Here is a 72,089-nt window from a genome sequence, read left to right as displayed (position 1 = left end):
CCAGTAATTTATTTTATATACTTGCTTCTTGTATTCTATGTCATCTGTATTTAATATTTCACTGTTGAAAAACGCTTTTGGCAAACTGTGCATGCCAACTTTCAACCAATGCATTTCAGGAGAATGCCCTTTTCCCAATGGAAAAGAAAGATAGTGTTCAAGTGATTGGTCAAGATCACACGCATAAAAACTACAGAAAAGCCTTGAACGGCGTCGCTAGAATAAGGCAAAAGACTTTCAAGCTTGATTAAATCCAAGTCTTCCTGCTCTTGAATAGAAACTTTAGCTTTAATTACATCGATAGTACTTTCAAGAAAATTTTCCACCGTGAACCGACTCCAAATTTTAATCCAACGATCCCAAGCATTAACTTGATCATCTACACTATTTGCTTTTGATAACCAAGTGTAAAGCTGGTCACTGACTACACTTGTTGTTTCGTCGTAGTATTTTCCTGATTAAAAAGGTAAATTATTGTCACTAACAGTTTATAATGTTGATTTTATTCTCAAGACATAGATTCTCACCAATGAAATATGGTTGTTTTCCCTTGCATGCCTCGTCAATAGTTTTTACATATCTGAATCATAAAATAGACAAAAACATTTCATTGTATAATTACCAATATTCAAAATGTCTTTTCGTAATGATTCATTTATTCCATCCATCCAGTTTGGCCAAAATTTGTCAAAATGTTTCTCAGCCCAAACTGAAAACATGAGACAGAAAGCAGCATAAACAGTTACTCTAGCAAATTAATCATTACATATGAAAGAGTAGTACTAACAATATCCAGGTGCAAATAGCGTCATCATGAACTGTAGTCGCATGCATTTTAAGTGTAAACCAGTATTAGCTATAATGCAGGCCAAAGCTCGTTGTTGAGAAAATAAATGTTGTAAATTTATAGAAATGAAAATCGCTTGAGTTTTCTTTCTATCGATGTTTGCCTTTCATCTTACAAACTTTCTATTTGTGTAAAAGAACAACACTTGAATATGTTATACAGAGGCGTAACTAGAACGTTAACTGGGTGTGTATATTCATATATTTCGTTGTGCCCTGCCGATTTCTTTGAAATTCAAATCACTTTCATGAGAAACCAGTTGGGCAAATCGGAATATATGAATATGCCCCCCTCTCCAATTAACGTTCTAGTTAAGCCTCTGATGTTATATGTTGAGCAAGCATCGTTTTGACTAGCTAGCGGAAATAGAAAAACATTTCTCATGACATGCAATTGCATCCTCGCAATACATGCATTTAAAGTCATCTTGTTAAATTTACATTACACGATCTCTGCTTTTACACTATTTTTGTTCACTATTTTTATGCACTTCACCTTCAGATTTTTCGCGAAAACCATAAATGCTAGTAATGACATTTTCATCGTAGTTTGGAAAACATTTGATAGGTAGATTAAAGTTCTTGATGTAACCGTCCGTCAAATAATGTTGTTTTTCATATTGATCGTCCACACCTCCAGGCAATCGCATTGCTCCAGCTTGAAAAATAATAAATATTTTTTTAGTTGAAAATTGTAAGATTCTCTTTCATTTCTGCATGTACATGATTAAAGAATTATATATATAGATGGTCGCCAATATCATATAATACCAAAAATTCATGTATTCTAGTGATTTTCATAAAATTTTGCATTTTCTAGAAGAAAGAGTGTAATCTCTCAATCTTTAATCAATGCTTCTCTTTAAAAATGACTTTTCTAGATTACTTGATTATAAAAAACTGTTTCATTAAAGTGTATAACCTGTAGATTTAAAAATTCGTAGAATATATATTTAGTTCTGTGTCTTCCAACACGACAATGACGTCAAACACACACATAAGTAGAGTTTTTTGAAAAGACCCCACAGATAAAAAGGTTTGTGTGATTCAATGGCCAACACAATCATCAGATTTGGCACTAACGTATATAGGCACAACTCAGGGGAGTTGGAAGCGGAGAAGCAATGAAGGCTATAAGACCCTCCTAACTTTTCTTGAAAGGACAGCACCCCTTACTCATAACATTAAAACAGTAAAATTTTATGAAAGATACAGGTCTCTTTTGAATATAAAACATACGTATGTTTATTACGGCCTGGTAGGCTTCAAAAATCTCGCAGAAAGTTTTGTAATTTCCTTTAATAGCATATTTTGTTGTTAACATCACCTGCTGAGACAGAAAATGATGATAAAACAGCTATTTTCATTTTCCTGTATGACACTGATGGCATATCATTTACTTTATTATATTATGTTTTACATTTGCATGCATGTCTAAAACTTTCTAAAATAGAAACACCTTGTAGGGTGCTTAACAATGTTAAATTTTTGATTTTTAATTGATCTAGCGAACATGCAAAAATGCTGCATATAATTTTTAGGAGGCCTCCTCCTATTTTCATTTAACTAAAGAGTTTGACAAGCAACTGAAAACTATCAAATGATAATGAAATTTTTCGAATGCTTGGAAACAAATGGAATGAATAACAAAAAAGACAGTTGAAAAGATACCTAGTTGTCGAATCTTTCACAGAAGCAAAAGCTCACCACATCGTTATTCAGCTAATCGTTGAAATTGTTTGCTGTTTTAATTGCTTGATTCAATTTATAGTTGACAAACGATTTTTGTATCATTTATTCTTCAAAGTAAACTTTTTTTATTACTATAGAAGAGTTCTCGATGGGGGCTTTCATTTGTTATCCAATTTTGCATGTTAAAGCTAGAACGATTCAACGATTCGAAGCATTGTTAAGAAAGCATTCGCTGTATTGGAATTTTTACCGTCGAAAGCAAGAAGTTAATCAGTTCATATCGTTGTAATGATTATCATGTTTATACAAAATAAGTTGCTGTTTTTCGTCATATTTGGACTAAGCTTGTCAGCCAGTAACAGTCGTCGTTTATTCAATGTGGTTTCTGGTTGACACACGAGTGGCGGGTATATTTCCTAGTTCTGCCCACTAACTTACTGCAGCAATGCTGATGTCTGCTGTTCTAGCTATACCTATGTGAGGGGGCAGCAATTTTACTGTTCTGTGAAAAAACTGTGGCAAAGCTTTTGAATTTATGATTTATTAATGAAATAGCTTCAATTTTAGCAGACAACTTTACTGAGCGAGTTTATCCATACCTTCTGCATACAAACCAGACGCAAGACCACTTTCTTTACCATACGTAAAGATTCTTCCTCCATAACAGTCTGTTTGCTCTAGAATTTTCACAGAAAGACCAGCTTTTCTTAATTCATACGCTGCACTTAGACCTGCCATTCCTGCACCAACTATAATGACGTCACTGATCTTTTCATCTTCAATACCATTGATTATCGATCTTGGATGTTTTGATTCCACCGGTTTGTATCGGTAACGATGGTAAGCTTTTCGCAAACCTTCATCTTGGATACATTTCAGAAACGTTTTGATGCAAGCACTGTGCTGAATTGGAATTTGTTTATTTTTCGGAATTTTCGTAGGTTCATCATTTTTCCAAAATCTTTTGTGGTTTTTAAGATAATCTGACGCCATTGTAGAACATGAAAACTTAAACAACTACAATGTACATTGAGTTGAATAAATTAGATGTGTAATAAATGTAGCATTGTATGACTGATCTTAAGAATTTACTTTCTTTACTTGATTTTACTTGTAGATTGAAGATTTTTGGCCGAAAAACAACGGAAACAAGAAAAAGACCACATGCCCTAATATCTGTGTTATAAAAACATGTTGATCAAAAGGCGAATGCAATTTTGATTTGTTGAGATATGAACATCAAACGAAAATATATAAACAATACAGTATTTTGCATAATTAATTAAGTAGATATGACATATGCCATATCACATGAAGATCGTCATTATAATATCGTTTCTCGTTACACTTGTTTTGTTCCTCTATAAAATCTATATTATACTTTACATAATCCGAATGTTATTACCGACTTACGAATAATTTAACATGATTAACAATAGAATTTTATCCTAAATACGTTAAAAAAAGCCGTGCATGTTTTTCTGTTAAGCTTCAGATTTGTAAAGCCTTTCACGATCGAAGCATGATGGAGATATGCTGCACTTAATTTGCCCTTGACAAACATACTGTATTCCCTAAGCATGCATTTATTAGATTTAAGTTCACTCGTGATAAATCTAGTAATTTTTACTGTCGGACCATGATTATTGTTATCCGTTTCACAAACCTTTAAATGTTGAAAATAGTGCCAACGATGTAACCAAAATTCAATATCTACTTCTAATGACAAAAACATAGACAAGTAAATAAGATGGGATATGCATGGTTGGTCAAAAGTTAAACTTTCAAGGGATGCGGTTGTTACATTCCGGCGAACTATTTTAACGATGCTTGCGCCGAAGTCCATCTGCGGCATATGAGAACAACTTTGAACTTTTTGAACGGTATGTATTCCTGACTTGCAATTCAGCCATATATGTTGGTGGTCTGATACAAAAGAGTATTTCATCAGAGTTATTGTTGGCACCAGCCTTGGACGAGACACATTGTTTTTGGAAAATCTCAAGAGAATGTTGCAAGTCAAGAATATGTCAAAGCCGCCGACAATCGCGAAAGTTGAATGAGTCAGGATAAAGTGCGGATACGGATTGCGGATGAACCTGCGTATAAGGATGGCGGATATGGGGATATAACGTGGAAGAGAGGATAAAACGCGGATGAGAGAATAAAATGTGGATGAGGAGATAAAATCCGAATGAGGGGATAAAATGCGGAAGAGGGGACAAAACGCGGATAAGGGTATAAAACGCGGAATAGGGGGCAAAACGTGGATGAGGGGAGAAAATGCGGATAAAATTTGAAATGCTTACTTTTCGGCATTTATTCTACAACATCACTGAGACATTAGCCACTGCTGCTAAAGTCTATATAAGAATTTCTTTTAGAAATTCTTCTCATATTTATCCTTATGATGAAAACAAAAATGAATTGATTGATCACAACCAACGATAATGTTCTACTAATTGATATTTAGGAATGTCTGGAAATGTATTAAATCATAATTACATTGATACGCTAGAGGAAATAGTAGCTACATCAAAAATATTTAGAGCAACAATCATTAAGTATTTTTAGTCTAAATACAGATAACAAAAAATGTTGTTTAAACTATGATAGTTATTTAAGAATTATGAAATTTTTGCAAAGTGTTTTACGTTTTTACATGATAATGAAGGTAAACTAAAACTTGAATGCTTGTATGATTAAGAATATTTGATTAGACATTGAAACTAAGATTTAGGATTGAGAGAAATAATCAAGAGAAAGAAGTACATAATTCAACAAATCGAAACAGGGGAAATCATCATCAAACATAAATACAGAAGTCATTTTAAAGAGCATAAATTATATGCAGAACAACGATACATTTCTTGGCTCTTGTTTGTTCTGCTACAATTATTCCATATTACAAGACCATTTTTGACGATGGAAAACGCCTTTTAGTTGTCTGAAACAAAATATTTGAAGATGTAAGAATTTTTCAATACTGCAAAGTTGCATTCTTATATTTAGTTCTTTAGACTTTTTTTACTTTGACAGTTCTGTCAAAATGCTCAGAAATTTCATTCAATTCAGAACTTATATAATTATAGAGTCGAGCTTCTCTCTACGACAGACAGATGTTGTAAACAGAATATCATGTATATCATGAATAATGTAATTTGTAAATTTTGCTCTGAAAATGTTTAAGGGGGGAGGGTTTACAACATTAATGGGTCTTTTTTGTCTTTATTATATGTATTTTTGAGAGAGGAAAGGGAATGAATACGTTGAAATGAATTAAATATAATAAAAACATGAGAAATTAAAATCATGCCAAATGGGATGTATAAAGATAATTACCTAAGAAACCAGCCTTGTTTGAATTTGATGTACTTTAGAAAGTTTCATGTTGGGTTAAGTAGAAAATGGGTAAAACATAATATAATGAACTCTAAAAATTGAACAAAAGTTGTTTATAGACAATACTTTTTTTGGCTTATAGTATCTTATCTATGAACAGAAACTAACATCTGCAGTGCACATTTTTCTTTTAGATTGCAGAGAAACTTGAAATAGTTGACCAATTCGACAAACGTCAAAATAAACATTTTTTTCCCGGGGTATTGTTATAAGGAATTAAAATAATTTGGTCTGTTATTTTCAATGTAAATAGTATTTCTTGGAATTGCTTAAACAATATTTTTGTTGCATTTTTTTCTGACACAAAATTTCAGCAATTATGGCTCTTCATCCTAAAATATAAAGAAAAATCATGAAAATTTGTGTCCCCGTCCACAGAAAAGTACTCGTCTTGTGTTGATGTCAAAATTCAAAAAGCCAATAATACTAGCACTTTAAGACACGACAAGTTGTGTTTCAGTTACATTTTTTCTAAGCTGCTGTTTGAGAAGGATAGAAAATAACTTATCAGAATTCAAAGGAGAAATTTCATTGATAGCCAAATTCCTCTTCAATGGTAAGCAAAGAAAACATAAAGAAAACTTTAAATTCAGAGTTTATAACATAATGCAAGAACAATACCTCTTATGGATTTCACTTCCTTATTAAGAACATACATTTTATTTATCATAGTCATGCTTATTCGTAATCCAACAGATAATCTAACACATTCTTTACCTTATAAAATACTTAAAGCTTTATGAAACGTTTTTGTATGTTTTTTTAAGCATTTTCTGTAATTTAGGGTAGCGCAGCATGCATCACATATACATAGCTGCCATCTGGTAATTTGACTAGTCTAAAATTCTTTAAAAAATTTTACTGTTTCGCAAATCTCTTTATCATTTCATATTTATCCTTATGATGAAAACAAAAACGAATTGATTGATCACAACGAACGATAAAGTTCTACTAATTGATATTTAGGAATGTCTGGAAATGTATTAAATCATAATTACATTGATACGCTAGTGGAAATAGTAGCTACATCAAAAATATTTAGAGCAACAATTATTAAGTATTTTTAGTCTAAATACAGATAACAAAAAATGTTTTTTAAACTATCATAGACATTTAAGAATTATGAAATTTTTGCAAAGTGTTTTACGTTTTTACATGAGAAAGATAGTAAAGTAATACTTGAATTCATGTATGATAAAGAATATTTGATTAGACATTGAAACTAAGATTTAGGATTGAGAGAAATAATCAGGAGAAAGAGGTACATAATTCAACAAATTGAAATAGGGCAAATCATTATCAAACATAAATACAGAAGTCATTTTAAAGAGCAAGAAATATATGCAGAACAAACGATACATTTCTTGGCTCTTGTTTGTTCTGCTACAATTATTCCATATTACAAGACCATTTTTGACGATGGAAAATGTCTTTTAATTGTCTGAAACAAAATATTTGAAGATGTAAGAATTTTTCAATACTGCAAAGTTGCATTCTTATATTTAGTTCTTTAGACTTTTTTTACTTTGACAGTTCTGTCAAAATGCTCAGAAATTTCATTCAATTCAGAACTTATATAATTATAGAGTCGAGCTTCTCTCTACGACAGACAGATGTTGTAAACAGAATATCATGTATATCATGAATAATGTAATTTGTAAATTTTGCTCTGAAAATGTTTAAGGGGGGAGGGTTTACAACATTAATGGGTCTTTTTTGTCTTTATTATATGTATTTTTGAGAGAGGAAAGGGAATGAATACGTTGAAATGAATTAAATATAATAAAAACATGAGAAATTAAAATCATGCCAAATGGGATGTTTAAAGATAATTACCTAAGAAACCAGCCTTGTTTCAATTTGATGTACTTTAGAAAGTTTCTTGTTAGGTTAAGTAAAAAGGGGGTAGCCATATTATAATTAACTGTAAAAATTGAACAAAAATTGCTTATAGACAATACTCCTTATTTGGCTTTGTAGTATTTTATCTATGAATGGAAACTAACAACTGCAGTGCACATTTTTCTTTTGTTTATAGAGACACTTGAAATAGTTGACCAATTTGAATAACGTCAACATAAACATATTTTTCTCAGGGTACTGTTATTTGAAATTAAAGTAATTCGGTCTGTTATTTTCAATGTAAATGATATTTGGAATTGTTGAAACAATATTTTTGTTGCATATTTTTCTGACACTAAATTTCTGCAATTATTGTTCTTTATCCCAAATATATATAAAAATCATGAAAAGTTGTGTCACCGTCACGTATATTGTTCATCTATAAAGATAATCACCTAAGAAACTAGCCTTGTTTAAAATGATGTACTTTAGAAAGTTTCATGTTGGGGTAAGTAGAAATTGGGTAAAACATAGTATAATGAACTCTAAAATCTGACCAAAAGTTGTTTATAGACAATACTTTTTTTGGCTTATAGTATCTTATCTATGAACAGAAACTAACATCTGCAGTGCACATTTTTTAGTTTATAGACACTTGAATAGTTGACCAATTGAATAACGTCAACATAATATTTTTTTTCTTGGGTTGTTATAAGCAATTAAAATAATTTGGTCTGTTATTTTCAATGTAAATATTATTCTTGGAATTGCTGAAACAATCTTTTGTTGCATATTTTTCTGACACTAAATTTCTGCGATTATGGCTCCTCATCCCAAATATAATGAAAAATCATGAAAATTTGTGTCCCCGTCCACAGAAAAGTACTCGTCTTGTGTTGATGTCAAAATTCAAAAAGCCAATATTACTAGCACTTTAAGACACGACAAGTTGTGTTTCAGTTACATTTTTTCTAAGCTGCTGTTTGAGAAGGATAGAAAATAACTTCTCAGAATTCAAAGGAGAAATTTCATTGATAGCCAAATTTCCTCTTCAATGGTAAGCAAAGAAAACATAAAGAAAACTTTAAATTCAGAGTTTATAACATAATGCAAGAACAATACCTCTTATGGATTTCACTTCCTTATTAAGAACATACATTTCATTTATCATAGTCATGCTTATACGTAATCCAACAGATAATCTAACACAATCTTTACCTTATAAAATACTTAAAGCTTTATGAAACGTTTTTGTATGTTTTTTTAAGCATTTTCCGTAATTTAGGGTAGCGCAGCATGCATCATATATACATAGCTGCCATATAGCAATGTGAATAGTCTAAAATTCTTTAAAAAATTTTACTGTTTCGCAAATCTCTTTATCATTTCATATTTATCCTTATGATGAAAACAAAAACGAATTGATTGATCACAACCAACGATAAAGTTCTACTAATTGATATTTAGGAATGTCTGGAAATGTATTAAATCATAATTACATTGATACGCTAGTGGAAATAGTAGCTACATCAAAAATATTTAGAGCAACAATTATTAAGTATTTTTAGTCTAAATACAGATAAGAAAAAATGTTTTTTAAACTATCATAGACATTTAACAATTATGAAATTTTTGCAAAGTGTTTTACGTTTTTGCATGAGAAAGATAGTAAACTAATACTTGAATTCATGTATGATAAAGAATATTTGATTAGACATTAAAACTAAGATTTAGGATTGAGAGAAAAAATCAGGAGAAAGAGGTACATAATTCAACAAATTGAAATAGGGCAAATCATTATCAAACATAAATACAGAAGTCATTTTAAAGAGCAAGAAATATATGCAGAACAAACGATACATTTCTTGGCTTTTGTTTGTTCTGCTACAATTATTCCATATTACAAGACCATTTTTGACGATGGAAAACGCCTTTTAATTGTCTGAAACAAAATATTTGAAGATGTAAGAATTTTTCAATACTGCAAAGTTGCATTCTTATATTTAGTTCTTTAGACTTTTTTACTTTGACAGTTCTGTCAAAATGCTCAGAAATTTCATTCAATTCAGAACTTATATAATTATAGAGTCGAGCTTCTCTCTACGACAGACAGATGTTGTAAACAGAATATCATGTATATCATGAATAATGTAATTTGTAAATTTTGCTCTGAAAATGTTAAAGGGGGGAGGGTTTACAACATTAAAGGGTCTTTTTTGTCTTTATTATATGTATTTTTGAGAGAGGAAAGGGAATGAATACGTTGAAATGAATTAAATATAATAAAAACATGAGAAATTAAAATCATGCCAAATGGGATGTATAAAGATAATTACCTAAGAAACCAGCCTTGTTTGAATTTGATGTACTTTAGAAAGTTTCATGTTGGGTTAAGTAGAAAATGGGTAAAACATAATATAATGAACTCTAAAAATTGAACAAAAGTTGTTTATAGACAATACTTTTTTTGGCTTATAGTATCTTATCTATGAACAGAAACTAACATCTGCAGTGCACATTTTTCTTTTAGATTGAGAAACTTGAAATAGTTGACCAATTTGAATAACGTCAAAATAAACATTTTTTCCCGGGGTATTGTTATAAGGAATTAAAATAATTTGGTCTGTTATTTTCAATGTAAATAGTATTTCTTGGAATTGTTAAACAATATTTTTGTTGCATTTTTTCTGACACTAAATTTCAGCAATTATGGCTCTTCATCCCAAAATATAATGAAAAATCATGAAAATTTGTGTCCCCGTCCACAGAAAAGTACTCGTCTTGTGTTGATGTCAAAATTCAAAAGCCAATATTACTAGCACTTTAAGACACGACAAGTTGTGTTTCAGTTACATTTTCTAAGCTGCTGTTTGAGAAGGATAGAAAATAACTTATCAGAATTCAAAGGAGAAATTTCATTGATAGCCAAATTCCTCTTCAATGGTAAGCAAAGAAAACATAAAGAAAACTTTAAATTCAGAGTTTATAACATAATGCAAGAACAATACCTCTTATGGATTTCACTTCCTTATTAAGAACATACATTTCATTTATCATAGTCATGCTTATACGTAATCCAACAGATAATCTAACACAATCTTTACCTTATAAAATACTTAAAGCTTTATGAAACGTTTTTGTATGTTTTTTTAAGCATTTTCCGTAATTTAGGGTAGCGCAGCATGCATCATATATACATAGCTGCCATATAGCAATGTGAATAGTCTAAAATTCTTTAAAAAATTTTACTGTTTCGCAAATCTCTTTATCATTTCATATTTATCCTTATGATGAAAACAAAAACGAATTGATTGATCACAACCAACGATAAAGTTCTACTAATTGATATTTAGGAATGTCTGGAAATGTATTAAATCATAATTACATTGATACGCTAGTGGAAATAGTAGCTACATCAAAAATATTTAGAGCAACAATTATTAAGTATTTTTAGTCTAAATACAGATAAGAAAAAATGTTTTTTAAACTATCATAGACATTTAACAATTATGAAATTTTTGCAAAGTGTTTTACGTTTTTGCATGAGAAAGATAGTAAACTAATACTTGAATTCATGTATGATAAAGAATATTTGATTAGACATTAAAACTAAGATTTAGGATTGAGAGAAAAAATCAGGAGAAAGAGGTACATAATTCAACAAATTGAAATAGGGCAAATCATTATCAAACATAAATACAGAAGTCATTTTAAAGAGCAAGAAATATATGCAGAACAAACGATACATTTCTTGGCTTTTGTTTGTTCTGCTACAATTATTCCATATTACAAGACCATTTTTGACGATGGAAAACGCCTTTTAATTGTCTGAAACAAAATATTTGAAGATGTAAGAATTTTTCAATACTGCAAAGTTGCATTCTTATATTTAGTTCTTTAGACTTTTTACTTTGACAGTTCTGTCAAAATGCTCAGAAATTTCATTCAATTCAGAACTTATATAATTATAGAGTCGAGCTTCTCTCTACGACAGACAGATGTTGTAAACAGAATATCATGTATATCATGAATAATGTAATTTGTAAATTTTGCTCTGAAAATGTTTAAGGGGGGAGGGTTTACAACATTAATGGGTCTTTTTTGTCTTTATTATATGTATTTTTGAGAGAGGAAAGGGAATGAATACGTTGAAATGAATTAAATATAATAAAAACATGAGAAATTAAAATCATGCCAAATGGGATGTTTAAAGATAATTACCTAAGAAACCAGCCTTGTTTCAATTTGATGTACTTTAGAAAGTTTCTTGTTAGGTTAAGTAAAAAGGGGGTAGCCATATTATAATTAACTGTAAAAATTGAACAAAAATTGCTTATAGACAATACTCCTTAATTGGCTTTGTAGTATTTTATCTATGAATGGAAACTAACAACTGCAGTGCACATTTTTCTTTTTGTTTATAGAGACACTTGAAATAGTTGACCAATTTGAATAACGTCAACATAAACATATTTTTCTCGGGGTACTGTTATTTGAAATTAAAGTAATTCGGTCTGTTATTTTCAATGTAAATGATATTTGTCGGAATTGTTGAAACAATATTTTTGTTGCATATTTTTTCTGACACTAAGTTTCTGCAATTATTGTTCTTTATCCCAAATATATATAAAAATCATGAAAAGTTGTGTCACCGTCACGTATATTGTTCATCTATAAAGATAATCACCTAATAAACTAGCCTTGTTTAAAAATGATGTACTTTAGAAAGTTCCATGTTGGGGTAAGTAGAAATTGGGTAAAACATAGTATAATGAACTCTAAAATCTGACCAAAAGTTGTTTATAGACAATACTTTTTTTGGCTTATAGTATCTTATCTATGAACAGAAACTAACATCTGCAGTGCACATTTTTTTTAGTTTATATAGACACTTGTATAGTTGACCAAGTGAATAACGTCAACATACGCATATTTTTTTCTTGGGTGTTGTTATAAGCAATTAAAATAATTTGGTCTGTTATTTTCAATGTAAATATTATTTCTTGGAATTGCTGAAACAATCTTTTTGTTGCATATTTTTTCTGACACTAAATTTCTGCGATTATGGCTCCTCATCCCAAATATAATGAAAAATCATGAAAATTTGTGTCCCCGTCCACAGAAAAGTACTCGTCTTGTGTTGATGTCAAAATTCAAAAAGCCAATATTACTAGCACTTTAAGACACGACAAGTTGTGTTTCAGTTACATTTTTTCTAAGCTGCTGTTTGAGAAGGATAGAAAATAACTTCTCAGAATTCAAAGGAGAAATTTCATTGATAGCCAAATTTCCTCTTCAATGGTAAGCAAAGAAAACATAAAGAAAACTTTAAATTCAGAGTTTATAACATAATGCAAGAACAATACCTCTTATGGATTTCACTTCCTTATTAAGAACATACATTTCATTTATCATAGTCATGCTTATACGTAATCCAACAGATAATCTAACACAATCTTTATCTTATAAAATACTTAAAGCTTTATGAAACATTTTTGTATGTTTTTTTAAGCATTTTCTGTAATTTAGGGTAGCGCAGCATGCATCATATATACATAGCTGCCATATAGCAATGTGAATAGTCTAAAATTCTTTAAAAAATTTTACTGTTTCGCAAATCTCTTTATCATTTCATATTTATCCTTATGATGAAAACAAAAACGAATTGATTGATCACAACCAACGATAAAGTTCTACTAATTGATATTTAGGAATGTCTGGAAATGTATTAAATCATAATTACATTGATACGCTAGAGGAAATAGTAGCTACATCAAAAATATTTAGAGCAACAATCATTAAGTATTTTTAGTCTAAATACAGATAACAAAAAATGTTTTTTAAACTATCATAGACATTTAAGAATTATGAAATTTTTGCAAAGTGTTTTACGTTTTTACATGAGAAAGATAGTAAACTAATACTTGAATTCATGTATGATAAAGAATATTTGATTAGACATTGAAACTAAGATTTAGGATTGAGAGAAAATAATCAGGAGAAAGAGGTACATAATTCAACAAATTGAAATAGGGCAAATCATTATCAAACATAAATACAGAAGTCATTTTAAAGAGCAAGAAATATATGCAGAACAAACGATACATTTCTTGGCTTTGTTTGTTCTGCTACAATTATTCAATATTACAAGACCATTTTGACGATGGAAAACGCCTTTTAATTGTCTGAAACAAAATATTTGAAGATGTAAGAATTTTCAATACTGCAAAGTTGCATTCTTATATTTAGTTCTTTAGACTTTTTACTTTGACAGTTCTGTCAAAATGCTCAGAAATTTCATTCAATTCAGAACTTATATAATTATAGAGTCGAGCTTCTCTCTACGACAGACAGATGTTGTAAACAGAATATCATGTATATCATGAATAATGTAATTTGTAAATTTTGCTCTGAAAATGTTTAAGGGGGGAGGGTTTACAACATTAATGTGTCTTTTTGTCTTTATTATATGTATTTTTGAGAGAGGAAAGGGAATGAATACGTTGAAATGAATTAAATATAATAAAAACATGAGAAATTAAAATCATGCCAAATGGGATGTTTAAAGATAATTACCTAAGAAACCAGCCTTGTTTCAATTTGATGTACTTTAGAAAGTTTCTTGTTAGGTTAAGTAAAAAGGGGGTAGCCATATTATAATTAACTGTAAAATTGAACAAAATTGCTTATAGACAATACTCCTTAATTGGCTTTGTAGTATTTTATCTATGAACGGAAACTAACATCTGCAGTGCACATTTTTCTTTTGTTTATAGAGACACTTGAAATAGTTGACCAATTTGAATAACGTCAACATAAACATATTTTTCTCGGGGTACTGTTATTTGAAATTAAAGTAATTCGGTCTGTTATTTTCAATGTAAATGATATTTCTCGGAATTGTTGAAACAATATTTTTGTTGCATATTTTTTCTGACACTAAGTTTCTGCAATTATTGTTCTTTATCCCAAATATATATAAAAATCATGAAAAGTTGTGTCACCGTCACGTATATAGTTCATCTATAAAGATAATCACCTAAGAAACTAGCCTTGTTTGAAAATGATGTACTTTAGAAAGTTTCATGTTGGGTTAAATAAAAAATGGGTAAAACATAATATAATGAACTCTAAAAATTGAACAAAAGTTGTTTATAGACAATACTTTTTTTGGCTTATAGTATCTTATCTATGAACAGAAACTAACATCTGCAGTGCACATTTTTTTTAGTTTATATAGACACTTGTATAGTTGACCAAGTGAATAACGTCAACATACGCATATTTTTTTCTTGGGTGTTGTTATAAGCAATTAAAATAATTTGGTCTGTTATTTTCAATGTAAATATTATTTCTTGGAATTGCTGAAACAATCTTTTTGTTGCATATTTTTTCTGACACTAAATTTCTGCGATTATGGCTCCTCATCCCAAATATAATGAAAAATCATGAAAATTTGTGTCCCCGTCCACAGAAAAGTACTCGTCTTGTGTTGATGTCAAAATTCAAAAAGCCAATATTACTAGCACTTTAAGACACGACAAGTTGTGTTTCAGTTACATTTTTTTAAGCTGCTGTTTGAGAAAGGATAGAAAATAACTTCTCAGAATTCAAAGGAGAAATTTCATTGATAGCCAAATTTCCTCTTCAATGGTAAGCAAAGCAAACATAAATAACACCTAAAATTTAGAGTTTATCACATAATGTAAGAACAATAGCTCTTATGGATTTCACTTCCTTATTAAGAACATATATTTCATTAATCATAATCATGCTTATACGTAATGCAACAGATAATCTAACACAATCTCTATCTTATAAAATACTTAAAGCTTTATGAAACATTTTCGTATGTTTTTTTAAGCATTTTATGTAATTTAGGTTAGCGCAGCCATGCAACATATATACATAGCTGCCATATAGCAATGTGAATAGTCTAAAATTCTTTAAAAAAATTTTACCGTTTCGCAAATCTTTTCATCATTTCATATTTATCCTTATGATGAAAACAAAAACGAATTGATTCATCTCAACCAACGATAAAATTTTACTAATTGATATTGATGAATGTCTGGAAATGTATTATAAATTTGTATTGATACGCCAGAGAAAATAGTAAGCTAAACTTGAATGCATGTGTGATAAAGAATAGTTGATTGGACATTAAAACTAAAATTTATGATTGAAAGAAATGATAAAGAAAGAGAGGTACATAAATCAACAAATTAAAATGGAACAAATCATCATCAAACATCAATAAAGAAGTCATTATAAAGAGCAAGAAGTACATGCAGAACAAATGATACATTTCTCGGCTCTTGCTTCTTCTGCAACAATTATTCCATATTGGAAGAATATTTTTGACAGATGGCAAATGCCTTTTCATTGTCTGAAACAAAATATTTGAAGAAGTAGGAATTTTTCAATACTGCAAAGTTGCATTCCTCTATTCAGCTTTTTAGACTTTCTATACTTTAGCAGCTCTGTCAAAATGCTTATAAATTTCATTTAATTCAGAACTTATATAATTAGGAGAGTCGAACTTCTTTATACGACTAACAGATGTTTTAAATCAGAATATCATGTATTGCTTAAAGGGCCTCTCTTTCTGTAACTAGACGGCATGTAGTTACAGAGAGGCAAGCTAGTGTATTAAACACTAAGCAACAGACTATTTTGCATTTAATTTTGCTGGCTTAGTTAAGCAATACGCTTTTCCCATTCATCTGGTAAACTGAGTTAACAAAAGCAAATTTGAAATCAACCCATTTTAAATTTTTTGTAAACTGCTCTTGGTGATTTTCATAATTTGTGTCATTTCCTTATAGTGGAAATTGAAATGTATTATTTCTTTGTATGCTTTCGTTTCCTAGAAAGCTTATATGTTTTTATTCAAAAAACTTTCTACGCTGGTAAAACATACTTATATGAATTGTTGTAAGCATGATTCATTATAATGAACAATTTGCCTAATCCATTGCAACAATATTCAATCATCATCAATTTTCCGAAAGCAAACGTGGAAATACTTTTTGGAGAAGGAAGTTAAATTGTTATATAATTATAGAAATCAATACTTGATTTATACATCCCAAAAAAGTTAAAAACAAACTGATTATATGATTATATTGATGATAAGCCTTTCATAAAAAAAGTAAATGTTTTACTACGAAAGCTTTAAAGAAATTAATAATCATCCATCTTCTAACAAATAGGAAATAAAGATGATATCAAACTCAACAAAAGCGTTTCTTGGGACTCTTATAATCCTGTCTATTAGTGTACAAATAGTAAATGGTAATGACGACATATCAATCTGCAAGAAAAGCTTAGAGACACTAAAAGACAACGTGAAAGTGTGGAGGGAAACTTGCGTTGATAAAAATGGCAATGACGACAACACAACTGCATGCAAGGAAATAAAACAATATAACAAGGAAATGATGCAAATGCAAACAGAAATGTGTTTTTACACAGGTATAATCTTTAGATTTGACAAATTTTCATGGTTTCTTGTTCATAGCACTAAAAATAATATGCAACAATAATAGGTAGAAGTTATGCAGCCAATCTAATTTCAGTTATTAGTAATTGTTCTACAGTGAAAAACTCTTTCCAAAAAACACTTATTCTGGTCTTTCACCAAATATTATGATTCTAAAGTCTATAAAAATTTGCATTTTTTTAATCCCCTCGCATCGTTGTTATTTATAGTTTTTATTATTTATTTAGATGTTTATCCAAAGCCATATTTGATTATTAAGGGCTTTGATAAAGTATACTCTGTTGATTCTATTACTGGAGATATTCATGTCAGCACTATTAATGGAACCAGTAAGAATAAACTTGACCATGCATCAAGATATAATGACATGGAAATTGATGTAGTTGCGAATGTACTTTACTACATTGATGACAAAAACATCAAACGGGGAAATTTTGACTTAACTAGAAACGAAATTTTTGCGAAAAATGTTATTGTTCATGATATTACAGTTGACTGGATTGGTCGTCGTATCTTTTACATTGACTCCACGAACATTATCTACCAAACTCATTTGAAAAAGAAAATTACAAGTGTTATAAGGCTTCAACCAGGCTTACAATTTTCCAGCATTGCATTTGACTCAAAACATGGGTAAGGCGATAGTGAAATTTTTTTATTTACTTGTAAGCGTAATCAATGTCAATCTATTGGAGGGTTTTCTTAAGTAAGGTAAGAGTTTTTATTATTAGAGGCGGCATTTTAAATTAATAGAAAAGTTGAATTTTTTAAGTCCGTATTATGGTCTGTTATTTAGAGGTACAAGAATAAAAAAAATATTTATTTTCGAGGGAAAAAGAAACTCGCTTTTACCCAAGGGAGCGAATATTAAGTATTTTTTGTGTATAAAGAAACAAACGTCATATATTTAGACAGCTTTTCAATAAAATCAACGAGATTTTGCCAGCAATATTTTATTGCGTGACTATGAAGCATTTAAAACCAACTGCAAGGATGAGCTCAGTTCGTGTGATTATTCAGCACACACGCAGCAGAAAATAACATGCAGATCCTGAAATTGCAAAAATCGACAGCGATACTTATGTTAAGCCACCAAAGAGCTTTGACAAAAATGTAACAACGGAGAAAACAATGTTTATAATTGATGAAGTCTTTAAATGAAATAAAAGAGAGAGATAGAAACTACAAGAAAGTATTAAATAAATACTTTACCGATGAAACTTTAGTCAAATACTCACACAACATTGGTTTGCCACAACCTACAAACAAAAAGTATTCCAATTTCACTGTGCAACTTGGTGTTCTACATTTATTAAGATTACTGGCTTCGGATGGCCACCTAAGAGCACTTTCTTTGTCAGAAAATGCAATTTGCTTGACGCCTCCATGGTAATCATATGGTTTAATAAGATATAACCTACACAAAGAGATTTGACTCGTCTCCAATCCCTGTGGGCTTGGTAGCTCAACAGGTAGAGCGACGGACTAGTATCCTAAAGGTGCGAGTTCAAATCTCGTCCAAGTCACATGTTTATCATGTGTATATTAAAAACGTGTTAGGATTAATATATTATAATGTTACAGTTTAAAAGCAAAAAGCTGTAGAAGAAAAAACTAGAGATCAAGCAAATTCTCGTCTTTAGTTTCGACTTCATGCTAGAAGAGTGACTGCTTCAAGGTTCAAAGCAGCTTGTCGCACCAACAGAGATTCACCTTCCAAGAGTTTGGTCACAAGCATTTCCTATCCAGAGCTGAAGAAATTTTCAGCTGCAGCAACAAGATGGGGTTGCCAGCGCGAAGAGGTGGCAAGAGACGAATATCGAAAATGGCTAAAACAAACCATGAAAATGTTTCAGTGACAAACAGTGGATTCTGGATTCATTTGACTCATGGATCTCTTGGTGCTTCTCAAGATGGACTTGTCTCTTGCCAATGTTGTGGCACTGGGATTTGTGAAATAAAGGTTTGTTATTCATTGCGTCTATGTTTTATGCGGAAAAGGTCAACATAATAATTACATCACCTGTTGATTTTGTTATGATAGTGTCCATTTTGCCATAAAGATGAGACAATTGAAACTTCAACAGATGAAAGGTTGTTTTGCATTGAAGTAAAAAGTGATGGCACAAAACAACTTAAAAGAACTCATGCATATTACTATCAAATACATTTGTAAATTATTCTAATTTCGTTTAACAAGCTTAATGTATAGCAATTCACTTTCTTAAGTTATTGCTCAGTTGTCATGCACTGGTTTCAGCTAATGTGTTTTTGTAGCGTGAACAGAAAAAGACTTGTTTGTTGAACGAATCTTGCAAAATAACGAATTTCTAGAAAGTAACAGAGAGGCAGCAAAGAAATTTGTGTTTAGGGAACTCCTTCCAGAGTTAACAGGAAAATGAAACTCAAGACCCCAAAAAAATTGAATAAATGAAATATAATAAAATCAAATGTCTTATAAATATTATTAGTACAATTTTAAGTGTATGCATGCAAAATGTTTCAAAAAATAATATTTAGTCATAAGGTAAGACAGAATCACAAATGTTAATTAGTGCACAGCTAACAGTAACTATTTTGTCAATCGTAGTGGGCTCATTTTCTTTAGAATTGACAAAATCAATTGGCTGAGTTGAACTCAGATGTGCATATTTCTTTCTAATGTTTGCAATCACTCTTTCCACATGAATCCTCGCATTAGCAATTTGTCTGGTTTGTTCGACTTCAATGCCACTGAGCTGTTTTTTACCCTTAGTAAAAGCTGGCATCTTGATAGTTGCAGAGTACAAACCAACTGACTCCTGGATATCAAAGCCTTTATCAGCTAAGATTACATCTCCAGGTAAGAGTTTATCAAGGAGACCACTGTTCTCAGTCAAATGTTTGTCACTGACTCTTCTTCCCTAGCCACTGGAAATAAAGCTTATTGTACCCTGGGGACTGATGGCAATTAAGTACTTAATCATGTTGTGGTGCTTGTAGGATGAGTAAGTTTGTGCCCTTGCAAGAAGATTTAATGCACGATCCAAAAAAATCTCAAAGAAGTCAATGATGGCAACACATTTAGGGCAGTGTTTTCTAAAATCCACGGGCAAGGTCTTTCTTAAAGCTTCCCTATCAGGCCATAAAATAAGAGGGCTTAAATGATTATAAAGAACATCAATTACTTGTAAGAAAATTCTTAATACAGTTCCCTTGTTGATGTTTCCAAATCGATAAGCTAAATCTTCACCAGTTAAATTAAGTCGCAGTTTCATAACTGTTAAAAGCAACTGCCTAAATGGTGATAAAGAGCATTTGGGAGAATGCATAAGGTAGGGCGTACCAGTTCCAGTGTTGCTGACAAGATCTTCCAACTTGGCAGACCAGTGTAAAAGAGGACTTTTTCGTCATCATTTAAGAAGGATTTCTCATCAATCGTCATGTCACTTATCTTGTTTTTTAACTCAAGATTTTCTTGGGTCAAGCGATTGATCTCGATCTTCATTGCAGTTATTTTATCCAAACTCAGTTCCGTTTGTGAATATTTGTTGTTTGATTCTGATTCTGACAATGAAGCAGATGTGGCTCCGTGTTCTTCGTCTACAAGATGGGTTGTCAAGGTCGATTGAGTCACTGCTGACAGTACTGTTTCAATGGATTCACTTCTTTTTCGTTTTTCATTTCTTTCCGAAATACGAGCATAGCGATCGACATCAACTTTTTCGACATATGTATGTCCAAGGTTTTGAGATGGAGCCCAGTCTGGATTAGTTTGGTCCGTTAAAGCTGATGGTTTTCCTGTTATTGTAAACAAAACAACAAATGGTATAAAATGACACAAACGAACACAACAAAGCTTTTTTTTAACTCAATGGCTTACCAGTAACAAAATGAAGGCTACACACTCGTAAATACGTGCATTTAGAATCATCAATGTCTGCCCGACGAATTCTTCGAAGCCACATAGAACGACGTTCCTTTTGTAAATCTTGCAATATTTTGCTCGCATTGGTTTTCACAGCTGGTATGCGATAAAAACTTAATTCTTTATCCCTATCAGCACGCTTCAAACAGCCATAAATTGCGCTAAAGTTAACCATCCTTAACAATAATATTGCTTTGTTATTTACATGTGGCGTTTGCTTGTCCTCCAGATGTAACGTCACCAGGATTGTGACGTCACATGCAATAGGTCTATTTTGCATTTAATTTTGCTGGCTTAGTTAAGCAATACGTTTTTCCCATTCATCTGGTAAACTGAGTTAACAAAAGCATATTTGAAATCAACCCATTTTAAATTTTTTGAAAAGTGCTCTTGGTGAATTTCATATATTTTGTCATTTCCTTATAGTGGTCATTGAAATGTATTATTTCTTTCTATGATTTCGTTTTCTTGAAACCTTATATCTATTTATTCAAAAAACTTTCTATGGTGGTAAAACCTACTTATATAAATTGTTGTAAGCATGAGTCGTTATAATGAAAAATTTGCCTAATCTATTGCAACAATATTCAATCATCATCAATTTTCTGAAGGCAAACGTGGAAATACTTTTTGGAGAAGCAAGTTAAAATGTTACATAATTACAGAGATCAATACTTGATTTATACATCCCCCAAAAAGTTAAAAACAAAGTGATTATATGATTATATTGATGTTAAGCCTTTCATAAAAAAAGTAAATATTTTACTACAAAACCTTTAATGAAATTAATAATCGTCTATCTTCTAACAAATAGAAAATAAAGATGATATCAAGCTCAACAAAAGCGTTTCTTGGTACTCTTACAATCCTGTCTATTAGTGTACAAATAGTAAATGGTAATGACGACATATCAATCTGCAAGAAAAGCTTAGAGACACTAAAAGACAACGTGAAAGAGTGGAGGAAACATGCGTGGATAAAATGGCAATGACGATAACACAACTGCATGCAAGGAAATAAAACAGTATAACAAGGAAATGATGCAAATGCAAACAGAAATGTGTTTTACACAGGTATAATCTTTACATTTGACAAACTTTTATGGTTTCTTGTACATAGCACTAAAATAATATGCAATAATAATAGGTAGAGGTTATGCAGCCAATCTAATTTCAGTTATTAGTAATTGTTCTACAGTGAAAACTCTTTCCAAAAACACTTATTCTGGTCTTTCACCAAATATTATGATTCTAAAGTCTATAAAAATTTGCATTTTTTTAATCCACTCGCATTGTTTTTATTTATAGTTTTTTTATAATTTATTTAGATGTTTATCCAAAGCCATATTTGATTATTATGAGCTTTGATAAAGTATACTCTGTTGATCTTATTACTGGAGATATTCATGTCAGCACTATTAATGGATCCAGTAATAATAAATGCATCAAGATATAATGACATGGAAATTGATGTAGTTGAGAATGTACTTTACTACATTGATGACAAAGACATCAAACGGGGAAATTTTGACTTAACTAGAAACGAAATTTTTGCGACAAATGTTATTGTTCATGATATTACAGTTGACTGGATTGGTCGTCGTATCTTTTACATTGACTCCACGAACATTATCTACCAGATGTGTTTGAAAAAGAAAATTACAAGTGTTATGAGGCTTGAACCAGGCTTACGATTTTCCAGTATTGCATTTGACTCAAAACATGGGTAAGGCGATATTGAAATTCCTTTTATTGACTTGTAAACGTAAAATTAAGAAACTATGTCAATCTATTGGAAACTTTTTTAAGTAAGCTAAGAGTTTTTATTATTAGAGACGGCATTTTAATTTAATAGAAAAGTTGAATTTTTGAAGTCCGTATTATTGCCTGTTATTTGAAAGTACAAGAATAGAAAAAAATATTGATTTTCGAGGGAAAACAAAACTCGCTTTTACCCGAGGGAGCGAATATTAAGTATTTTTTTGTGTATAAAGAAACAAACATCATATATTTAGAAAGCTTTTCAATAAAATCAACGAGATTTGGCCAGCAATATTTTATTGCGTGACTATGAGGCATTTGAAAACAACTGCAAGGATGAGCTCAGTTCGTGTGATTATTTAGCACACACGCAGCAGAAAATAACATGCAGATCCAGAAATTGCAAAAATCGACAGCGATACTTATGTTAAGCAACCAAAGAGCTTTGACAAAAATGTAACAACGGAGAAAACAATGTTTATAATTGATGAAGTCGTTAAATGAAATAAAACAGAGAGATAGAAACTACAATAAAGTATTAAATAAATACTTTACCGATAAAATTTTAGTCAAATACTCACACAACATTGTTTTGCCTTATCCTACAGACAAAAAGTAGTCCAATTTCACTGTGCAACTTGGTGTTCTACATTTATTAAGATTACTGGCTTCGGCTGGCCACCTAAGAGCGCTTTTCTTTGTCAGAAAATGCAATTTGCTTGACGCCTCCATGGCAATCATATGCTTAATAAGATATGCCCTACACAAAAGAATTCAACAGATTAGGAGCATTGTTTGTTGCTTTGCTTTGCCCTTTCATATACTATAACCCTTTTTGAGACAGTGTAAGAGATTTTCAACAATCTCAATACGAAATAGCAATAAAGTTTTAAAAAATTCACGAAGCTGGTGAACGTCAAAAACTTCAATCTTTCGTTTTTTATTGAAGATAAAAAAAAACTGCGCACATTCCTACGTAGTTACATCAAAAATATAAAAAAGAATTTTAGTTTTCAAAAAATGTGGCAATTTAGAAAAAAATCAGTATATCAAGTTTAGAGTTTTTCAAGCCTTCTTTTAACTTGCATTGAATGGCGGAGTATATTGAAAAGTCAATAGCTGCAAATTAACTGTATGCACACTACTCTTCAATAAATCCAATCACACATCCAATCAAATCAACGGAATGGAAAATCATTCCACTACCTTTAGTTCATGCAGTGTTTTTAGTGTAATTTAAGCAAACGTTACATCTTTAGTTGCTCAACTGATGATGAATCTGAAGATAATAATCATGTTAGAGATTAAAGAGAAATTGGCTGAAAAGCGTGTGAAGTGAAAACTTTCTGAATATGTTATGAGTAATTTACGAGCTTAAAAAATGTCCTTTTCTAACGATTCCCTATGAACTCTTCATTCATGAGAGCCTTCTAATCAATCAATACAAGTCTTCACTCATCGTTCAAGAAAGTTCCATTGCACTTAACCTCTCTTAGCTTAAGTATATTTTACTTCCCAACTTCTTTATCAAATATTCCATTTGACACCGCATCTTAAGTCGTAATTTAGCACCTTTTGTAAATACAATATCTTGTCTCAACATCTCATTATAAATTATAATTTGACTGAATATGTCTTGAGTAAGGACGAACGTCGGTATAAATTCCATTTTACAACTTTTGGTCTAAGTCTATGGCTCTAATTAAAACTTTATGTTGGGCATTAATTTTTATCATATTACAAGAAAAAAATAATTTTCACGAACACAAAAATCAATATATGCGAGAAAGATTTTATAGACTTCGGGGCAAGGTGAAATAAACGAAAAGAAGACATGGACTTTACTAAATAAACGACAAGAAGACATGGACTAATCCGCTCCAAAGATTTTACGTAAGAACCAGATAACAAATACGGCTAACCTGACGTTTACTCCTCATTTGACTCTGAAGATGACTACCGCTAAGGTTGTCGAAACGTCAGTCAACAACAACAAAAACAGTCCTTCTCAGGACTTTATTAACCTGGACGATCATCATATACAAACATATAACGATACTCCCGGGTTCAAACCATTTACTTTATTACGATCATTTGGACGACAGAGCGAACAACTTGCTAACGACTACATACGTTTTGCAAGCAATGTCAGACGCATACGCCAACAACTCTGGTTCAACCACCCCTGCAAGGATTTTACGTAAGAACAAGATAACAAATACGGCTAACCTGACGTTTACTCCTCATTTGACTCTAAAGATGACTACCGCTAAGGTTGTCGAAACGTCAGTCAACAAAAACAAAAACAGTCCTTCTCAGGACTTTATCAACCTGGACGATCATCATTTACAAACATATAACGATACTCCCGGGTTCAAACCATTTACTTTATGGACTTTACTGTTACTCAAATGAGTAATATATTTAAGAAATGTATAAATAATGCAAATATGCTGAAAAGATAATCAAAAGTGCCAGTTGCATCAAACATTTTCAATGAAGTAAAGGCCATAGAGTGCAAGCAGTTTTTGCAGCTTGTCTAATCGAGAGATTCTTAAAAACATGAACAAGACATGGCGATAGAATAATCATTTTCAAATGATACCAATAGTGCTAGCTCCAGTGTCAATCTTTTTCTGACTTTTCTGAAAAACAACGAAAAAGTTGACAATTAAAAAGAGAAGGTTAAGATAGTTGTAAAAAATCGTTCGTCCAAACAAACTAAAAAAAATTATCAACAAAAGACAATGTTTGTGAAGCTATAGCTCTTTTAAAGGAATTTGTAGACGATGATCAATCCAAGGAGCTGCTACTTTTCATGCAAGATGAAACTGAAAAATTAAGAAAGCTTAAACTTGAAATGACAAAGCTTTCTCAATTTTATATCTACATTAAATGGTGCATATCAATTACCAACACGAAATTTGCAATTCGAACAAAATTTCCACGCATCAGCTAGTTTTCAGCATTATCAATTACCAATACAATTCATTCAGCAGCCACTACAAACTACAGCATTACTCATTCCGACAATAATCCCAAACAATACCAATTATTATAGAAGTTATGTGAATAAAAATAACATAGTACATTTATTATGCTCTGAATCACATACAATGTTTAATTACTTCATATATTTTAGTTCGGTTTTTAAAAAAGCGATTTAAAATGATAAATATGATCTTTTCCTGTTAGTTACAATAGCTTTATGTTGCTATATTATCAAATTTCATGAATATGTTCCATTAAACCGTCTATATATGAAGGTAGTTCTGAATACTTTAACAACATCTTTGTCTAAATTAAAAAAAATTTCTTTCCTATCTTGCATATATTAGCCTGTTTATTGTTTATGTATTTCAATACATATAGAGAAAACTAATGTACAAAACAAATATTTTTTTAAGGTATCTATTCTTGGGAGAAAGTACAGAACTTTTCTTATGGTTATGGAGCATGACTGCAAATAAACATGATATTTTTTCAGTTTCACTTCAGTCAATAGCACATGATTTAACGCTTGACATGGCTAAAGAGAAGATTTATTGGCGAGTTTCAAACGGAAATGTTTTTTCTTGTGATTACTACTCCCATAATTTAATTGATTTTGGAACTTCACGAGGTCCCATGGCAGTATTTGGGGATTTCATTCATATCATGACTGGTGTTGGACGAAGTGTCGTTAGTGTCCATAACACAACAGATCAACGTACGAGACGTAAATTTTTTCTTCCTGTAAACAACGGTTATCTTGATTTGGCTGTAGCAATACACAGTATATCGCCTGAATCAAACAGTAGCTAAATATTTACTTATTTGACATGATAATCTAAGACTTGCAAAAATTCTCACGCTAATGTTCATAAATAGAAAGACGTTAAAAAGTTCAAAGTTACATTGCCTTAGTAAACGCTTTTCTTCCTTCCAAAATTATAGAAAATTTGATAAACATTAAGTTCAAAGTGCAAAGTGTCTAATTTGGACGTTTTTGCCGTTTGCCTATTCTTGTCAAACTTCTTGGGTGTTAAATTTAACTCTTTATTGTTTCTTACATCATTTCAACAATCACTTTGGCTTGTAATTAGTCTTAAATAAGAAAAAAATTCATGAAAATAGTTTGAAAGACAAAAACGTCCAATTTGAGCATGTTGTGCAGTGAGCTTAGTATTTATCAAATTTTCTAAAATTTTAGTACATTGCAAACTTTTACCTCTTTGGTTGAACTAGAGTTGAAAGTTTTCATTTTCTTTGTGCATGCAGCTCAAATTGAGGCAATTACGAAGTACTCTTATGGTTTTCCAGATTAATTTTTAATTCATTTTACGTTTAAATAAACAAGACAAGGCAATGCCAAAATACATGAGCTTTGACACATTTTGTGAGAACTACTGATGAATTGATAATTTCTAAACATTTTTCAATTATCTAACTTCTTTAGATACATCCTTTATAGTGTCCTAAACAGACAGCAAATTTATTCATACTCTGTAAATATTCAACATTATTTAATTGCTTTGTTTTTACGATATTTGCGAAAACCAAAGATACCAACATTACATCAAAAACTTGCTAGCTGGGTACGTCATAGGGGAGATACTGAGTGACAAATTGTGTTCTTTGAGGAAGAACATGTTTCGTTTAAAATCCATTGTTGATTTTATTTTTAATTTTATTAATTTATATAGCGACCAACACTTTTAGCTTTCCTTTATGTGGGCCCAACACATACTATCGTAAAATTAATGGAACATTGAACTGCACGTGTATGGAAGGATACTCAGGACAATGTAACTCGTGCCAAGGTATGGATTTATTACTGTCTTTATCAAGATCTTTTTATCACGGATAATGAATAAAGAGCATCTCTGTGCAGTTTTAAAACTTTGTTCTCTGTTGAGAAATCTTAAGAGTTCTTTGTGCAGTTGCTATTGTGCATAGAATTAGCTGCATGTACATTTTACATGTGACCACAAAAATAAGGCTCACAGCCACACATACAAGTTCATCTTTATCAATACAATCAACCAGGAAATCAGTAATAAATTTATGAAAAGCTTCAATACACATAACTCTCTCTCAGCACACAAAATTGGAAGTATATGGTTCCTTAAATAATAATAGCATATGTTAAATGTTTGTAAAAGTAGATCATCCAGGTTGGTATAGTCCTGAGAAGGACTGATGTTGTTGTTGTCAGCTGACATTTCGAAAATCTTAGCGGTAGTCATCTTCAGAGTCAATTTGACTGGACGATCTACATTTACTAACATGTAACAATACTCCTGGACTCAAACCATTTTTTTTAGCATATGTTAACATCAACACATTTTGATTTTCTCTACATTAGGTAGGGGGTAGGTTTAGGGTTAGGGTTAAGGTTAACACTCCTCCTGCAGTTAGCAATCGAGCTATGGCCCTGCTAAACTAGAAACACTATATTAAATAGTTTCCACTTTATTATGGGTTGGATTCTTGAACTAGGAATTCTGTAAATCGAAACTATAAAAAGCATTTTGACCGACAAGTTTCCAGACCTCCTAGAATGAGAGCACCTAAAAAATATTACATAAAATTTCTGAAACCAATTATGTTGTAGCTTTATGAACTTATTCCAAGAATTGACAAGTATGGGTAGTGTCCGATTAATCAGTAAGCTATGTAGGCTGAAGCTAACAGGCCAGCATTTTAAAGAATCTTCTTCTAATTAAACATAGTTTTTACTCTTTGGCATTCTGGATGAGCAAAATGGTCAAAATTTCAATCATATATGATTTGTTAGAATTGCTCTTATTGTTTAAACCATTGAAAAAACTTTTGAAATAAAAGCATCCGAAATCATCGCTAAATGGTGAAACAGACTAGAATGTCGAGTTTGCAAAGATCGTATATTTAATTCTGGCGTATCAGTTTTCTTAAAGAGGTAGTAAAATAATAAGCAGATGGCTGGTTGATCACTCTAAGACACTTATGGTCGTAATATTAATTTAGACAAGCTATATACAGCAATATATGTCCTTTATCTAAGTCTCGTATTTTCTTCATGATGATGAAAAAGATACTGCTTAAAGTATTTTTTCCAAGAAAAAACCTTTAACTGTTATCCTCTAGCCTCCAATGAGCTAACCGATTTTTAGAAAGCTGTAAAAGTCACTTAAATTTTTCCTCTTTCGATAAACGTAGATCGTATGTCACTTTTTGTAGAACTTAATATTTTTGTGAACTTTGCAAATGAGAATAAAGATGCATCTAAGATTATCCATGACGCAGGGAACATTCTCTTCAAACCTTTAAAATAAAAAAAATAAAAATTTTAAATGCAGAGCTACAAACATCTGCATGTTCACTCTCAGAGTGAAAGATATTTAAAAGTTTTATAGCCAATAAAGATTGTCAATTATTTGCAGCTAAATGTGAAATGTTAATGGCTTGAAGACAAGTAATTCTCTTATCTCCAAAAGTAGTTTAACATATTCAACTAATATTAATGTAGTACCAAATTTGGCAAATCTGAAAATTGCAAGTATATCTTGGTTCCTACTTAAAGTTGTCAACTCAATAAAGAACTAAAATGTAGGGAGTGGTCACTTTAATACCAAAAATATTCGAGAGTTATGTTTAGTAATAGTCTTTGCCCGAGTAAATGTGTCAAAAATGAAACCTTAGATGAAGCTTCCTCAAACTTGTATAAATTTAACAGACCTGCCTTTAGGCAATAATTAAAATGCCATACCCTTTCGGCCATTCCAATTTACATAACCTTTTGTCGTTCACGCCCTACTGCTGAACACATTAGGTCACAAAACATGAATATTCACACATATATAAAAACATAATCCTTTTGTTGGCAGAGGACGGGATTGTTTAGCTTAATTAAAACAGCCCCCATTACGCGTACCTGAAAGAATCAGCGGTATTTCTTAATGATTCTAAAATTGTCGTCTGAATAAGAATCAGCACAATGGAAGTTATTCAAGTGGTGTTTACCTATCACGGAATCACATTAAACTAAATTACTTTTCTTACAATCACGTTTTGTTTGTTGTCTTGAGGGGACCGTTCCATTTCTGATTGAAGTTGGTACATGCTGTTTGATCCTATCACCCAACCTTTGAGACGCTCTACCTACATAGCGAGCATCATACTCACAATTATATTCATAAATTTCATTGCCTAAAAGTTGTGTCGGTAGAGACTTTTTTGGGGTGGGTGGTAGAATAGTTTATTTCCAAAATGTAAAGGTAACATTGATCGCAAAAACAAATTATCCATATTATTCTTAGTTTTCCTTTCAATATCATTAAAAACCTTACCCATCCATGGAAGTTTGATAAGCACAGGGCACTTAGCTGGTCCAAAATGCCTGTTCTGCTCATTCTTTGTGGATAAAAAAAGTTTATTAAGCATTTTTCCCGGATATCCATTTGAGAGAAACATCTTTTTTAATGAGTTGAGATCACCCTCAATGAACTCCTCCGATGACAGTCTAAGTGTTCAATTTATTAAACACTTTACTAAAGAAATTTCTCTCTGTGTAAAGCAAAACAGTCAAATCGTGTGTACAAACCCGAAAAAGTAGCCTTGCGATGAATGCTTGTAAGGAATTTACCATTGCGTTTATGGACATCCAAAAACGCTAACTGACAATTTGATTCATGTTCAAGCCTTTTGGACCAGCTAAATGCCCTGTGCTGATCAAACTTCCACGGATGGGTAAGGCTATTAGCATAAACGTATTATTGAAGTAATATGATACGGGACTTTATATCTATACTGGTGATACATGATTGGATAATTGATCATGGACTTTGGCACTAACACTTGTGTTTATGTTAGGTTCTTTGTCTTGTTGACATCCTACCTAATTAGTATTCTTATTCTGTTCTATTGCACTGCCCGTTGTATTTGGTTATGTCATATTTAAATGAAAACCTAAACATTATAATTCTAATAGGTTATGGGCCCAGGACGCAAACTGTCCTACTTAAGATAAGTAATTTAAAACTTAAGCAATGTCTTTTTCGGATAGCGCTCTTCAGTATGCAAAAGTGAATGGCACAAATTACCGGCCATGGGCTTTCAATATGCGGTTATATTTGGAAAGCATGGACTTGTTTGAATTCGCCGAAGGTAGTGCGATTGCTCCCAACGACGATGCCGGTGCTGATGTTCGAAAGAGGTTTAATTCATCTGCGAAAAAGGCATGGACGTATATTTGCTTGGCTATCGAGCCTGATCAGCAACTGCACGTAAGAGAAACGATAACGGCAAAGGAAGCATGGGACGCTTTGAAAAGTCAATTTGCGAGGGAATCATTACTTCAAATGGTTCGTCTTCGCCAACATTATTATTTGTCAAAATTTCATGTTGGAGGGAGTATTTTGGAGCATATAAAGAACTTAAAATCATTACACGATCAAGTAAAAGAAATGGGTGCAAGTATTGATGATACGGAACTTGCAGTGACCCTGTTGGCTAGTTTGTCAGATAAATATAAGCCATTAATGACGGCACTGGATGCTGTTGGTGAGAATGACCTTTCTTATGAGAAAGTGAAAAACATTATAGTAAATGATGAAGACAGAGCCAAAGATTCCGAGACCAGAAAAGAGGATGCATTTTCTATGCAACGTAACAAGTTTCGAGGTGGGAAACAACATGGTGGTCAGAATGAGAACATTTTTAATCGAAAGAAAGGCTTTCGTGGCAAGTGTTTCATTTGTGACGAGAAAGGGCATCTAGCAAAAGACTGTCCGCAGAGGAAGACGAAGCAGTTTCCAAACAGTGTCAACTCTTCAATCAATAAGGGAAACAAGTCTGCTCAGCTTGCAGAACGAAGAAAATAGCGAGATCGATAATGGTGATGCGTTGACTTCAAATTCATCAAACATTACAAGGAAACCCAGCACATGACTTACGATTTGGAAGGCCTGTGCAACCCAGCACATGACTTACGATTTGGAAGGCTTATGCAATTACGTAGAATTTAAGCAACCGCTCTATTTTAGCGTATGGCATAGGAACTTATAGGGTAAAGCTATTCTTGGCGACGGAAACAAAAACTTCTCTTTGCAGGATTTATTGTATTTACCTGACATAAATAGAAATTTATTATCTGTTTGAGCGATGTTAAGACTTGGAGCTATTGTTACTTTCGAAAACGATGTTTGTAACATTGAACGAAGTTCAAAACTGTTAGCAGTTGGAAAACTACAAGGAAAACTGTACATTTTGAAAATTGTCGAGCATTATATGAATGTTGCAAAAGAACAAAGCTTTGATTCAGATTTGAATTTATGGCATTGCAGATTGGGACATCTTGGAATATATAATGTAATGAAACTCGTCGAGAATGATAGGGTCGATGGAATAGGCAATGTAACAGGTGAAAATCAGTTTTGTGAAGCTTGTATGATGACAAAACAGCATCGTTGCTCTTTTCTAAAAGGCGTTTCACTACGAGCTAAGCAACCGTTCAAAATTATACATAGCAATGTATGTGGACCGATACAAGAGAATTCCATTGGTTGATCTCAAAATTATGTCTCCTTTATCGATGACTACACCAGATATGTACGAGTATACTTTTTGAAGAGCAAGAACGAAGTTTTGGAAAAATTTAAAGAATTTTTCAACTATGCAAAGAATATCTCTGGTAAGCAAGTTAAGATTATACGCACAGACATCGGTGGTGAGTATCAATCAAAAGAGTTTGAGTCGTTTTTAAAGGACAATGGTATCACACATCAAACAACTGTTCCGTATAACCCAGAGCAAAACGGAGTTGCAGAACGCATGAATCGTACGATAATGGAATCAGCAAGAAGTATGTTGATGCACTCACGTTTGCCCAATAAATTCTGAGCAGAAGCTGCAAATACAGCTACTTACCTTCAAAATAGAAGTCCAACAATTGCTTTGGACGGTATAACTTCTTATCGGTGTCTATTTCGGATGAAACCTGATGTAAGTAATCTGAAAGTGTTTGGTTGCATAGCGTATATGCACATTCCTAAAGGGAAAAGGAAGAGGTTGGATGCAAAATCTCTCAAGACGATTTTCATGGGTTATCCTCATGGGAAAAAAGGGTTTAAGGTGTTTGATCCAATGTCGAAGAAGTTTTATAAAAGTCGTGACGTTATGTTTCTAGAGCAGCAATTTTATAACTTTGAAAACAAACAGTGTGAGCAAAAATTCATTCAAGATGAAGAAAATCGTAATGTACATGATGTTCCTGTATATAGCAATGATGAAAGCCAATCAATAGAAGATCGAAATGCTGAACATGAAAACGGTAATGTTATGCAAGAGAAGTAGATGATTGCAATCGAGTGGGAGAAAATTCTTACGAAGAGAGATTCATGAATGAAGTTAGACAACTCATAGGTGAAAGGATACGACGAGCACCTCAAAGATTTGACAAAGAATGTTACACAGTAAGCGACTTAACAGCAGACATCAGTGAACCCAACAATATAAAAGAAGCAACAACTGGAGAACATGCGAATGAATGGTAGAACGCGATGATCTCAGAATACAATTCGTTGAAAGATAATCATAGTTCGGATTTAATACCTTTACCAGAAAACAAGAATGTAATCGGGAGTAAATGGGTTTACAAATTGAAAAGAAAAGCTGATGGTTTAATTGAACGATTTAAGGCAAGTTAGTTGCTCAAGGTTATGCTCAATCATATGGTGTAGATTACGAAGATGTGGTTGCTCCAGTGGTAAGATATAATACCAGCAGATCATTATTGGCTGTGGCAACCATGTGTGATTGGGAAATACATCAAACAGACGTAAAAACTGCATTTCTTCAAGGAGAATTAGAGGAAGAAATCTATTTACGGCAGCCGGATGGTTTTGTTGAAAAAGATCATCCTGAATATGTTTGCAAGCTTAATAAAAATATATATGGGTTAAAGCAAGCTGCAAGGTGCTGAAATGCCTCTATCGATAAACATTTGCTTTCAAATGGGTACAAGAAAAGTTCAGCAGATCCTTGCGTATATGTCAAATCCGTAAAGTCCAAAAATGGCACGATTAACTTTGTCATAATCGCAATATATTTTGACGACATGCTCCATTTCTCCAGTTCTATTGAGATGTTGGAAAAAGAAAAGTCAGGAATTGCAAATAGATTCCATGTTGAAGATCTTGGGAGATTCATTATGTGCTAGGGATGAGTATAAAACGAAATAGAAGATTGCGAACATTAACAATTAATCAGGAGAAATATCTACAAGGAATACTGAAAAGATTCGACATGCAAAATTGTAAAGCAGTCTCAACACCACTTGAATTTGGAAAGAAGTTTAAAACGTTAAGTGAAGGTGAGAATCCAGTTAATGTGAAGCAATATCAAATGGAAATTGGATGCTTAAACTATGCTACATTGATAAATCGACACTGCAGTTGGAACTTTATCAAAGTTTATGGCAAAACCATGACTAGAGCATTGGAGAGGAGTTAAAAGGATCCTACGTTACATTCAAGGTACATTGGATTATGGTCTACACTTTACCACAGATGGCAATGATCCAATATTGTCAGAATAAACAGATGCAGATTGGGGTGGAGATATAGTGACACGTCGATCTACTACAGGGTACATATATCAAATTAATGGGAATATTGTGAGTTGGTGCAGCAAAAGACAGGGATGTGTTGCAAAATCAACAACAGAAGCCGAGTATGTATCTTTAAGTACAGCATGCCAAGAAGGAGTCTGGTTGAGAAAACTACTGGATAGTATCTCAATAACACAACGAGAGCCTACCATCATCTATGAAGACAGCCAAGGGCTATTGAGCTATCAAGAAATCGAAATTCCACTCTCGGACAAAACATATAGATGTGGCATACCACTATGTGAGAGAAAGTTCACGAGAATATCATTTCTGTTAAATATTGTTCCAGTGAGACTATGCTAGCGGATATATTTACAAAAGGACTTAGTAAAGATACTTTTCAGAAATTCAGGAACATGTTAGGCGTTATCAAGATTAAAGAACAATGAACATTCAACTGATTCAAGTATAATCATTAAGTGGGAGTATTAGCATAAACGTATTATTGAAGTAATATGATATGGGAACTTTATATCTATAATGATGATACATGAATGGATAATTGATCACGGACTTTGGCACTAACACTTATGTTTATATAAGGTTTTTTGTCTTGTTGACATCCTATTTTATTAGTATTCTTTTTCTGTTCTATTGCACTGCACGTTGTATTTGGTTATGTTACATTAAAATGGTTACTTAAACATTATAATTCTAATAAAGGCTTCTGATGATATTGAAAGGGAAACTAAGAAAAACAGTCAAATCGTGTGTACAAACCCTAAAAAGTTGCCTTGCGATGAATGCTTGTAAGGAATTGACCATTGCGTTTATGGACATCCAAAAACGCTAACTGACAATTTGATTCATGTTCAAGCCTTTTGGACCAGCTAAGTGCCCTGTGTTTATTAAACTTCCATGGATGGGTAAGGCTTCTGATGATATTTAAAGGGAAACTAAGAATATTATTGATAGTTTTTTTTTTGCGAGCTATGTTGTCTATATATTTTTGAAAAGAACTATTCTACCACCCACCTCAAAAAAGTCTCTAAAAAACTTTCAAGCAATGCAATTTATTAATATAAATGTGAGTGTGATGCTCTCTATGTAGGTATAACGTCTCAAAGGTTATGTGATAGGATCGAACAGCATGTACCAACTTCAATCAGAAATGGAACTGTTCCCTCAAGACAAAAACTAAAACGTGATTCTAAGAAAGTAATTTAGTTTCATGTGACTAAGCGATAGGTAAACATCACTTGAATAACTCCCATTGTGCTGACTCTTATTCAGACGACAATTTTAGAATCATTAAAAAATGCCGTTGATTCTTTCAGTTACGCGTTATGGAAGCTGTTTTAATTAAGCTAAATAATCCCTTCCTCTGCCTAAAAAAACATGTTTTTAATTTATCCTTGTTTTGAGCGTCATCTCCCCTTTTGGAGATGACGTACACTCTTTCTTGGTATTAAAAATATCGGTAGATTGTAAATTTTCATTTAGTAGACGTTAACACCTGAGGATTACTCTGCCGAAATGCATCGTGTCGTTTAATTTAGAACTATTGGGTTAGTGCACTTTACTTAAAACAGTTCTTTTAAGAACTATGATCTTATAATATTGGGATATTTATATATACATATAACCCTGAATATTTTGGATTTGAGATTTCTATAGATTGCAATATATATATGCTTTTTTTATCAGTGGTCAAATCTGTTAGACTACGGGGACGAAAAAGGTCTAGTGGCTTAGGTCGTGTGGAAGTATTTTACAATGGAGAATGGGGAACAATTTGTGATGATGGCTGGGATTTGAACGATGCTCAAGTTGTTTGTCAACAACTTGGTTATGACTATGCTATCAGTGCTTTACAAGGAGGTTATGTTCCTTATGGCAGTGGAAGAATATGGTTAGACGATCTTCGTTGTGTAGGAAATGAAAATAATATTTCGAGTTGTTTACATAGTGGATGGGGATCACATGATTGTAAACATGATGAAGATGCTGGTGTACATTGTTCAGGTTTGTATGTGCATTATTTACCTTTTTTCAAAATTATTTAAAAATGTTGCTCGTTATTCCAACTACGCGTCATGGAGTCAAAATTAATTAAATTGACTAATCCTGTCCTTTGCCGACAAAAGCATTACGTGTTTAATCTGTCTCTGTTTTAAGTGTCATCTCTAAAAATAGGGATGACATTGACCTTTTGTAACATTTCAAATATAGCAGGATTTGGAAGTTCTCATTTAGCAAAGGTTGACACCTGACGAGTAGTCTGCCAAAATGCCAATAGTGTCTCTTTCTAGCTGTAAATAACGGTTCCTTTGAATTGTTGTGTTAATTTTCTGGTTAAAACAATACTTTTAAGAACTATTACATTGTTATTATCACCATTCACCATTGTAGTCGCTCTTTTAAAATCCATTTTTAAGTTTGTCACCACGAAAAAGTCTCTGTTTAATTTTGTAACTTAGAATATTTCGGAGTTGAGACTTCTGTGTTTTGCAATATCTATTTATTTTCTTTTTTTATCAGATCTCAACTCTGTTAGACTTCGGGGACCAAAAAGTTCTATTGGCAGAGGTCGTGTGGAAATATTTTACAAAGGAGAATGGGGAACAATTTGTGATGATGGCTGGGATTTAAACGATGCTAAAGTTGTTTGTCGACAACTTGGTTATGACTATGCTGTCAGGGCTTTCCAAGGAGGTTATGTTCCTTACGGCAGTGGAAGAATATGGTTAGACGATCTTTGTTGTGCAGGAAATGAAAATAGTATTTCGAGTTGCTCACATAGTGGATGGGGATCACAAAATTGTACACATGATGAAGATGCTGGTGTGCAATGTTCAGGTTTGTATGTACATTATTTACCTTTTATACAAAGATAATAAACTGAATTATTTGGGGGATCCTCAATGATGAATTTAAACATTTAATATGATTTTATAATACTGAAACAGATATTGACAAAGCCTGAAGGATAAACACAGCTTCGGACGTAAATTAACTAAATAAACACAACTTGTTCCACTAGCACATAATTGAAAATAACCTATTTTATGACTGCCCAAAAAGGATTAGATAATACCAGAGAAAAAGGCAGCCCATTGACCATATTTTCCTTGGAGGAATGTGATAATCCTTATATTATCAGTTTTGTGATGACTGTTTACATTCATTATCGCTTTTTGAAGCTGTAGGCTGAAGCTTATGAACTCCATTAAATTTTTTTTTTTTTGCATATTTAAAAGATTATCTCTAAATTTACATTGCGGTGTAACATTAAGTCTTGTAATGGCGTGCTGTCTATCTTAAAAATTCATTTCTAAATTCGTTTTTTATTGACCGTTATGGTGTAGCAAAAGCCATGTTAAGAGAATATTAGAAACGTATTTGTGAATAATTAAAAGACAGTTATTTTATAATAACGATAAAGATACCCATGTTGCAAACGAAGAGTCTATGTAAACAATTTACTGATTATTTTTTGCTTGTTTCAACAACTTATGGTGCAGTGTTGCCTTAGGGCAATAAAGTCAAATTAATGAATGGAAAACCAATGGGAAAATTCACAAAATAAAGGGTTAAGAAGTTATTTATATTACATAAAGGAATAAAGACTGGTCTAAATAAAAGTTTTTAGACTCATGAAAGTAAAATAGTGTCTAATTGTCCAAAGTTTTTATATTGTACTTCTTTAATATTTTTATCAATTTTGTCACTAATTTAAATCATTAAATTTGCCCAAGAAGATTATACAATGGCATCTAACGTAACAGCATACTTTATATGTATACATGTAACTTAGAATATTTCGGAGTTGAGACTTCTGTGTTTTGCAATATCTCTTTATTTTCTCTTTATCAGTTTTCAACTCTGTTAGACTTCGGGGACCAAAAACGTCTAGTGGCATAGGTCGTGTGGAAGTATTTTACAATGGAGAATGGGGAACAATTTGTGATGATGGCTGGGATTTGATCGATGCTAAAGTTGTTTGTCGACAACTTGGTTATGACTATGCTGTCAGGGCTTTCCAAGGAGGTTATGTTCCTTATAGCAGTGGAAGAATATGGTTAGATGATGTTCGTTGTGTAGGAAATGAAGATAATATTTCGAGTTGTTCACATAGAGGATGGGGATCACATAATTGTCAACATGATGAAGATGCTGGTGTAGAATGTTCAGGTTTGTATGTATATTATTTACTTTTTTATACAAAGATAATAAACTGAATTATTTGGGGGATACTCAATGATTAATTTAAACATTTAATATGGTTTTATAATACTGAAATAGATATTGACAAATGCCTATTTTTAGAGATGACACTTAAACTAGAGACAGATTAAACACGTAATCCGTAAATCTAGCCATGATTATTTCAGCTCAACATGAGCTAGCCAAACAACTGTCAGTGGTACTTTCGCCCGTTTTGGAGAGGTTTTCAAAATACGCTTTAAAAGACTCTTTCACTTTTACTGATGAGCTTAAACAACAAAATTTTTCAATGTATTCTAATCTAACGGTGTGTTCGTTTGATGTAACTAGTGTCTTCACTAATGTGCCCTTAGAAGAAACCATTGAAATTTGTTCTCAAAATCTTTTTCACTCGGACATGACTTTACCTGACATGTCTGAGAATGCATTTAGAGAACTAATGATGGTGCCACAAAGGGTGTGGAGTTTAGTTTTGATGACACCATGTATAAACAAATTGACGGAGTGGCTATGGGTTCTCCACATGGACCGGTTCTTGCGAAAATATTTCTGTTGGCTATCATAAATGCAAAATGCTTGCATCTTCAGATCGTCCGGATGTGCTGTGGTACAAGCGTTATGTGGATGACACCTTTTCTTTGTTTCATAACGATAAAAATCGTGAACTTTTTCTTAATAAACTTTGCTCTCTTCACCCTGCACTAAACTACACCTCTGAACTAGAGTCAAACAATCAATTAATTTTTTTTGATGTTCTTGTACACAAACGCAATGGTCAGTTCTTAACAAGCACTCATCGCAAAGCAACTTTCACTGGTTTGTACACACGCTTTGACTCTTTCTCTTCGCATAGAGAAAAGATTTCTTTAGTGAAGTGTTTGATAAAGCGATTGCATAGAATGTTCTCAAAAGAGTTTATTGATAGTGATCTTATCTCACTGAAGAGTATTTTTTTGTTGAATGGATATCCGGAAATTTTGCTAGACAAACTTTTCTTATCCAATAACAATGAACGGAATAAACTTTTTGGAACGGCCAAGTGCCCTGTTTTCCTTAAACTTCCCTGGATGGGTAAGGCCTCTAATGACATCGAGAAGGAAACTAAAAATATCACTGATAGTTGGTTTTTTGCATGTAATGTGGTCTTTATATTCTTAAAAAGAACAATTCTTCCACCCACTCGCAAAGAGTTTCTCCCTGCTCAAATATCAAGCAATATAGTCTACGAGTTTAAATGTGAGTGTGATGCTGGATTTTTATATAGGACTTCCTAAAGGTTGAGTGAAAGAAAAAAAAGCATGTACCAGCCTCTGTCAGGAATGAAACTGTTCCTTTACGACAACTACCAAAACGTGGGTGTAAAAGTGAAATTACGTTTCTATGAGATTCAGCGATTGGAAAACATCTTTTAAGCAACACTCGGTGTGCCAATGCTTATTTTGATGAAAACTTTAAAATTATTAAAAAATGTCGCTCGTATTCCAGCTACGCGTCATGGAGTCGGTATTAATTAAATTGACTAATCCTGTCCTTTGCCGACAAAAGCATTACGTGTTTAATCTGACTCTCTTTTAAGTGTCATTTCTAAAAATAGGGATAACATTGACCTATTGTAACATTATAAATATAGCATGATTTGGAGGTTCTCATTTAGCAGACATTGACACCTGACGAGTAGTCTGCCGAAATGCATAGTGTCTCTTTCTAGCTGTAAATAACGGTTCCTTTGAATTGTTGGGTTAATATTCTGGGTAAAACAGTTCTTTTAAGAACTATTACATTGTTCTTATCACAATTCACCATGGTAGTCACTATTTTAAAATCAATCTTTAAGTTTGTCACCACGAAAAAGTCTCTGTTTAAATATGTAACTCATAATATTTCGGAGTTGAGACTTCTGTGTTTTGCAAAATCTATTTATTTTCTTTTTTTATCAGTTTTCAACTCTGTTAGACTTCGGGGACCAAAAAAGTCTATTGGCAGAGGTCGTGTGGAAATATTTTACAATGGAGAATGGGGAACAATTTGTGATGATGGCTGGGATTTAAACGATGCTCAAGTTGTTTGTCGACAAGTTGGTTATGACTATGCTGTCAGGGATTTCCAAGGAGGTTATATTCCTTACGGCAGTGGAAGAATATGGTTAGACAATCTTCATTGTGTAGGAAATGAAAATAGTATTTCGAGTTGTTCACATAGTGGATGGGGCTCACAAAATTGTACACATGATGAAGATGCCGGTGTACAATGTTCAGGTTTGTATGTACATTATTTACCTTTTATACAAAGATAATAAACTGAATTATCTGGGGGATCCTCAATGATTAATTTAAACATTTAATATGATTTTTTAATACTGAAACAGATATTGACAAAGCCTGAAGGATAAACACAGCTACGGACGTAAATTAACTAAATAAACACAATTTGTTCCACTAGGATTTAATTGAAAATAACCTATTTTATGACTGCCCATAAAAAGATTAGATAATACCAACAAAAAGGCAGCCCATTGACCATATTTTCCGTGGAGGAATGTGATAATCCTTATATTATCAGTTTTGTTACGATTGTTTACATTCATTATCGCTTTTGAAGCTGTAGGCTGTAGCTTATGAACTCCATTAAATTTTTTTCATATTTAAAAGATTATCTCTAAATTTACATTGCGGTGTAACATTAAGTCTTGTAATGGCGTGCTGTCTATCTTAAAATTTCATTTCTAAATTCGTTTTTATTGACCGTTATGGTTTAGCAAAAAGCCATGCCTAGGGAATATTAGAAACGTATTTGTGAATAATTAAAAGACAGTTATTTTATAATAACGATAAAGATTCCCATGTTGTAAACGAAGAGTCTATGTAAACAATTTACTGATTATTTTTTGCATGTTTCAACAAGTTATGGTGCAGTGTTGCCATATGGCAATAAAGTCAAATTAATGAATGGAAAACCAATGGGAAAATTCACAAAATAAAGGGTTAAGAAGTTATTTATATTACATAAAGAAATAAAGACTGGTCTAAATAAAAGTTTTTATACTCAGGAAAGTAAAATAGTGTCTAATTGTCCAAAGTTTTTTATATTGTACTTCTTTAATATTTTTTATCAATTTTTGTCACTAATTTAAATCATTAAATTTGCCCAAGAAGATTATACAATGGCATCTAGCGTAACAGCATACTTTATATGTATACATGTAACTTAGAATATTTCGGAGTTGAGACTTCTGTGTTTTGCAATATCTCTTTATTTTCTCTTTTTATCAGTTTTCAACTATGTTAGACTTCGGGGACCAAAAACGTCTAGTGGCATAGGTCGTGTGGAAGTATTTTACAATGGAGAATGGGGAACAATTTGTGATGATGGCTGGGATTTGATCGATGCTAAAGTTGTTTGTCGACAACTTGGTTATGACTATGCTGTCAGGGCTTTCCAAGGAGGTTATGTTCCTTATAGCAGTGGAAGAATATGGTTAGATGATGTTCGTTGTGTAGGAAATGAAGATAATATTTCGAGTTGTTCACATAGAGGATGGGGATCACATAATTGTCAACATGATGAAGATGCTGGTGTACAATGTTCAGGTTTGTATGTACATTATTTACCTTTTTATACAAAGATAATAAACTGAATTATTTGGGGGATACTCAATGATTAATTTAAACATTTAATATGGTTTTATAATACTGAAATAGATATTGACAAATGCCTATTTTTAGAGATGACACTTAAACTAGAGACAGATTAAACACGTAATCCGTAAATCTAGCCATGATTATTTCAGCTCAACATGAGCTAGCCAAACAACTGTCAGTGGTACTTTCGCCCGTTTTGGAGAGGTTTTCAAAATACGCTTTAAAAGACTCTTTCACTTTTACTGATGAGCTTAAACAACAAAATTTTTCAATGTATTCTAATCTAACGGTGTGTTCGTTTGATGTAACTAGTGTCTTCACTAATGTGCCCTTAGAAGAAACCATTGAAATTTGTTCTCAAAATCTTTTTCACTCGGACATGACTTTACCTGACATGTCTGAGAATGCATTTAGAGAACTAATGATGGTGCCACAAAGGGTGTGGAGTTTAGTTTTGATGACACCATGTATAAACAAATTGACGGAGTGGCTATGGGTTCTCCACATGGACCGGTTCTTGCGAAAATATTTCTGTTGGCTATCATAAATGCAAAATGCTTGCATCTTCAGATCGTCCGGATGTGCTGTGGCATAAGCGTTATGTGGATGACACCTTTTCTTTGTTTCATAACGATATAAATCGTGAACTTTTCTTAATAAACTTTGCTCTCTTCACCCTGCACTAAAATACACCTCTGAACTAGAGTCAAACAATCAATTAGCTTTTTTTGATAGTCGTTCTTGTACACAAATGCAATGATCAGTTCTTAACAAGCATTCATCGCAAAGCAACTTTCACTGGTCTGTACACACGCTTTAACTCTTTCTCTTCGCATAGAGAAAAGATTTCTTTTGTGAAGTTTTTGATAAAGCGATTGCATAGAATGTTCTCAAAAGAGTTTATTTATAGTGATCTTATCTCACTGAAGAGTATTTTTGTGTTGAATGGATATCCGGAAATTTTGCTAGACAAACTTTTCTTATCCAATAACAATGAACGGAATAAACTTTTTGGAACGGCCAAGTGCCCTGTTTTCCTTAAAATTCCCTGGATGGGTAAGGCCTCTAATGACATCGAGAAGGAAACTAAAAATATCACTGAGAGTTTGTTTTTTGCATGTAATGTGGTCTTTATATTCTTAAAAAGAACAATTCTTCCACCCACTCCCAAAGAGTTTCTCGCTGCTCAAATTTCAAGCAATGTAGTCTACGAGTTTAAATGTGAGTGTGATGCTGGATTTTTATATAGGACTTCTTAAAGGTTGAGTGAAAGAAAAAAAAAGTATGTACCATCTTCTGTCAGGAATGAAACTGTTCCTTTACGACAACTACCAAAACGTGGGTGTAAAAGTGAAATTACGATTCTATGAGATTCAGCTATTGGAAAACATCTTTTAAGCAACACTCGCTGTGCCAATGCTTATTTTGATGAAAACTTTAAAATTATTAAAAAATGTCGCTCGTTATTCCAGCTACGCGTCATGGAGTCGGTATTAATTAAATTGACTAATCCTGTCCTTTGCCGACAAAAGCATTACGTGTATAATCTGTCTCTGTTTTAAGTGTCATTTCTAAAATAGGGATGACATTGTCCTTTTGTGACATTATAAATATAGCATGATTTGGAGGTTCTCATTTAGCAGACGTTGACACCTGACGAGTAGTCTGCCGAAATGCATAGTGTCTCTTTCTAGCTGTAAAACCGGTTCCTTTGAATTGTTGTGTTAATGTTCTGGTTAAAACAGTTTTTAAGAACTATTACATTGTTATTATCACCATTCACCATGGTAGTCGCTATTTTAAAATCCATCTTTAAGTCTGTCACCACGACAAAGTCTCTGTTTCATTATGTAACTTAGAATATTTCGGAGTTGAGACTTCTGTGTTTTGAAATATCTATTTATTTTCTTTTTTTATCAGTTTTCAACTCTGTTAGACTTCGGGGACCAAAAAAGTCTAGTGGCATAGGTCGTGTGGAAGTATTTTACAATGGAGAATGGGGAACAATTTGTGATGATGGCTGGGATTTAAACGATGCTAAAGTTGTTTGTCGACAACTTGGTTATGACTATGCTGTCAGGGCTTTCCAAGGAGGTTATGTTCCTTACGGCAGTGGAAGAATATGGTTAGACGATCTTCGTTGTGTAGGAAATGAAAATAGTATTTCGAGTTGTTTACATAGTGGATGGGGATCACAAAATTGTACACATGATGAAGATGCTGGTGTGCAATGTTCAGGTTTGTATGTACATTATTTACCTTTTATACAAAGATAATAAACTGAATTATTTGGGGGATACTCAATGATGAATTTAAACATTTAATATGATTTTATAATACTGAAACAGATATTGACAAAGCCTGAAGGATAAACACAGCTTCGGACGTAAATTAACTAAATAAACACAACTTGTTCCACTAGCACATAATTGAAAATAACCTATTTTATGACTGCCCATAAAAGATTAGATAATACCAACAAAGAAGTCAGCCCATTGACCATATTTTCCATGGAGGAATGTGATAATCCTTATATTATCAATTTTGTGACGACTGTTTACATTCATTATCGCTTTTTGAACCTGTAGGCTGAAGCTTATGAACTCCATTAAATTTTTTTTTCCATATTTAAAAGATTATCTCTAAATTTACATTGCGGTATAATATTAAGTTTTGTAATGGCGTGCTGTCTATCTTAAAAATTTATTTCTAAATTTGTTTTTTATTGACCGTTATGGTTTAGCTAAAGACATGCCTAGAGAATAGTAGAAACGTATTTGTGAATAATTAAAAGACAGTTATTTTATAATAACGATAAAGATACCCATGTTGTAAACGAAGAGTCTATGTAAACAATTTACTGATTATTTTTTGCTTCTTTCAACAAGTTATGGTGCAGTGTTGCCTTAGGGCAATAAAGTCAAATTAATGAATGGAAAACCAATGGAATATCTCTTTATTTTCTCTTTTTATCAGTTTTCAACTCTGTTAGAATTCAGGGACCAAAAAAGTCTAGTGGCATAGGTCGTGTGGAAGTATTTTACAATGGAGAATGGGGAACAATTTGTGATGATGGCTGGGATTTAAATGATGCTAAAGTTGTTTGTCGACAACTTGGTTATAAGTTTGCTGTCAGTGCTTTACAAAGAGATTATGTTCCTGATGGCAGTGGGAAAATATGGTTAGATGAAGTTTATTGTTTTGGAAATGAAAATAATATTTTGAGTTGTTCACATAGAGGATGGGGATCACATGATTGTAAACATGATGAAGATGCTGGTGTAAATTGTTCAGGTTTGTGTGTGCATTATTTATCTTTTTATACAATGTTCAGGTTTGTATGTACATTATTTACCTTTTATACAAAGATAATAAACTGAATTGTTTGGGGGATCCTCAATGATGAGTTTAAACATTTAATATGGTTTTATAATACTGAAATAGATATTGACAAATGCCTAAAGAATAAACACAGCTTCCGACGTAAAATAACTAAATAAACATAACTTGTTCCACGAGGGAATAACTAAACATAATCTATTTTATGATTGCCCATAAAAAGATTAGATAATATCAGGCAAAAAGGGCAACCCATTGACCAAATTTTCCATTTAGGAGTAAGATAAACCTTATATTATCAGTTTTGTTACCATTCTTTACATTCATTATATCTTTTTGAAGCTGTAGGCTGTAGCTTATGAAGCTCCATTAATTTTTTTTGCATATTTAAAAGGAGCATCTCCAAATTTACCTTACGGTGTAACTTTATGTCTTATAATGGCGTGCTGTCTATCTTAAAAATTCAATTTTAAATTCGTTTTTTACTGACCGTTAAGGTTTAGCAAAAGCCATGCCTAGAGAGCACCAGAAACACATTCTAAATAATTAAGAAACAGTTATTTTGTAAATACGATAAAGATTCCACGTTGTAAACGAAGAGATTAAGTGAACAATTTGCTGTTTACTTTTTTTTTCTTTCAACAAGTTATGGGGCAATGTTGCCATATGGCAATAAAATCAAATGATTGAATTTAAAACTAATGGGGAATATTCGTAAGTTAAAGGGTTAAGAAGTTATTTATATTACATAAAGAATTGAGGACTTTACAAAATAAAAAAATTTTTAGACTCATTAAAGTCAAATAGTGTTTAATTGTCCAAAGTTTTTGATATTGTATTATGTAATTTTTTAACATTTTTTTGTTACTAACTTAAATCATTAATTTCGCCCAAGACGATTTTACAATGGCATTTAACATAACAGGATACTTTATATGTATACATGTAACTCAGAAATGCATTTCAAAAAAGCAAATACCATGGTGAATGTTGATAATAACAATGCAATAGCTCCTAAAAGAACTATTTTAACCAGAACACTAACCCAACAATTCAATGGAACCGTTATTTACAGCTAGAAAGAGACACTATGCATTTCGACAGACTACTCGTCAGGTGTCAATGTCTGCTAAATGAGAACATCCAAATCGTGCTATATTTGAAATGTTACAAAAGGTCAATGTCATCCCTATTTTTAGATATGACACTTAAAATAGAGACAGATTAAACACGTAATCCGTAATTCTAGCCATGATTAACTCAGCTCAACATGAGCTAGCCAAACAATTGTCAGTGGTACTTTCGCCCGTTTTGGAGAGATTTTCAACATACGCTTTAAAAGACTCTTTTAATTTTACTGATGAGCTTAAAGAACAAAATTTTTCAATGTATTTCAATATAACGATGTGTTCTTTTGATGTAACTAGTCTCTTCACTAATGTGCCCTTAGAAGAAACCATTGAAATTTGTGCTCAAAATCTTTATCACTCGGACATGACTTAGACTGACATGTCTGAGAATGCCTTTAGAGAACTAATGATGGCTGCCACAAAGGGTGTGGAGTTTAGTTTTGATGACACCATGTATAAACAAATTGACGGAGTGGCTATGGGTTCTCCACTTGGACCGGTTTTTGCGAATATTTCTGTTGGCTATCATGAATGCAAAATGCTTGCATCTTCAGATTTTCCGGATGTGCTGTGGTATAAGCGTTATGTGGATGAAACCTTTTCTTTGTTTCATAACGATAAAAATTGTGAACGTTTTGCATAGAGTCTGAAATGCATAGTGTCTCTTTCTAGCTGTAAATAACAATTCCTTTGAATTGTTGGGTTAATGTTCTGGTTAAAACAGTTCTTTTAAGAACTATTACATTGTTATTATCACCATTCACCATGGTAGCCGCTATTTTAAAATCCATCTTTAAGTTTGTCCCCACGACAAAGTCTCTGTTTCATTATGTAACTAAGATTATTTCAAAGTTGAGACTTCTATGTTTTGCAATATCTATTTATTTTCTTTTTTATCAGATTTCAACTCTGCTAGACTTCGGGGACCAAAAAGTTCTAGTGGCAGAGGTCGTGTGGAAATATTTTACAAAGGAGAATGGGGAACAATTTGTGATGATGGCTGGGATTTAAACGATGCTAAAGTTGTTTGTCGACAACTTGGTTATGACTATGCTGTCATGGCTTTCCAAGGAGGTTATGTTCCTTATGGCAGTGGAAGAATATGGTTAGACGAAGTTCGTTGTGTAGGAAATGAAAATAATATTTTGAATTGTTCACATAGTGGATGGGGCTCACAAAATTGTACACATGATGACGATGCTGGTGTAGAATGTTTAGGTTTGTATGTACATTATTTACCCTTTATACAAAGTTAATAAACTGAATTATTTGGGGGATCCTGAACAGGGGCGGATCTAGCACTTTTCAAACATCAGTCATAAAACGTCGGAGGCGCTCCGCACCTGAGGGGTCGGAGGCATTCTCAGAGCCTTAAAAATGCCATTTTCAGCGTTTTAGAGCATTACAAAATGTATTTTGTGGTCGTCGTTTTGCGTAAAAACAACACATTTTGCTTACGTTTTTTTCAAAAAAAGAATGAATTGAACAATACTTGAGTGTTTTGTCAATTATTTAGGCTCATTATTATGCCACATATTTAGGCTCATTATCATGCCAAATATATGGCTCATTAGTATGTCTAGGAACGTAAATATTATTTTACAAAAATGCTATTCAAAAACAGATATAGTCTTTAAAGATTTGTACCAACTTGTCAGGCATAGACCCCCCTAGAGACCCCCATTCAAACCTCTATGTAATGAGTTAAGAAATTTGGTGCTACAAGTGACAGTTCATAGATATAGAAAAGCTCAGACTTCAAACCATGCAAGTTTATTGTAACCCTTTACCTATCTCCACATCAGTGCCAGCAAATTCACCCTTTAAAGGTCACCTGAAATGCTTATATAACTTTGCTTCATATGAAAGCTTAGCTAATGATTAGCCTATTCGCCAAATTTGAAAGTCCAATGTTTTATATTTTATGAGATATGGTCTTCTGAATTCATGACATTGACGATTTCCGAAGACCGAATTCAAATAGCGCGAGCGAATTTGAATTACCCAAGCTGGGGCGAGTTTGATGTAATAGTTGCCATTGCATGTTTTTGCTCAGTGCAGCCAGTAGCAGTAAAAATAAAATTTCGCCAATTTTCTTTTTGTTGTTGCTGCTACTATTAATGCGTGTTTATCTCGATGTCTTCAACGGAGGAAGAAGTCGAATTTGACATCGAATATATTGCTATGGAGGTCCAGCCTTACATGTTTGAACCGCTAGCTAGTAGCAATAATGTTGAAACTGACGAAGATCTGTCTTCGTCGTCGTCAACGGACAGCTCATCTGACGAATATACTCACAGGATTGGAAAAACAAACTGGTGCGTTGCTTTTTCATGATTAACATTTCAGATCGCGTCATAAAATTTTTCTTTATTTTAATGGCAGGTGTGAGTGTGGACACTGTGTGGCGATGACAACCGGCCGGGAAGCATTTGTTGCCATGAGGAACCGAAGACAGACCCTAAAATTCATGGTGACCATTTATGCATCACAGAAGAACAAGAGTTTCACATGGTCTGCATCAACGAAACAGTCGTTAGAACAGCTATGGTTGTATTCGTTCACGATCACGGGGCAATACCAGACGCTCCAGAAACCGAGTCAGTTTCAGCTTTTTTGATATCTCCTCATATATCGACAATAATTTGCTTATGTTTGATTTTGTTTTGTTTCCCAGAACTTTGCGTTACACTGCCTATAGGCAATGGACAGCATGGATACATGGAAAGCTTGGCAAGAAATATCGACTTCCTATACCATCCTGTGCTGTTAAAGAAATAAGGAAAGCATTTCCTTCACCTTCTGGCATATATAAAGGCTTTGAATATGCACAGCATTTATAAATACCTGTGAGTGTTAGACTTCAGTTTAGTTAAGATTGAATCGTGAAGTATGTTGTTGCACTGCTGTTACTTTATCAACTTTTTCAACTCTACTAGTCAGTGGATCTGGTATTTTTTGTTGTCTTTCTGTTGCAATTGCTTGGTTTAAACTGGAATTAGCATGTCTGCACCTTATCACTTCCTCCATTAGTTGTTTCACATAGTCTGTAAAACAGGGGGAGAAGAATTAAACTGAGAAGTGCAAGAAATGTACCATCAGTAGAACAATTATTTGGCTTTTGAGTGCTAAAACTTGTCCTTACCATAAGTACTATCAATTTTAACACCTTTGATGACTCCACATGACTGTCTTGATTTGGGGTGAGACACTTTCCACATTAATTCCCCATTTTCTTTGTACGCCTTTGTTCTTTACTTCCATTTTCATTGAAATGGAGAGCAGCAATCAGTAATCTAAAAATTTAATTTTACTTTTAGTGTGCCACCTTGCAATCATTTTCAGTATGAAAACAACATTGTTTATTGTTTGTTTACCTAGCTTGCATTGCCTTGTAAAAGAAATGTGTATGCTTTGGTGCATATAGTATAACAACTCGATGAAAACCTTCAAGAGCTGATGTTTGTTTTTCATGGCTGAGCTTCCCAATATCTTTCATGAGATACCTGCTTTCAACAATCGATGCCAATTCAGTAAATGCTCTAGATCCTTGGAAAAAAGATAGAAAATTTTATGGTGCCCATTTATTTCATATGTTGACAAATAACACCACATTGTGGCATTGGCTGGCAATTGAAGTTTGTTGATAAAGAAAGTATCAATTACTGTAAATAACTATTATGTCTTATACCAGAGCATTTAGGATTAATTTGTACCTTTCTTCATCCATAAGCGAGGCTCAAGAGTACTATGCTCACATTTTGGAAATAATTCGCTATGACCATCATGAATGTTGCAAATGTGATTCAGCAATGATAGCCATTTAGCCTTAAGTAGTTTCTCATCACCACCACTACTTGCAGCACACCAGTAGACATGGTTAGATATTGACTGTGCCCAATCAAGTAGCAATCTACATCCACTCTTTTTACTGGCTGCCATTACCTTTTTTGATACCTGTAGAAAAAAACAGACACTGTACATTGGTTAAAAAATTGTAATGCAAAACATAGCAATAATTGATCAAAATATCATGAAATTAAATGCAATTAGAAAAATTCTAAAACCTCTTAATCACTTGGTAATTTATGATTATAAAGATACTCTTTGATCAAATCAGGAAGTACTTTATTTTAAGACCCATTGCTGTACTTTGAGCAGCTTTTGGTAGCCTTAATTTTACCTTTTGCCACATGCCAAACATCAAAATAGTGCTTCACTCCTGGCTGTTGGGTTTTCATGTATTTTTTAACTTGGCAATGCCTGTCTGTGATAAGATGACTCACTTGAAGATTGTGTGACTGAATAAGTTTAAAAGATCTTTTCAGTCCTTCCAATTCCATTGCCCCTGAATTTGCAACTTCATTTGACTGTAATAGATATATTAATGTAAATAAAATCATACAGTGTTTGGGATATGTATGTCTGCAAGTATGCATGTATGTTGGTGTATATCACATGATTTAGTTACACACATTGTATTCATGTTGTATAAGTACATATTACACATTTCCTAAAATGTGTTTGCATACAATACTGTTTTGAATACAATACTATAAACTAATGAATTGAGCTAGTTACCTGAACTAATTGTGTGTCTAGAATTTTATTGCTTTCTAAATCCATGCAGCTGTATGAGCAATATTTTGCACAATAGCCTGGTGAATCACATCGTCCATCACCCCCAATAACAACCTGCTTTCCCTGACGCTCTGTCATCATAATAGTCTGGTGCTTTTTCCAAACATTCAAAACACTTGGAATAAGATATCCACTTTGTATATAGTTGTAGCACCTTTCAGTAATGAACTGTACATTTGCTTGTTGAAAATATTGCAGGATTTTGGATGGGCTGTTACCACTAAATAGAATACTGGCAGATAGCAAGAGATTACCCAATGGCATCTGACTATGAGTAGGTTGACTATTCCAATTATTAAGAAAGCCACATGAGCATTTAGCGATGATGTTCACCATGCTTCCAATGCTTCTGGTTGATATCTTGCAGTGACCACCACAGTGTCGACACTGAGAGAACAACTTTCTTAGACAGCTGTCAAAAACTATATATTTTTTTTGAGTAACATCATTTTCCCTAACATGGAAAAATTACTTATTTTTTATATGAATGTTATCTTGCTCTGTAAAATACTTGAAATGAACTTATGTTTTGGGTTATCTTATTTCAAAATGATGCAGACTAACTTACTCGGCAATTGATGCTTCATCATCTGACGATTCAAATTCGCTGAAACTAAGATATTCATCTGCGGTACTGTTGTTTTCCGAAGTGCTTATTTCAGCATCTGATAGGAAATCATCATCATTGTCGTTTTCATCTACGGATAAACTACCTTCCGTTTGAGTGCTTCTTGCATTTGTCGTGATAATTTCGGTTTCTGTCCCTGTGCAACGGAATAACATAATTAAGGAAACACTTTTCAAAATGTTTATTTTCCGCTGAGTTCATGTAAAAAATTAACCTTGAGACGTCACTTGTGCATTCGTTTGAGTGCGTTTGCTTTTTGCTTCGACTGGGATTTTTATATCAGATTGACACTTTACATGTCTGCGTTTCTACATCATCAAGCAACAGTTTAGGCTTTTGCACAAAACAAAACTGCATTGCATTCCCTTACCACTTTGTCAGTTTGTGTTCCATTGTCACTTATGTTACATTTATCTCTTGAGTCCAGTTGTCCACTCAAAAAAAACGAACATGTTTTTGATGTATTTTCGTCCTCGTCAGGCTGCTCAATGTTTTCCACGGAGTTCTCAAGAGCTTCGTTTATTATCTGAATTGTATATGCGTTTTTTTAAAGTAATGCACTATAATTACATTAAAAACTGCTTGGCTACAAGACTTTACCTCTAATTTTCTGCGCTTTGCATACGCGTTTCTAGTTGCCTCCGGTTTCCGTTTATCACCAACTTTCGACCTCGAATAGTCGAAGATCGTTGGTATTGCGTCTTTTAACCTTAACCTGGTTGGTCGCCATCCTAAAGATTTCAGGACTCCGGGGTTTTGGACAAAACAGCAGGCTTCAAAGTGTGCCGAACAGAGCTTTGACCTTTTCGAAGGATTCCAATCTTTCCTTTTCACCTTATCGACCCATGCTTGGCGTAAAGGATTTTTAGCGGGGAAACTGAAAAACCTAACTTTTTCCGCCTTAGATTGGTTCTTAGAAGAACCGTTTTTGCAGTTAAATGCCACTCAGTAAACCATCTTAAAATAGCCGATCAAAATCAAACTTTATTTATGAATTCATATTTGCCGCTTTCTCGCGCGAAATGTCAATGGCAACTATTACGTCACGCCAAATACTTTCCGACGATAAACCGACGGAATATTTTTTACTTCTATTCAAAAAAACACAAATTCACACGTTGATATCTCTTAAAATAATCATGGGATTGTTTTCAAATTTTCTTTGAATAGTCTACGAAATATATACATTTTATATGTCAAATAAACAGAAATATGAATTTTGCATTTCAGGTGACCTTTAAGAAAAAACTCAAAATTTTTTTCTGCCAAAGACTAAGCAAAAATTATGAGAGTGAAAATTTGCAGTTAAGGACAGCTTAATGCCATAATGTTCATTAGGCATTTCACTTGACTATTATCTTCTGCAAGGTGTGCTATATAGCAATCACTAGTAGCATTGTATTATCAAATACAAACAGAATGTAACCAACATGTCTTTAATTATATAATTTCATGAATGTTAAAATTGGTTCATGTGTCATGCTTACTGGTTATGATAAATATCTTTTCATATGATCAAAGCTTGTTTAAATGTAAATCTGAAATAATATAGTTTAGAAATTATAATGATCATCAGAAAAATTACCTAGTGATCATGAAAAATACTTTGCTGTTTTGCCAAATTTCAAGGTTTATCTGCATATATAGGAAAATATTTTTACTTTATAGAAAATGCTTTTCATACACCAATAGCCCTTTGGAATTTATGGCAAACAATCTGGTATGAGCCGTAGATTAACACACCTTTACATCTCTACATGAGGTGTTCAGTTAGAAAAGGGGACAATATGTGACATGGGACAACATTTCATGTATGTGAAATACTCAGGTTTAATACCATTCCAGTCAAATTGTCAAAATAAAAAGCTTCATGGATCAGAAGACTCAAAATCACATGTTATAGTAAACAGCTTCTCATGTAATCAATGTTAGTTTTCTCAAATCTTAAAAAATATGTAGTATAACTGTCTAATGATTGAATGATCAATGATCATAAACTGAAAAGTCCCAAACATTTGTTTATGATAAAGTAATAACAGTATGGCGCCTTATGGCTACAGATTTTTTGGCCATTGAAATATATTTGCAGGAATGTAGGATTTCGCTGCCATATACGGTCACGATTCCCTAAGCACTAAAGAAATCCTAGCTAAAAGTCCTTCGGCAACAACAATTTTAGAAGCATCTATCTGCTTACCATACGCCATATTAACATAAATCGCATCACACACTCGCATAAATTGACTTTGATATATTACATTCATGCATACACTTCAGTTGTCCTTTACTTACGATTTTGGATGTAAATTTCTGATGATAAAACTCAAAACAATGTTGGCTTGCTTTTGAACATCAATGACTGAAATGTCGCTCGCGAGATCGTCTTTGCCAAGCATTTACAATTCATCCATAAATTTTTCGCCCTCTTGAAAAAATTCCCAGTTTGGTAAAGCAGCATTCATGTCAACATATGAATTTGTAAAGATTTCCATAAATTCCATCTGATTGTAGTTTAGTTTCTATCATGCTTTAGAAAATTATTATGAAACGATCAAACATTCAATTCAGACAGTGAGCTTGACTATGTTAGTTCAGTTGGCTATCAGTCGAAATAGGTCAAACCAATCACAGTAAGACAAAATTCAAATGAACCAATTGTAAGATAGCAATTGGACTCCTTATAGGTCCGGCCACCCTATTATCGGTCGAGATTATTCCAGACTGTCCACTGATCTGGCCATTGACCAATAAAATAGCGTTTCTGGCGTTCTTAGACTTCTTTATATGTCGAACCAGTCAAGCCACCCCGCTTATCAGTCGGTTATTCCAGGTCAATTAAAATTCAACTGATCTGGTTACCAAGGAGATATTCATTGGATTAGTCATTAGTTTTCAATAATAAATAAAGCTGGATTTTTATCACGAAGTAAATGCGATAATAAAGTAAGAATAATTAATGAATTTTTAACTAATATGAATAGGTAATTTTTGAGTTTCAAACATCAGTCGCGCGACGGATTTGACATACTCTAGATCCGCCCCTGGTTTGTATGTATATTATTTACTTTTTTATACAAAGATAATAAACTGAATTATTTGGGGGATACTCAATGATGAATTTAAACATTTACTATGGTTATATAATACTGAAATAGATATTGACAAATGCCTATTTTTAGAGATGACACTTAAACAAGAGACAGATTAAACACGTAATCCGTAAATCTAGCCATGATTAATTCAGCTCAACATGAGCTAGCCAAACAGCTGTCAGTGGTAGTTACGCACGTTTTGGAGAGGTTTTCAACATACACTTTAAAAGACTCTTTTACTTTTACTGATGAGCTTAAACAACAAAATTTTTCAATGTATTCTAATCTAACGATGTGTTCTTTTGATGTAACTAGTGTCTTCACTAATGGGCCCTTAGAAGAAACCATTGAAATTTGTTCTCAAAATCTTTTTCACTCGGACATGACTTTACCTGACATGTCTGAGAATACCTTTAGAGAACTAATGATGGCTGCCACAAAGGGTGTGGAGTTTAGTTTTGATGACACCATGTATAAACAAATTGACGGGGTGGCTATGAGTTCTCCACATGGACCGGTTCTTGCGAATATTTCTGTTGGCTATCATAAATGCAAAATGCTTGCATCTTCAGATCGTCCGGATGTGCTGTGGCATAAGCGTTATAAGGATGACACCTTTTCTTTGTTTCATAAGGATATAAATCGTGAACTTTTTCTTAATAAACTTTGCTCTCTTCACCCTGCACTAAAATACACCTCTGAACTAGAGTCAAACAATCAATTAGCTTTTTTAGTCGTTCTTGTACACAAACGCAATGATCAGTTCTTAACAAGCATTCATCGCAAAGCAACTTTCACTGGTCTGTACACGCTTTAACTCTTTCTCTTCGCATAGAGAAAGATTTCTTTAGTGAAGTTTTGATAAAGCGATTGCATAGAATGTTCTCAAAGAGTTTATTTATAGTGATCTTATCTCACTGAAGAGTATTTTTGTGTTGAATGGATATCAGGAAATTTTGCTAGACAAACTTTTCTTATCCAATAACAATGAACGGAATAAACTTTTTGGAACGGCCAAGTGCCCTGTTTTCCTTAAAATTCCCTGGATGGGTAAGGCCTCTAATGACATCGAGAAGGAAACTAAAAATATCACTGAGAGTTTGTTTTTTGCATGTAATGTGGTCTTTATATTCTTAAAAAGAACAATTCTTCCACCCACTCCCAAAGAGTTTCTCGCTGCTCAAATTTCAAGCAATGTAGTCTACGAGTTTAAATGTGAATGTGATTGTGGATTTTTATATAGGACTTCTTAAAGGTTGAGTGAAAGAATAAAACAGCATGTACCAGCTTCTGTCAGGAATGTAACTGTTCCTTTACGACAACTACCAAAACGTGGGTGTAAAAATGAAATTACGATTCTATGAGATTCAGCTATTGGAAAACATCTTTTAAGCAACACTCGCTGTGCCAATGCTTATTTTGATGAAAACTTTAAAATTATTTAAAAATGTCGCTCGTTATTCCAGCTACGCGTCATGGAGTCGGTATTAATTAAATTGACTAATCCTGTCCTTTGCCGACAAAAGCATTACGTGTTTAATCTGTCTCTGTTTTAAGTGTCATTTCTAAAAATAGGGATGACATTGTCCTTTGTAACATTATAAATAGAGCATGATTTGGAGGTTCTCATTTAGCAGACGTTGACACCTGACGAGTAGTCTGCCCAAATACATAATGTCTCTTTCTAGCTGTGAATAACGGTTCCTTTGAATTGTTGGGTTAATTTTCTGGTTAAAACAGTTCTTTTAAGAACTATTACATTGTTATTATCACCATTCACCATGGTATTCGCTATTTTGAAATCCATCTTTAAGTTTGTATCCACGAAAAGTCTCTGTTTAATTATGTAACTTAGAATATTTCGAGTTGAGACTTCTGTGTTTTGCAATATCTATTTATTTTCTTTTTTATCAGTTTTCAACTCTGTTAGACTTCGGGGACCAAAAAAGTCTATTGGCAGAGGTCGTGTGGAAATATTTTACAAAGGAGAATGGGGAACAATTTGTGATGATGGCTGGGATTTAAACGATGCTAAAGTTGTTTGTCGACAAGTTGGTTATGACTATGCTGTCAGGGCTTTCCAAGGAGGTTATGTTCCTTACGGCAGTGGAAGAATATGGTTAGACGATCTTCATTGTGTAGGAAATGAAAATAGTATTTCGAGTTGTTCACATAGTGGATGGGGCTCACAAAATTGTACACATGAAGAAGATACTGGTGTACAATGTTCAGGTTTGTATGTACATTATTTACCTTTTATACAAAGATAATAAACTGAATTATCTGGGGGATCCTCAATGATTAATTTAAACATTTAATATGATTTTATAATACTGAAACAGATATTGACAAATGCCTGAAGGATAAACACAGCTTCGGACGTAAATTAACTAAATAAACACAACTTGTTCCACTAGGACATAATTGAAAATAACCTATTTTATGACTGCCCATAAAAAGATTAGATAGTACCAGAGAAAAAGGCTGCCCATTGATCATATTTTCCGTGGAGGAATGTGATAATCCTTATATTATCAGTTTTGTTACGATTGTTTACATTCATTATTGCTTTTTGAAGCTGTAGGCTGTAGCTTATGAACTCCATTAAATTTTTTTTGCATATTTAAAAGATTATCTTTAAATTTACATTGCGGTGTAACATTAAGTCTTGTAATGGCGTGCTGTTTATCTCTAAAATTCATTTCTAAATTCGTTTTTTATTGACCGTTATGGTTTAGCAAAAAGCCATGCCTAGGGAATATTAGAAACGTATTTGTGAATAATTAAAAGACAGTTATTTTATAATAACGATAAAGATTCCCATGTTGTAAACGAAGAGTCTATGTAAACAATTTACTGAATATTTTTTGCTTGTTTCAACAAGTTATGGTGCAGTGTTGCCTTATGGCAATAAAGTCAAATTAATGAATGGAAAACCAATGGGAAAATTCAGAAAATAAAGGGTTAAGAAGTTATTTATATTACATAAAGAAATAAAGACTGGTCTAAATAAGAAGTTTTTTAGACTCATGAAAGTAAAATAGTATCTAATTGTCCAAAGTTTTTTATATTGTACTTCTTTAATATTTTTTATCAATTTTTATCACTAATTTAAATCATTAAATTTGCCCAAGATGATTAAACAGAGGCATCTAACGTTACAGCATACTTTATATGTATACATGTAACTTAGAATATTTCGGAGTTGAGACTTCTGTGTTTTGCAATATCTCTGTATTTTCTCTTTTTATCAGTTTTCAACTCTGTTAGACTTCGGGGACCAAAAAAGTCTAGTGGCAGAGGTCGTGTGGAAGTATTTTACAATGGAGAATGGGGAACAATTTGTGATGATGGCTGGGATTTAAATGATGCTAAAGTTGTTTGTCGACAACTTGGTTATAAGTTTGCTGTCAGTGCTTTCCAAGGAGATTATGTTCCTGATGGCAGTGGGGAAATATGGTTAGATGAAGTTTATTGTTTTGGAAACGAAAATAATATTTCGAGTTGTTCACATAGAGGATGGGGATCACATGATTGTAAACATGATGAAGATGCTGGTGTAAATTGTTCAGGTTTGTATGTGCATTATTTATCATTTTATACAAAGATAATAAACTGAATTGTTTGGGGGATCCTCAATGATGAATTTAAACATTTAATATGGTTTTATAATACTGAAATAGATATTGACAAATGCCTGAAGAATAAACACAGCTTCCGTCGTAAAATAACTAAATAAACACAACTTTTTTCACGAGGGAATAACTAAACATAACCTATTTTATGATTGCCCATAAAAAGATTAGATAATACCAAAGAAAAAGGGCAGCCCATTGACCAAATTTTCCATTTAGGAGTAAGATAAACCTTATATTATCAGTTTTGTTACCATTCTTTACATTCATTACAACTTTTTGAAGCTGTAGGCTGTAGCTTATGAAAATCCATTAATTTTTTTTGCATATTTAAAAGAAGCATCTCCAAATTTACTCTATGGTGTAACTTTATGTCTTATAATGGCGTGCTGTCTATCTTAAAAACTCATTTTTAAATTCGTTTTTTACTGACCGTTAAGGTTTAGCAAAAGCCATGCCTAGAGAGCAACAGAAACGTATTCTAAATAACTAAAAGACAGTTATTTTGTAAATACGATAAAGATTCCACGTTGTAAACGAAGAGATTATGTGAACAATTTACTGTTTACTTTTTTTTTTTCAACAAGTTATGATTTGCCAATAATAAAAATTTTATTTAATTACATTAAGGAGACTTTACAAAATAAATTTAAATTGTCCAAAGTTTTTGATATTGTACTTATGTAATTTTTTAAGATTTTTTTGTTACTAATTTAAATCATTAATTTCGCCCAAGACGATTTTACAATGGCATCTAACAACACAGGATACTTTATATGTATACATGTAACTTAGAAATGGATTTCAAAAATCAAATACCATGGTGAATGTTGATAATAACAATGTAATAGCTCCTAAAAGAACTATTTTAACCAGAACACTAACCCAACAATTCAATGGAACCGTTATTTACAGCTAGAAAGAGACACTATGCATTTCGACAGACTACTCGTCAGGTGTCAATGTCTGCTAAATGAGAACATCCAAATCATGCTATATTTGAAATGTTACAAAGGTCAATGTCATCCCTATTTTTAGAGATGACACTTAAAATAGAGACAGATTAAACACGTAATCCGTAATTCTAGCCATGATTAACTCAGCTCAACATGAGCTAGCCAAACAACTGTCAGTGGTACTTTCGCCCGTTTTGGAGAGATTTTCAACATACGCTTTAAAAGACTCTTTTACTTTTACTGATGAGCTTAAACAACAAAATTTTTCAATGTATTTTAATCTAACGATGTGTTCTTTTGATGTAACTAGTCTCTTCACTAATGTGCCCTTAGAAGAAACCATTGAAATTTGTGCTCAAAATCTTTTCTCTCGGACATGACTTAGCCTGACATGTCTGAGAATGCCTTTAGAGAACTAATGATGGCTGCCACAAAGGGTATGGAGTTTAGTTTTGATGACACCATGTATAAACAAATTGACGGAGTGGCTATGGGTTCTCCACTTGGACCGGTTTTTGCGAATATTTCTGTTGGCTATCATGAATGCAAAATGCTTGCATCTTTAGATTGTCCGGATGTGCTGTGGTATAAGCGTTATGTGGATGAAACCTTTTCTTTGTTTCATAACGATAAAAATTGTGAACGTTTTGCATAGTGTCTGAAATGCATAGTGTCTCTTTCTAGCTGTAAATAACAATTCTTTTGAATTGTTGGGTTAATGTTCTGGTTAAAACAGTTCTTTCAAGAACTATTACATTGTTATTATCACCATTCACCATTGTAGTCGCTATTTTAAAATCCATCTTTAAGTTTGTCACCATGACAAAGTCTCTGTTTCATTATGTAACTAAGAATATTTCGGAGTTGAGACTTCTGTGTTTTGCAATATCTATTTATTTTCTTTTTTTATCAGATTTCAACTCTGTTAGACTTCGGGGACCAAAAAGTTCTAGTGGCAGAGGTCGTGTGGAAATATTTTACAAAGGAGAATGGGGAACAATTTGTGATGATGGCTGGGATTTAAACGATGCTAAAGTTGTTTGTCGACAACTTGGTTATGACTATGCTCTCAGGGCTTTCCAAGGAGGTTATGTTCCTTACGGCAGTGGAAGAATATGGTTAGACGAAGTTCGTTGTGTAGGAAATGAAAATAATATTTTGAATTGTTCACATAGTGGATGGGGCTCACAAAATTGTACACATGATGAAGATGCTGGTGTAGAATGTTTAGGTTTGTATGTACATTATTTACCTTTTATACAAAGATAATAAACTGAATTATTTGGGGGATCCTCAATGATGAATTTAGACATTTAATATGATTTTATAATACTGAAACAGATATTGAGAAATGCCTGAAGGATAAACACAGCTTCGGACGTAAATTAACTAAATAAACACAACTTGTTCCACTAGCACATAATTGAAAATAACCTATTTTATGACATCCCATAAAAGATTAGATAATACCAAGAAAAAGGCAGCCCATTGACCATATTTTCCGTGGAGGAATGTGATAATCCTTATATTATCAATTTTGTTACGATTGTTTACATTCATTATAGCTTTTGAAGCTGTAGGCTGTAGCTTATGAGGCTCCATTAAATTTTTTTGTATATTTAAAAGATTATCTCTAAATTTACATTGCGGTGTAACATTAAGTCTTGTAATGGCGTGCTGTCTATCTTAAAAATTCATTTCTAAATTTTTTTTATTGACCGTTAAGGTTTTCAAAAGCCATGCCTAGAGAGCATTAGAAATGTATTTCTGAATAATTAAAAGACAGTTATTTAAAAATACGATAAAAATTCCCATGTTGTAAACAAAGAGCCTATGTGAACAATTTATTGTTTATTTTTGCTTGTTTCAACAAGTTATGGGGCAGTGTTGCCATATGGCAATAAAATCAAATGATTGAATGGAAAACCAATGGGGAAAATTCGCAAGTTAAAGGATTAAGAAATTATTTATATTACATTAAGAAATGAGGACTGGCCTTAATAAAAAATTTTTTTGACTCATGAAAATCAAATAGTGTCTAGTTGTCAAAAACTTTTAGATATTGTACTTATGTAAGCTTTTTTAACAATTTTTTCTTACTAATTTAATTCATTAATTTCACCCAAGAATATTTTAAAATGGCATCTAACATAACAGGATACTTTATATATATATATATATATATGTAACTTAGAATATTTCGGAGTTAAGACTTCTGTGTTTTGCAATATCTATTTATTTTCTTTTTTTATTAGATTTCAACTCTGTTAGACTTCGGGGACCAAAAAGTTCTGGTGGCAGAGGTCGTGTGGAAGTATTTTTCAATGGAGAATGGGGAACAATTTGTGATGATGGCTGGGATTTAAACGATGCTAAAGTTGTCTGTCGACAACTTGGTTATGACAATGCTCTCAGGGCTTTACATGGAGGTGATGTTTCTTATGGCAGTGGAAGAATATGGTTAGATGATGTTCATTGTGTAGGAGATGAAAATAGTTTTTCAAGTTGTTCACATAGTGGATGGGGAGCAATTAATTGTAGACATAATGAAGATGCTGGTGTACATTGTTCAGGTTTGTATGTACATAATTGGAAAATAAATCTACACAGATTCACCCCCCTATTTACGTAACTCTTTTGCCGGTCACGCTCTACTGCTGAGCATGTTAGGTCACAAAACATGAAAATTCGCACTTATATTAATATTCTTCCCCACCCCCAATCAATGTTCTAGTTTTGGACCTAGGCGTAGCCAACCTGCTTGTTTTTAGTCTTGTTTTGTTGGTCTTTCTGATTTGATTTACTCTCCGAATACCGCCGCGACGCATATCAAGATATTCATAACAATGACGACATGCTTGGATAAAATATGATTTATTTCACTTCTTGTAAAAAATTTTTTCAAAGGCTTTATTGCGAGTTAGCCTTCTAGCTTATTTGGTATGGATGATACTCTTTAATTTCACATAATTTTATTAGTCGATGCATTTTCGTTTGCAAAGTTAATCCAGCATCTTGAATTAACAAACTCAAAATTTCTGACTCCTGCAACGACAGTATATGATAAATAATATGCCCTGGTTGTGTGAATTTTTCTAAAGGTAATCTCATTGCTTTCAATGTCTAAGTTGTTTTTGGTAGGTTTTTAGTGATGAAAATAATTCAAAATAGCATTAGCAAAAAATAGCATTCTTTTGCATTAGAATTGACTTAAGGTTGTTTAAAATGAATATTTTATGTGACACCAACATAAAAATGGCATTCACGTAACTAGAATTCAATTTATAAAAAAAGACAGTTTAACGTTGTTCTACTTTGTCAATAGCTGCGTTTTCATTAGTCTGTGCAAAACATAACTGAGTTCAAGCAATCAAATTAATCAAATTGCAAATCGATCATAAGTGCATTTTAGGGGTCAAGTAAAAACGTCGGTTTTCAATTTGTCTGTTTCGCTTTATTGTTGCTTTATAAAAGAAATAAATGATTTTTTCGTGTTTGCACTGGCTTATGCACAGGGGCGAAACTAGCACCTTTTTAATGTGTGTGTGTGAGGGGGCTGGTAATGAAATTGCGCTGCAAGGACCCAGGATGCCCTGCAGATCATATGGAACAGTACTTTTCAATAATAAAATATTGGGTTGATTGAACAGATTTTGCTATATATTTTGTAATACATGTTGTATTCTTGTGGTAGAACGCACTTTAGCGTATTATTAAATCTTTAATGGCATTTTTCGCATCTTTGCAGTTGCCCAATTTTTTAGAATAACATTTAAGTCAACGTTGTCCTTAAGATCTTTTTCACATTGTTGCTTTATAAAAGAAATAAATGATTTTTTGTGTTTGCACAGGCTTATGCGAACCTTAGAGACGTTTGTGAGAGCTTTCAAGTTTTCGATCAGCTCTCAAGTTCTAGCTGCCAAAGGTCTCCTCGGGCTCGCATAAGCCTGTGCAAACACATTAAACAACTTTTATTTCTTAAGTAAACGCCACGTCATAGTTTATAATATTCTTAGTTGTTGGTTTAAAATATGTCTTCTGTCATTTGAGTTAACACATATGGTCAAAAGATTATGTGTAGTGCAAAAGTGCAATTGCCATTTTCAAGTACCTAGCTATTAAAGGTTAACATAAATAGTGAATGATATGTTTCCGTGAATTAGTTTCTTTCTTGAGTTACTTTGTAATTAGTTAATTCATGGATGCCCTTTTAATCACAAAATTTAGCACTGTCATTTTTTTGTAATGTTGCAAAGTTTGTTTAATTGTTAGTTCTAAAGTCTTAAATTCTAAAATTTTTCTCTAACCACCACTTTTGAACACTCATTTCATTAAATTCTAAAATATTCTCCATATGCATCACAAATTCTCATGGCAACCCAGCCTACCTCAGCAAGTAGAACCGGCGTATTTGGAGAGGGTTACAGGTTATCAAAAAGGGGTGAGCTTTAGTGACACTTGTCAGAAATGCACAAGAAAATGAATTAAATAGCTAATTAATAGAGCATAGTTTAGAAAAACTGTCCAAAGTAAAACGCACACAGAATAACATTCTATAGAAATTGGTTTGCTAATATTATTTTGCAATTTCTTTGAAAATTTCTGACAATGCCCAAATTTCATTTGAAATGACATAAAAATTTGTTTTAAATGCAAAGGTGCGAGAAAATCAAAGATTCAAAAATTTCTTGTTGTCAAGGGCGTGAACCAAAAATGTCTAAGATTTTGATAGGTAATGCGACACAGTACATATTTTAATTATAGAAATCAAAATGCAGTCGTATAAAGTACTTAGAATCACCAAAAGTTTTGGCTATTCTGCTCGCGTCGTAGCTACTTTTAAGAGCTACTTCGAAGAGCATAAATATTTCCATAAAGTACTGTCAATAAATGCAAACATTTTGTGTTGAGGAATTTTTGGACACAAGTCGTAGTCTCCTCCGATTGCAGTAGAACACGTGTAAGGGATCCTTATTGTTGCAGACGATTAGAATGTTTTTTAATATGTTTTTATAAATGCTCTATAACAAATGTTTTACTATCAAAACCCATAAAAGAGATCCCTGCAAAAATAGACAAAAGACCGAAGCGAAGCTTTAACTAGTATATCTGAGAAGGTACATGGCTAAATTTGTTTTGGCGAATGAAGCAGGTTGAAGTTCTAAAGTTTATCGTAAGATTTTTCATCTCAGTCATTCATTCAGTCAAGTTCATCATTCATTTATAAAATTGAATCGAAAGCGTTGTAAATTGTTGAACGAGTAGGCAGAATGTTACATGTTTGTGAATGTCGATCGTCCAGGTTGGTATATTTCAGAGAAGGACCGTTTTTATTGTTGTTGACTGACGTTTCGACCACCTTAGCGGTAGTCGTCTTCAGAGTCACATTGAAGGCATCCAAATTTAGTCTCAACATCAAGTTGTAGACCTTGTGAAAATATTTTCTCCGTAGACGGACCTCCCAGCCGGTAAATACATGTTATACAGGGCGGATCCATGGGGTATCCAATGTGGCACTGGACACAGTCAGAATTCGACAAAAATCTTGAAATTCAGACATAAAACATAAATTTTCTTAGCTTATTAAGTTTATTGAGTCTATTTTAACCAAAAATACTAAAAAAACACATGAAATGCACTTGTTGACGTACTCAAAATTTGCATTTAAGCGACAAATTTTATAAATCCTCGTATTATTCCGCCGTTTAGATTTTTCTAATGTAATCCGATTATCCTACAAAACGATAACTCGATTGCTGTTCGAATTCCAGTTTTGCTGTTACGATTAAAAGGCGACCGCAAATCTTACCTTTTGACACGGTCAGTGATCGCTTTCTTGCGCAATTTCGGCATTTTTGACCACAGTGACATAATTCCAAATAATGTCCAACCAATTAAAACTCACAATTTTGATCACCTGATTGTGGCAGATCACAGTTGGCCACGGTTGCGCAATATTTATTGCGCAATTTCATAGTAATTCGACTGAATTAAAAATTACTTAATCCTAATATCGACTTACGCGTGCCGTGCGTGTTGTCAGTTTATATTCGGACAATATTCTCGACAATTCCGCTTAAAAACATGGATTCCATTGCTTTATCGAAAGTCATCGAGCTTTTTGGGAATTATAACTCGAAGGATATCACTAGTGAATTAATATTGCTTTGAGAACAATGCGAAAAGCTATTCCTGAGGGACAAAATCGTGTAGGTGATTGTAAACAAATTACAGTGCAGCTGTGCGAATTTTGAAAAGTACAGTTTCCTAAGATTTAATTATTTGATGTTAAAATATTTATGAGTCTTCTACTGTTTTAGGCTAGGATACATGATGATAGTATATTCATAACTCAAGCTAACTATATTATGCATTTTTTGGTTTGGCAAAAAAATGAATAATGCATGATGAATTGATTAATTGTGGTTTTACAGTGTTTTCAAACTATCATATACCTAAGAAACCTAACCCTTAACCTTACAAAGAAAATTGTCCACCAATAAAGTAACATTATTTACGATTATAGATGTTATGAAGTACGTGTTATTAATTGGTGTTTGTGTTAGTTTATAAATATGGTTTCACTATGTTTTCATGTGACATCAAAGTGCTATGATAGACTACCTATATACAGTGTGCAAATAAGTTGAGAAAAAACGATGCGCAATTTTTTAATAAAAGTGTTTTTAGAGACATAATCAAATCGATGTTACGTTAATTATTATATAGCGCTAATTGCTAAATTAGTATTTTTAAACGTGAACAAATTCATATGATTTACGACAGTATTTTCGTTACAACCGCTGGTCAAGTTAATAATGTATTAGAGAAATTTTTGCGCATGTTATTCTCTCCTCTTTTTGTCAAACTTTACAGCGCAATAAATTCACCAAGTGGCCATCATCCCAGTACTCAAACGAGTCAGCATTTGATGTTCCCATCCATTTTTTTTACTATATTAACTTTTCTGGTAGCTACAACCTTTAGACAAAAACGGCAAGAAAGACAAAAGTTAAAAGAGAATAACCAAATTTACTTTCGCTTTCTGATTATAAACAGTAACATCCTTGATGTTTGCTTACGACAAAAAACATCATATTTATGTCATATTATAAACAAGATGTAGAAGCAAAAATTATGGCTGATCAATGTTGCTAGTTTGGCTTAATAATTTGAGCCAAATTTGGCTTAATATTTTTAGCCAAATTTGCTTCATTTTCTCATGTTAGGCTTATTTAAAATCAGAACTCCCTTTTGTTATTTTTCAAATTTGGCTTAATTAAGTTTTTCTTATCTTCCTTTAAGAATCAATATCAACATATTTCCCGATTTTACTGAAAATACTCAAATGCCAATTGCCAAAAACAGTACGTAACAGGTTTACAAAACAACGCAAATGCAAAATTGACATTAATAATTTATTACACTCCTATTTTCATAAGCACATAAGCACCATGTATGTTGAATGCTGGCAGACTTAACAGTCTCAAAGTGACAACGTCTTTAAAATTTGATGACATTGTGTCAACATGGATTTTAATGTCGTGCAGCGCACTAGTTTATAAAGTAAAGATCAGTAAAGATTAAGCTTGAAAACTTTTTTCAACTTATTTGGTAGTAATCAATAAAAGTTTTTGCATATCGTTTGAAAAAGTGATGTGCAAATGTTTTCATTTGCTAAAACGATGTGCAAATTGCACATTGCACACATTAATTCGCACACTGCCTATATAGTTTCGATACTCGACTGTGCAGGAAATCTACCAACTTATTTACACTATTTGGATTTTCATACAAACATCATCAACCAGCTCCACTGAAAACACCTTATTCATGACCTTTACTCTGATTTATCAAAATATGTGTTTATAATATACACCGAGTACTCTTATCATTTTATGTAGCTTGAAAGTAAATGTAGATTTGGTATTTATCACTTTCTTTCTTTGAATATTGCAAATACTTGTTTATGTTTAGTACACCGCCTGAAGAGAACTGTGTGTATCTATGTTGCCTTACCAGCATTGAATTTTTAGAATGCTGAATATTATGCAACCATCCATTAACTCATAAAAACATAAGGATGAGGATTTACATGTTTTCAAAATGCATTTGCTTTGTGTTTGTCTGATACTTCCCTTTCAGTTTGTGAATAGCACAGCCATATTGCAGCAGCTGTGGAAAAAGCTAAAATAATGCACACAGTTTTATGTATTCATCAATCATGTGTATGTTCTCATTGTTATCTGTTACATTCTGCATTATTGAATCATACTACCCAATTGGAAATGATTCTTTACCACTGACTTGGTATTCTCTTTGAACATTGCTTGTATTATCATGCCCCATGCATAGTACTTCTTGCACACAGGAAGAAAGATGATGCATTAAGTTTTGTGGTGCATTGTGTTGTTCTTTTAATTTTCATTGCAAAAAATGGCGTGCTTCATATTTCTTTTGCTACCAAGGAACAATACTATGATAATGACAATGAATGAAACTGTTTTGATTTGATTTTGGTGAGACTTGGCAAACACAAGTAGTATTTACGGAAAAACTTAAAATTGGCCAAAATTTCCGAATTTTTCTCGTTCAGATCATGAATAGGGTTTCCTATATTCTTTCATATATACTAAAAGCAGGAAATCACTTTTCTGAGAGTTAAATTTTATAAAATTTTATAGATAATGACGAGAGATCCTAGTGATGGGGAATCATGTCAAAGAAATACATTAAAACCCTAATTTTAATCGAAGATGCTTTTCGTGAAATGTGTCGTGGAGAATTTGAAAGTTTATGTAGAAATGCTGTGTTTTTGACATTTTTATCCATTGTTGAAATGTATCTGTAGTACAAAACTACGTGTAAACAAGCTATAATCAACCATATTATCATATAAAGTAAATAAACATATTATCTTAATCTATAAAAAAAAGTAAAATGATTAAGTTTTATTTCTGTTTACAATAGACTACATTTACTATCCTAGATCAAAACATGAGACATTTTCATTGCATCATGCCTAAGTAAAGAGTTTAACGACTTTTTTTACCCTTTTTTTTTTGTAAAAGAACACTTACAATTTGATCAAACCTTTGTAATCTTCGTCGTTAGGTCCTTACACCTCAAAAACATAACGACATAGCGACATGATTGCAGATGGTGTTATAACATTTAATTAAAATACATGGAGTGCTACTTGTAATACAGAACCCTAATAATTTTTTTAAGCCGTGATGTTACCACAGAAACGCGAGATTTTACCCCAGACACGCTTGTGAAGTCAATCAATTATTACCCGCGCGAGAATCTCGAAACACTAATCACGCGTGCCTGGGGTAAAATCTCGCGTGGCAGGTTTAGGATTTGGTCTTTGGCTTCAATTATTAGCTTTAAGTAGAGTTCCATGTGTTTTAGTTCAATGTGTTATTACGACTACGCTTGGCAACCTGGCAAACATATAGCTTAGTAGTAACAACCTAGCGTCAACGACGATGTGTTACACATAGCTACATAGCTTCCTGGAAGTGTTATCTTGCCCATACTAAATTAGATGGTATATGCCCGAACACAGACTAAAAAATAGTCAAATAAAACGAAGTGCAAAGTTTGTTTCGCCATAATGTTTTGATGAACGTACTAAAACTACATTTAGTTTCAAGGTAAGTTGCGTCGATTTATGATAACTCTTTGTCTATCTTTTTCATTCTCTTACATCGAGGAAGAGTACTTAAAATTATGTTTGCCTCTTTTTCAAGTTTTGTTGATGATGAAAAATCGTAGAAGTTCAAAATGAGATCTTAAAATTTTCGAGAAAAACAATAAATAAACGTTTTGTAATCAAGTATTCTCTACTTCATTTTTCAAAATACCATACCTTAATATTTAAGTTACCTGAGATAAAAGCACTAAAATGTCAAATTTTTCAACCCTGTTTCAACGTAACACGAACGGGGGAAAGGATATGCAATAAAGAGAACTTTTATTGTGTGTAATTTACCCTGAAAAACATCACAAAAAATTTTTTTTTGTTTTTGTGGAATGTTCTATGAAATCAAATCACTTTGATCTTTTTTGCAACAAGTTACTGAGACAGGTATTATTTGAAAATATTTACGCATCATTTGGCACCTGGATCTACATTTCTATATGTCTTAACATTAAGAAAAGATTTCTTCAAAATTAATGCCTTTCTAAACCTCTATTGATTACTGATCGTAAAGATTAAATAGGAAAAGTATCAAGTGAATTGTAATGTATTAAAATGAGATTCGTTTAATTTTTGAGCTGATTTGTGAAGGTCCTATTGGATTATTTCGTAATTTTTGTATTGTGTCAATGTTTTCATTTCATTGCGGTTTTGTTTTGACATTTCGAGTTCTAGCCCAGATTTAGTTGTGAAATGAGATAATTAACAACCGTGGTTTTATGTAGCTAAATATTCTTTTGTTCGAATATATAATGTCAAGAGATGTTTATTGAATTTCTTGCTGAAATTGCAACCAAAGGAAAACTAAAATTTATCAAAAGTGATAATTGAGGAGATTTTGTAGGATATGAGTTCAAATTTCTTTTAAGTAACAGTTAATCAAGCAGGAGACATTGTTCATTGATACTTATTTGCCTTACCAAAATGGGACGGATAAGATAGACTGGTTAAATTTATTCAATATGGCCAGATGGTTACCAGTAGAATCAAAATTACCACAGTTTTGTAAACTTATGCAGTAATGGCATCTGCCTATATTGCAAACAGGTGTAGCAATAATAGTTTTGAAATAACTGCAGGTGTGGATCTAACGAGATTCAAGTCTAATTTTAGTAAAAGGCATGGGTTCAGTTCAGTGTGTTTTTGCTTCTACGTAGTGAATCCCAGAAAGCTCGAGCCCAGAGGTAAAAGAGGCATTTTTGTGGGATGTGATAAGAAGAGTCCAGCTTACCTAGTATATCACTCAGAAATCATGAAAATAGAGCAAGTTAAAATTTTTGATGGAGTCGATAAATTTATGATTGACAAAAGTAAAACGGATAATGAAATATGCCCATCACTTTGTACTATGTACCTGCTGCAATTGAGAGCAACTAAAAAAATTGGACAGAAAACTTTACGATCAAGTTGAGAAGACAGGAAGGTACATCTTAAGTCAAAAATAAGCCAGCCAGCATAGCATAACTGCTAATACGAGTGAGCGTGCAGTTGATTAACGTTATAGATTAAATAACGTAGCAAATTCTTATTTAGAGGCGGATCACCGAGTCAGTCTTGGTGATTACCATGAGTTATCAATTTTACAAAGAGTTCTCATCTTTGAATAAAATAAGGTTCCAAGCTTTTTTAGTGCAAATCAATATATTTGTAAAAACATCTATATTTTCTATTGCGATCTAGCGGAAGTATCTTTCTGGAAGGCGTGTCTTCTTAGAAAATGCTTCATAAAAGTGAGGGACACGAACATTAAAGATTCCGACACTAGTGGACATTCTGTCAAGATATCTATATTGTGGTGGGCATATTCAGTTGACAGTGATGTTTATTTTGAGTAAATTAAGGGTTATTTAAATTATAGGACTAGATAGGAGAAAAGTTCGTTGACAAATTAAATACAGAGTAAGGCCCTGTATGGTCTCAAACAAAGCGGCAGAAACTGGAATGAAACATTAAATAATTACTTGACCGGGGAAAGGTTTAGGCAATCACTCGCAGACCGTCACGTAAACTTTATGTTTGTAGATGGAGCCTTGTTGAAAGATTTAAATGGTTTTACTTTCTATTTGTGAAACGGAGTGTAAATTTTTATAACAATTATGTTGCAAATTAGGCATAGTGGAAGAAAACAGAAGCGCAAAAATCAATGGAACTAAAATTAGCAATTTAAAGGACGCCACTTTTACAAAAGGTCTAAACACACATGGAGATCAAATACCACTAATAGAAGCGAAATACAGCGCGACTTACTGAGCTTAAGTTTTCTGCAAGCAAAGACAACACCAAATATTTCACAACAAGATAACGAGTAAACATTTAGATTGGGTAGTGAAAGAAATGGTTTTCAATATCAGAAGAAGGATCTCTGATATCCTCAAAGAATAGAAAAGCAAATGGTTTTACTTTCTGCATGTAAAACAGAGTGTACAGCTTTAGCTTGGGTGCAGTGATTTAAGCATAGTGGAAGAGAACAGTGGCGCGAAAATCAAACACACAACTAAGGAGAAATAATATAAGCAAAGAACCCGCTTTTCAAAAAAAACAACGTCTAAACACATAGAAATTAAAACCATT

General features: G+C 32.7%; 1 protein-coding gene and 1 long non-coding RNA gene across 2 annotated transcripts; both read left to right on the top strand.

Moving 5' to 3' along the window:
• Positions 1-47,236: 47,236 nt before the first annotated feature.
• On the top strand, positions 47,237-63,677 carry LOC124454134 (deleted in malignant brain tumors 1 protein-like). The gene is made up of 6 exons (XM_047004942.1): positions 47,237-47,438; positions 47,758-48,075; positions 58,473-58,790; positions 60,723-61,040; positions 62,065-62,316; positions 63,661-63,677. The coding sequence occupies exons 1-6, from the start codon at positions 47,237-47,239 to the stop codon at positions 63,675-63,677; spliced, it is 1,425 nt and encodes a 474-aa protein (XP_046860898.1).
• On the top strand, positions 49,290-51,447 carry LOC124454522. Its single transcript, XR_006951484.1, has 3 exons — positions 49,290-49,457; positions 49,535-49,706; positions 50,239-51,447. It is a non-coding gene; the product is annotated as an uncharacterized LOC124454522 (long non-coding RNA).
• Positions 63,678-72,089: the final 8,412 nt, after the last annotated feature.

The sequence above is a fragment of the Xenia sp. Carnegie-2017 genome, unplaced genomic scaffold (assembly GCF_021976095.1).
Source record: "Xenia sp. Carnegie-2017 unplaced genomic scaffold, XeniaSp_v1 HiC_scaffold_3, whole genome shotgun sequence".
Taxonomy (NCBI): domain Eukaryota; kingdom Metazoa; phylum Cnidaria; class Anthozoa; order Malacalcyonacea; family Xeniidae; genus Xenia; species Xenia sp. Carnegie-2017.
Note: the sequence above shows the minus strand (reverse complement) of the source record. Positions and strands in the feature narration are given on the sequence as shown.

What these genes read in the sequence shown, in the direction of transcription:
- LOC124454134 (XM_047004942.1), top strand. Translation starts at nt 47,237, where the DNA reads ATGTCTGAGAATGCCTTTAGAGAACTAATGATGGCTGCCACAAAGGGT. An exon ending in TGCTGGTGTAGAATGTTTAG is followed by an intron (nt 48,076 to 58,472) that starts GTTTGTATGTAC and finishes TCTTTTTATCAG; the next exon opens with TTTTCAACTCTGTTAGACTT. An exon ending in TGCTGGTGTAGAATGTTTAG is followed by an intron (nt 61,041 to 62,064) that starts GTTTGTATGTAC and finishes TTTTTTTATTAG; the next exon opens with ATTTCAACTCTGTTAGACTT.